Genomic DNA, 68,218 nt, shown 5'->3' with positions numbered 1-68,218 from the left:
ATAATAATAACACACATCGTCTCCTTGGCTGGCAACTCCCGATATCCCAGCAGACTACTGGACCAGATGGCTAAAACTAGCTAATAATCTCTGATGATTTAAGCTTCATTAGCCAATGCTATTTAGAGAACAAATAAAAATAAGCAGACACTTTATAAGAATAAATATTACATTTGAAGATAATTCTAGAAAATAATACAAAAATGCGCTGTTATTGATACTATTAATAGTTATTTTTAAGGATGCTCTGATAAAATTTGGGGTCACTTGAGCACCCTCAAAAAGGGTCAAAACTCACCTATGTAGCTCCATGTTCAACATCTTTTCTTCAATATATTTCTGCACATGCACAAACCATCTCACACTTGTTTCTCTAACTTTGTCTCCAAACCACTTAACCTCAGATGTCCTTCTGATGAGCTGATTTCTAATCTTCTCCCTCCTGGTCAGTCCTAGCAAAAATCTTCAAACAGTGTACCTGATAATGTTGCAGCTTATACTATAAAGGCGCTGTGGTGGATAGAGGGCTGCTGTTGTATTTAACAGTTTTTCAACATTAGAAAGCATGACTTGATGTTAAATAGGTACCACATTATGTCTAAAATATTTTCTTTTTCTAGACTACTACTCTTTACAGGGTTGTTTGAGTTCATTAAGGCTTGAGGACATTTGTTTATGTGCCACATTATTTCAACTAGGTAGAGGTCTGGATTTGGCTGGGCCATAATAGCACCTTTTTTCTTTTTCAGCCATGGTGTAGAATGGCTGTTTCTCTGTTTGTCTGTTTGGGATTATTTTCCTGTCCTAATTTCAGCTGTCTTCAGCTGCCTGACAGATGGCTTGACTTTTGAATCTAGGATATTTTACTATACCTAGAACTCATGAGAAAGAGCAATTTCAATTAAATTCAATTTTATTTGTATAGTGCCAAATTCTAACAACAGTCCCCTCAAGGCGCTTTATATTGTAAGGTAGACCCTACATAATACATACAGCGAAAAACACAACAATCATATGACCCCCTATGAGCAAGCACTTTGGCGACAGTGGGAAGGAAAAACTCCCTTTTAACAGGAAGAAACCTCCGGGGCCATCTGCTGCGACCGGTTGGGGTGAGAGAAGGAAAACAGGATAAAGACATGCTGTGGAAGAGAGACAGAGATTAATAACAGGTATGATTCAATGCAGAGAAGGTCTATAAATCATTGGTTATCATTTGGTTTTCCTCACACACAGGATTGCATTAAACAATCTGGTTAAAAAGTCCACTGGCCTTGCTCAAAGACATTTCCACACCTCCACAGGTATGTCATCTGGGCCAGCCGTCTTTCCATTTTTCATCCTTTTCATGGATTCAGTTCCTCACTAAACATCTATACATTTCACTAACTGTCCTCCATCTGTCCTCTTCTCGCTCTCATTTTCGTCCTCTATCAGCTCATAGAAGATTCTGGATTTCAGTGAGACCCAATGAAGAGAAGCCAACATCAGAGAAATATGCCCTCTCTTTCTGCTTCCTGTCAGAATTATAATGAACAAATTCTATAACATTATCAGTAAGTTTAAATAAAATTTGATATGCTTCTCCTTAAATATAAAAATATAGAATAGAATAGAATAGAATATCTAAATAACCTATATAAGTATATAATACAAATGGGAGGAGAGGAGGGGGGTTACTTTCTAATCAAAAACTGTGAAAATGTTTAGTCACTCAGTCGACTCAAGTCAGAAGGAAGCTGCTAGACCTGACAATGAAAGAAGTGAAAGAGAGAGAAGCCTCCAGGCTGGAAAACGTGACAAAATCTCTGCAGAATCAAGGAAGACAGGTTTCTCACAACTAACTGGAAATTCATGAAATACTGGTCACACGACATGCCTGTGTGAATCCATGACTGCAGTCTCAGACCTAAATTATTAGAAATGGTACAAATCAAAATTTAAAAAACCACAATGTTTACTAAAATAAACAAACACACACACACTTAGAGTCTGCCCTCTTAATACCCAAGATAAATGATGACCCACATCTAGCTGCATGTGTGAGTGTGTGTGTGTGTGTGGGGGGGGGGGGGGGGGTATAGTTCCCCATAATCTCTGGTGGGAGGTTCTGAGTCAATTGGTAGCAGACAGCGCCATCATCTGGTAACAAAGTTCATCCTCATGCTGAATCCACAAAGGACACAAAGGAAGGAGATAACACATTTGAAGTTGGATTTATTAACACTTGGACAAACAGTGAATGTGATCAGTGTTTAATGTGAAAGAAGAGCACATGGGTTTCTAGTGTATCGACCAACACTACATAGCAACTGCATCCTGAGTGGGATGTATATGAATGTCCATTAATGCCAGTAAGAAGTAACAGTGGTGAGGATTTTGTCATTTATAGTTCTAATGATGATTTAACAGAGTCCCATCAAGTCAATTTTGTTATTAATAAAATCAAAATTATATATTAAAAATGATTTTGTCTTTTTAAACGAATTTTTTAATTTATCTCGAGTTTCACCTTTTAGGTCAAACATTTAACTTTAATATTGTCCAAAATTTAGATTTCTTTTAATTAACAATATTTTTTATCATTCTGTTTTTTCCAATTCAGCCCAAAACATAATTCGGACATTACGCATCTAATGTTTAGAGTCTTAATTTTCTTTTGTTGTAACACAAGTTTGAACTTTAATGCTTGTATTTTAAAGACAATTTTTTGACATCAGCAACATTTATTTCCCTTTATTGTCATGGTCCTGGGTCGCTGACCCAGTGTTTTGAGTTTATTATTATTATTTTCTAGTTTCTTCTGTTTTTGTATTAGTTCTTAAGGTTTGGGTTTTGTGTTTAGTGTTTCTGTTATCCCTACCTGTGTCCTCTCCCGGTGTTCTGTTCGTGTCTCTGAGTTTGTGTTTGGAAAACAGTCTGTGAATTTCCTGTTTTACTTTGAAGGTCTGTGTCTCGTGATGGCCATTAGTTCCAGCTGTGTTCCCCTCTGGTGTGTCATTCCCTCATTGCCTTGTGTGTATTTATAGGGTGTCCTGCCTGTGTTCCTCGTCAGTTCGTCTGTGTTATTTTGTGTTTCTCTGTGTCTCTCTGCTCCTCGCCTCGTGTCCTCCCTTTGTGTTATGTTTCAGGTCAGCTTACTAGCTTTCCCAGTTCAGTTTACTTTGTAATTTTTTATCACTGCTTTGTGTCAGTCACCCGTCATCAATAAACCTCACTCGCATCACTGCTGTTGTCTGCAACTTGGGTCCTTCCTCTCCAAACACCACACAACTGCTGCCCCAGCAGTGACATTTATTGTACCTAAATTTTCTTTTTCTCTTCATCTATTTATTTATTTTTTATTTTACTAGCTATAACAGCCTTTGACAGGACAGTAAAGTTGGAATTTAAAGGCTAATGTTTTCAAACTCATTCCATTTTTCTCAAGATTTATTTCGGAGACTCTGTATAAGATGATGCCATAATTAATGGTGAGTTTATATTAAATTAGCCTTTTTAAACTCATAAAAAATATCAAAGTTCTGATCCCTTCATCTAATAAGGTTAGAGTATTACAATTTTATCATGCGTTTTCTCTTTTTTACTTTTAAAACCTGTAACAGCTCCACAACGAATAAGCTCTAAAGAATGAGATTTAATAGCTACTTGAAGTACTTTAGATTAATTTAAGCTCTATTTACACAACTATGCACATCCATACAGCACTTTATTTATCTTCATTAAAGGCTTCATCTAGTGTGCTAGACAGTGCAGCTGCTGTAAAACAACTGTGATATTCTGGGGGTGCTTTGCTGCTTCAGGACCTGGACAGCTTTCTGTAATTGATGGAATCTTGAATTCTGCTGTCTAGAAAATCTTGAAGGAGAATATCCTGCCATCAGTTTGTGCCCTGAAACTCAAGCACACTTGGATTATACAGCAGGACAATGATCTGAAACACACCAGCAAGTCTACATCTGAATGTCTGAAAGAAAGCAGGTTTTGGAGTGGCCTAGTCAAAGTACAGACTTAAATTCCAATGAGATTCTTCAGCATGACCCTAAACAGGCTGTCCAAACTCAAACACCCTCCAACGCGCCTGAATTAGAATAGATCTGCAAACTGTGGGGCAAATTTCCTGACTGTGAAGGGAAAGACTCATTGCCAGTTATCGACTCATTGCCAGTTATCGACTCATTGCCAGTTATCGCAAACACCTGATTGCAGTTCTTGCTGCCAAGAGTCACACAAACAGCTCTTAGGTTTAAGGGGCAATTACTTTTCACACAAGGCCAGGTAGGCTTGTATAGTTTTTCTCCTTTAATAAATAAAATCATCATTTAAAAATTGTATATTGTATTTATTTAGGTTGACAGTCTCTAATATTCTCTATTTATCTAATAAATCTGATCTGAAATATGTACGTTTTATAATTAGCAAATCATAAAAACAACACTTTTTCATGGCACTATAACATAAACACAGAATTTATTAATTACTGCAACTCATCTCTTTAACCTGCTGGCTTGCTCACCCAGCCTGTTGTGTCTCACAAAAGAATGATGCTTGGTTCAATTAATACACCAAGTGAACTATTGGCAGGTGATGCTGAGTGCCAGGGTTGTATTGGGACCCTCGGAGGAATTACAGTAATGCAGCCATCTTTAGGATGATGCTATTACTCTTAAGAGACAGACAAAAAGATAGAGTGGGAATAAGATTGCAAATATAAAGGTGTTTATGACCCAGCGGTGACTTGGGGCTCATAGTATTTCCTGTCTGTGTCCCCAGGGAAGGTATTATTCACTTCCATATCGAAAGCTGCAGGATTCCAGCTGAACCTTGAAACTGGAAACATCCGCCCCTAGCATCTCTCCTGACACCCCCACATCACCATTTGTGTGTCCCATAAGCAGAGACTGACACAAAGCCTACAGCGCTGAGATGTCTGTGGGGCCATAAATTCTGCCCCAGCTTATTGAGTGGAGAGGATCGCGCGGCATGCTGCGTGCAATTGCCTCCTGCTGTGGCAGACTTGCACTCTAATCCCTGTTTGCAAGGTCACAGTGATATTTTAATATCCCTTGGCCACAGTGAGTTTCAGTGTTCCTCTTTATTAAAGCTGTCCACACCTGTTATAAACAATTGGAACCGAATTTCTCCCAGGAGGACTGAAGGCATGACTTTTACACAGTCACACACTCAGGCCTCTAGCAATGTAGCTCAAATGTGCTGTCCAGGCTTGTAAAGGAAGAAACAATATATTACACAATGCAGATGCACCAGTGACTTTTCTGCCATGAGAATACGAAGGATAGGTTACCAAACAAGCAAAACAGTATCGGTATGAAGTTACATTATTGGTTTAAGAAATCTGGGTCAGTCACCAGACTTCCACATACAAGCTTGGTTAGTGAAGTGCATTCATAAACTATACAGGTTCCCTACACTGACACAATAAGCACTTAAGAAAAACATACAGATTAATAACTCCTTAGAATTTGACTAATCAGGCCTAAAACACAACCATGTTATAAAGTCTGTGGTACACAGCAAGTCAGTCATAGATCTCTATTTAAATGCTCCAAAAAACCAAAAACAGCACAATTGTGTTGGCAGGCCCAGCTCAGTGGTTTACACTGGCAGTGGTGAGGCCGAGTGGACAGTTCTGGGCTCCAGTGGCTTGTTTTGGGAGTTGTTGTGAAAGATGAACTATCCATGGTGAGTATTTTTCACTGTAAATATGTTTTTTATTGCAGGTTAGTGGGACTCTTGAGGACAGCTTGTCCAAACAGACTGTGCTTCAGTTTTGATGAGTGAAATTCTAGTATTTTATAAACCTGTTACTTCTGAGGTTGAGTTTGATCATATTGGTGACTTGTCTTTTCTATCTGACACAACATAAAAAGTGTTAGTGAAACAACACAACAAAATCTGGTTGGAAACAGCTTTATGTTCTCTGCGGCAGGAAACCCTTCTGGACTTAAGAGACAAGACATCCATGAAAATAATGCAGGATTTTACTGTGATATTATCTGAAATCTGAATCACATTTACAACCTGAGTTTGAAGCAGGAGAATATCAATGTTATGGAAAACATCCTTTCTGGTTCCTGCACCAGAGCAGTCAACACTATCAGACCAGTTGCTCTCACATTGCATGTCATGAAGGCACCAGAGACCACAGATGAGATCATCCCTCGATCCCTTGCAGTCTGAATACACACCCGATTTTGGGGTGGATGACACAACGGTCTACATGCTGCAGAGAGCTAACTGCCAGGAAAAATCAGTAATCACATCTGCCATGTCGTGGATTACTGATTACATGACAGCCTGCAATATGTGAGACGAGGCAGCTCTGCCTGATTTGGTGATGTGCAGTACATCAGCTCCACAGGAGACGCTCCACAGGAAATGGTGCTGTCTTCATTCCTGTTCACCTTGTACACCCAGCCTTTCAGTACAACTCCAGGTCATACCACCTACAGGTACACTGTGATAACTCTGCAGCAATTGAAGTGATGGACAGCAGGAGGAGTACAGAGTACTAGTTGATCATTTTTTGGAGTGGTCTGGAAGGAATTTAATTTCACTCAACTCAGTTCAGGTTTGTACATCTAGTGCCAGATCAACAACAATCATCTTAAAGTGTTATATACTGTAAGGTATAATATTCTTGAAAAGTAAAAACTCCCTTGTAACAGAAAACAGGCTCAGGGAGGAGCAACCATCTGCTGTGACAGGTTGAGAGGCAATAGGAAAAAGAAATTAAAAAGAGAGTATAGGGAGACTGAATCATCTGCTTTTGAATATGAATAAGATGTATGAATAAGATGAGAGAGATGGTGTTCAGCTTCGGAAGGGACAGGATGGCTTCAGAATGCTGATGTGGTGGACGAGTACAAGAACCTGGGCAAGCTAAACTGACCAACACAGTCTCACACAGATGCTGCATACACAAAGGGGTGCTATTTATCCCTTAAGGAAGGTGAGATCCTTCAACATGTGCAGTAAAATGATGGAGATTTTATATCAGTTATTTGTGGCAAGCACAGTGCACACTTTGCTGTGATGTGCTTTAGCACTGGTGACACCAATTGACTGGAGAAAAATATTAGGAAAGCTGGATCTTTGATTGGCTCCTTTGATTGGATACTTTTTAATCTGTGGTGTAGAGGAGCTCACTGAACAAACTGTTACCCATCACTGGTTTACCCCGATTTCTTCATCATGTCAGTGACTGTAACAAACTGTTTCCATCCCCAACTGAATAATTATCTTATTTATCTATATGCATCTGACATACTTCATACAACATACTGCAGCTGGATTCTATGAACCAAAAAGCATATTATGTGTTGCAGTGTCATCACAGCTATGAGCTATCAGCATCAATCATGCTGCTTTGTCTTTAATAGATGTGAGCATGCTGTCCTGCACACAGCTAACCTGACACATCCAGCCTCCTGCTTCCTGCAAAGGGAAGCAGCAAATGATTAAATAATGAGGAGACCTTAATGCTTCCTCTGGCGGGGCATTCCTCTGTTAGTAAATGACCACTTACAACAGACAATAACTGCCTGCTTAAAGAGCGCAAGCATTAAGAACAGGCAAACACCTCTGGACATAAATATTCACACTATTCAAATGAACAGGCCTGAGACAATATTGTCACATCAGTCAGCAGCAGGGTGAAATATAGTCAGACACACTTTAATAGGCGCTTCACCCTCCCAACCCCCACGTTTGTGCTGACAAAAAGGAAAACACATCTTCTTAATTGAAACACTCATTTCCTAGCTATTTTCTCTTTGCGATGGATTACTCTGACACGTCTACTGACTTTAATTCACAGCCTCGATGAGGGCATTTAGAAGGCCATCTCAGGGATCATATTTTCATTTATCACATATTGACGAATACATTCCTTTTTAAAAACTATTCAGTTAAACTTTAATATATAAATATTGCTGGCGAGAAAGCCTTAAAGAACGCATGATGGAGTGTTTTCAGGGGATTGACTCAGCTTTGCTGGCCGGTGTGAGACAGAGAGAGCGGGAAGTTGTTTGGTTTTACAGCAAATTTGCAAATGCAGAGGATGCGTCTTCTTAAAAAGATTGACTTTCTCACATAGTCAGGAGCTACTCCAGAAAATTAACAGTGGTCTGCCAGCTTCTGTAAATTATCCTGAAAAGTGCACTGGTGGTCAGTGTAGGGCTCTAAACTTGAACAAGCTGAGAGAAAAGACGGGCTGATGGATAGCCATGGTGTCCATCACTTAAACACTTCTGATAATTGGAGCGGCTGATGGCATTTGTCATTGTTATTTACAGATATCACATTCTTTTATGTTGCTTAGCAACACCCAACAGTTTAGTGCTCAATATAAAAATAATCATATTTAGATTGTGCTTTTGTTTTGATAGTCATATTCATCCATTCTTTTCCACTTATTGTTATCAGGTTCACCTGGAGGCTCGAGCCTAAAGAAGACTGAGCAAAAAGAAGAAAGGCATACAATTCCTTCGGGATTCATAAAGTATTCTGATTCTGATTCTGAAAAAGATGACAACAAAACAAATCTCAATAAATATTCTAGTGTTAAATTCAGTCAGTGATCTCTAGCACCAGCCTATTTAGAACAGAATGATATAATAATAATAATAATAATAATAATAATAATAATAATAATAATAATAATAATAATAATAATAACCCTGCGACAGACTGGCGACCTGTCCAGGGTGTACTCCGCCTCTTGCCCTATGACAGCTGGGATAGGCTCCAGCACCCCCCGCGACCCTGAAAAGGATAAGCGGAAGCAAATGGATGGATGGATGGATAATAATAATAATAATAATAACAAAAGTGTTTAAATAACACAGTCAAATTTCAAACCTGATTGAAATGCTGTGGTGGGTCATACATTCATAGAGAAAACTATTGCTTCAAGTTATTTTCTGCTAAAGGTGGTTCTACAAGTAGTAGAAGACCTGGGGTGTAACTCCTTTTTTCATATAGTATTAATCCATTCATAAGAGCACTTTTTTCTGTCTGTGCTTTTCTGTCTAACATTCACAGACACCCAGGGAGTAGCCCAAGATGAAATTTTCACCCTGCTGATTGGCAGATGACCTGCTCTACATGATGACCTGGGAATTGATAGGTGTAGCTTTCAGGTATGAAAAGTGAAGCAAAAGTAGAAATGCCTTAAACCAGCCTTATTTTTCATGGTCAGCATCTGGTCACAAAAACACTTTCCTAATCGCTTTAGGGTCTCAGCTGCCATATTATAAAAAAGATGAAGTCCGTTTATTATTGTCGGAAAGGAGGATTATACAGGGTATGCTCCACAACGTGTCAGTCATAAGGTTTTAGCCCATGAGCATGTAGTCTCCTGTACCCAACTTCAAAACATCAAAGTGTCTAAAGTAGACAAACCAGCTCAAGGTTTTACTGACATCTTTACTAATCAATGGGTTAGTGACATCTTTGGTGACATCTTTTGTATTGTGCTTCCACAACGAAATCTATTTTTATACATGGAATATAATATTCATAATTCCCTGTACTTCTTAAACAATTTTAAATGGCATTTCACATTACCTTCCAGTAGCCTTTCATACAAATATTAGACTCTCTTTGAAGCAGAGTCTTATTCTGTATGCCCACAGACATAAAGTGATGACGGAGAAATGTTTGGGTGGAGCTCACTTAAAGAACATCACTTGCCAGAGAGCTAATCAAGAGAGAAGCTGTTTTACAGTTACAGCTCTCTTTAATGTCCAGCCTTCAATCCATCTTTCACCTCTCAATAGTTTTAAAGTGACAAAAATTGATTTCTAGGGGCCTTCTGCCTCTTCCTTCCAAAACTCTTTCCCATTCACTTTTTTCACTTACATTCTTAGCTGATTTATGGCCCTGTTGTTTTTTTCTGTTTGTTTTATTCTTTTTTAACAAACCTCTCTGGTTTTGGTCAAATTTGCTGTCTGAGCAGAATGAACTGGAAGCAAATAAATACATTTGGCTTTACTTTAAATTACTTCTGCATCACTGTGTGCACTCTAAGAAAAAAAAACTATAAATGTAATATAAGTATAAATAGTAAGATCTTTTGGATGTTAGAAGTCAAGATGGGTTTAAAGACCCTGGCTTGATATGACACACCCTTGGGTTTTCCTATAATTGACAGTGGTCCACCCCATTAACATGACTCCTAGATTAGTTTAAGTTTTGTATCTACATATGCCCTATTTCATGTTAGTAACATCTTTCTTTGTGTGTCTGTGGTTGTTTCAGCTCGCTAACAAGTAACAAGGGATGACAATCCAGACAATGAGATGGGAAAAAGTATAATTAAGCAGAAGACACAAGAGACAAAAAGCTACCAACTAACACAGGAAATGAACATAAAAGCTGAATTATAGAAATGCAGGAACAAGACTGAACTTCACAGAGAGGAAAATAGGGAGGATGGGACAAAAGCTTGCAGCTGTTTACAGTAAAAGCTGTAGATTAAATGACATATATACATTTTTTCACCTATTTTTTCAAATGTTTTAACCTTCAGAGAACTCACCTTAAACCTGAAGACAGAAAAAAGTGCTCATGGGTATTGTTGTTTGCCTAATGAGCAAATACATCTTAACTGTTTGACTATTTCCAGAGATCTGAAGATCCGGGAAATGTGAAGAATGCTTCGCATCACCTTGAGAATCTTCAGCTTCAAACCCCCACACTCATCCCCACAGCCCAAAGGTTATCTGCTGCCAGACTCGTCTGCATACACAGTTCAGCTGTAAACCACACTAATGCCTGAACTGAAACTGTTGAATCATGTCCTACAGATACATACAACAAATGCACGAACCAGGACTGTGACTCTTGATCATGGACTTTAAATATACTAATGAAAAGAACATTTTCTACCCCTAAAATGGAGTAGAAAGAAGGGAATACAGATTTATTAAATTGTTTTAGACAAGGGATATGGCAAACAGAATATGACCATGATGTTAAGGCATCATCAGTTTGACACTCATGATCCTTGAGATAGAATTTGCATGACCCTATGTACTTTGAAATTAGTGAATAGGATCAGCAAAGGTTCTGAAATTGTTTTTTAGTGAATGCAGCTCCTTTCTGCATAAATGCATTTGATCTGGACCGATCAATCCAATAATTACCCATATTTTAGCACCCATATCGAGGTACTTCACACAACTGTGAAGGCCGATCAGTCTATATATGGTTTGAGTAACACATGCTGATGTATCTATACAGGTTTTTTTTTTTTTGTTTTGTTTTAACAGAAGTTATGTGAAACTGCAGAGAGCAGGAGAGAAAAACAGGAGGTCTCACAAAAGAAACTCAAAAAGAATCCAGCCAATATTCATTCAAAATAAAATGAATGTTTTGGTTCTGAAATGTTCCTGGTTGGATTTGAAGCTGTGCTAAGGATGGAACAGAACTGCTTCAGAGATATAATGTCACAGTCATGTAAATGATGTATTTAAGGGGCTATGACTGAAAAGGTTCTCACAAATCCTCATTTATGGATGGTTGGGCAGGACCTTTCGTGCATACTGGGTACCTTTAAAGGTCCTGTTTAACATGCAGGGCTAATGTAACCATAACCAAAGAATAAAACAAAGCTCTAAAGTGCATGACACATGAACTGTGGTTCACTCCAACTTCCTATATACACTTTTCAGCATCCTAATAGCCTGTGGGTCACCAGTGATCTGTTTAGGGTAAAGATTGGATAGTTAGGTTCACATCTTCCCCTTAATTTACCATTTAATATAGAATTTTCACCTGTATGGTATACGCAAATGGAAATCTTCTAACAGAAGAACTGGGTCCAAGATAAATGTGGAAAGGTTCATCTGAAAGATAAAAATATTTTTGAAACTATGCTTGTTTAACATGTAGCAAAACAAGCAACCTAACTCCTGTTCTATGTTGTTCACTGAGGTTAAGAGGTGCCAAAAATAACACCACTTTGCTGTCTGAATATGAAATGAAGGGAGACTTGCCAAACTTGAATTTCTCATGACTCTTTTTGCCACCTTGAGACATGTGGTCACAGTGTGTTTGATATCTCTTTTAGCACCTCTGCTCCGCTGCTAAACTACATTCCTCCCACCTCCAAAGCCCAAATATGTTCACTCACACTAACCCGTTACCATTAGGCCATTCATCAACGTTCAACTGTCCAAACACGAGAGGTGTTAGGGGAGACAGTGCGGGCAGACAGGTTTGGAGGGTTTCCAGAGCTCCTGGCTGTGAGTATGTGTCAGCTAAACGTGGTCAGACTTATTCTGTCTTCATAAAACATTTTCTAAAGTTTGTCTGTGTTTATGTTTTCATTTCGCAAATATTATTTTACTCTTTTTGGCTCTCTGGGGTCCGTTTTAAAAGTACCACAACATGCTTTGTGTTTTGACATAGAAGCCTATGGTCGATTAGACAGTGTTCCTCAGGAGCTTTGCCAGTGAAGTGATCTGGAAGATCCAGCAGCCATAAGAGCTGGTCTAATGATCTAAATATTAAGGAAATGTGCTTCAGTTCTTCCTTATTAACTCTGTTAGCATAAAACACACCAGACCATCATTTATGAAAGGACATAAGATGTTTCTGTCCCATAATTTGCAGCAATGCACCATCCTACCATCAATAAAAATAGATACCCATGGACTGATAAGTGATATATATTGTGAATGTTAATTAAAGTGAATTTTCCATTTCATGCCACAGCCTGCTGATATGACCAGTATAGAGCCAGAACCTCCTGAAGAGATTATAGATCTCGTATGGCCTGATAATGCCTCTGGATACCGCAGAAAGAAGTGGAAACTGTGGCTGGAGAACCCTGCTTAGCCTGCTGTCATCATGACCTGACTTAGGTTAAGTGGAAGATAATGGATGAGTGGAGAGATGGATAGGATCAAAACAGGTTACACTGGTTATATGACATGTAGGCTGCCTTATCTTATTTGTGAAGGTTGTTGTCTGTACATAGCCTAAAAGGAAAACCAAAATTCTCATCTTCTTAGGCTATTGCAACATCTTCTGTATAAATTTTTTTAATGTTCTGGGCTCAGACATTTACCAGTCAGTGTGGATGGCCTTGAATTTACTCATCCAGTGAAAAATATGCCCACATTTACCATACTGGGTTCAACCTGATTTCATGAATATTTTAGCATGGGTCTTTGATCTTTGACTGCTTGATAATGTGATGATGGATGTTGCTGACATAGGTTATGGCGATTGTTTGTTTCAGCTTGCTGGTTGGATTTTGTATTTCTATGAATTAAATTAAATTTTGGTCAATTTGGTCTGATGACTATACATACAGATCTCCTGCCACAATGTTACAATCTGTCAGATAACCCCACTGAAAACTGACCCAACCCAGGACTTAAGCTTATTGTGATGGAACTTCCTTTCCCTATTCATCAAGCTTCTCTTGCCTTATTGGCACCCAAAAGGATCCATCCAGCAATGTGGATGTTTTACTGCAGAGAGTGTGTTACTGGGCAGTGACCCAGTGGAGATCTGTGGGTTTATCCGCAGTGGCAGGTTTTACACACAACTCATGGGCCAAACCCACAAATAACACCAGCCGTCTTGTTTGCCATCATTCTCTGGCCTGTTTCAGATTACTGGCTGACTCTTTGAAGTAGGCCGATGAACAGACAGGGTTTTCCCCTGCTTCCCTGATAGAAAAAGACTGGGTCATCAACAGTTCTGCCACCCACCACATATCTTGAATGACCTCTGGTTAAGACGTGTGCTTACTTAGGCATCTGATCAAAGAATCTTGGGGAAGCTGTAACAAAAGGTCCAGTGTGAGGCATTTCCTGATTTCACAGCAGAATCCTCACTGTACTACAAACCTCAGTGTGTTGCCTTTGGAAAACTGGCCTTACCGCTTCATCAAAGGCAACAACTTGAAGTTGTAGCACACTATCAGACACAGAATACTGAGCTTCAGGTATAGTTTATGTTCTAAGGAAAATAAACTTGCATATATCTGTTACAATTTGAAAATGCCCCAATGATCATACACCTAGAGAGGTAAAAGTTTCCACTGAAACATTTATATGAATGGTTTTCAGTTTAAAATGATACAAAGTGCATATGTTAGTGTTACAAAACATCAAATTTTGAGCCCATCTGGACCTATGCAATACTGACATAGATATTGGTTAAGTGCATCTATCTTATTATTTCTGTGGTGCATCACCTAAAATGATTGTTCAACAGTGCGGTGGAGCAGCTAGATGACACTACTATATGAAACAGTGCAGATTAACTCTTTTCATTTAAGTTCAGCCCAAAACCATCATGCAGTTCTGTGAAGCTCCAGTTGGACTTTGCCATATTGCCAGCTGTAATTCAATAATTCTGCACTGGCTGTGTTTTCTTGACCACCTTTTTAAAAACCATTAGAATTGCACAAAACAGTTCAGAGATGTAAATATGAGACGAAATGCTAGCAAAATTTTTTACAGTTGTACAGTTGTAATTTTTTGCAACAATGCACAGCCAGCTGGGAATTGTGTAAATATAATAAAAATGCAGTAAAATGTTATTTAGTTTAATCAATACCTCATCAAAACATTAAAGAAAAACAAAATAACTGATAACCGAAATCACATGGCCATTTCCTTTGAGAAATAAGCAAAAAATATTCAAACAAAACTTTATTATGCTACACAGACAAAATGCCACCACATTTTTACAAATCACATATTACTCCTCACATTTGGTGTGTGTGATGGGCCGTCAGCGATGGTGGTGACTGGACACAAGCTCTCCTCTGATACAGCTGTGGTCAAATCTAATTTGGTATTTGTAAGAGTGCCATCTGTTGGGGACATCATAGGTAATGGTCAATATTCGGGACATTTAAGGTAGAATAAGGGGCGAACTAATTTTGCTCATTATATGGGATGTCCCGTAAATTGAGCAAAATAGCGGGACAGTTGGCAATCCTGTTCTACATCTAGTCAGCTGCAAGTTAATGCTAATGTATTAGTAGGCTACAGTAACTGCTGAGGGCTTTTGCAAACATAATGTTACTCTCAGCGGTCTGAATTAGCCACAGTCTTTGATAGCACCAGTTGTACATTGTCAAATAGTTTGTTATTAATTTGTAGAAACATAGTGGCCTAAAACTAAGTTATATATTTGACTTAAAAATGGAAAAAATGCCCCCAGCAAGCATTTCATCACTGAATAATGGTCAGCTGGTGGCCTTTTCTTGCTGCCTTGTCTTGGATGTCTTGCAGGTTCTGACATCAAAGATATAATGTCTCTGTCAGCTGGACATACTTCTTAAAATCCCCTTACCCTGGACTAACTGGACTTCTAGTAAAGGACATTTTCATTTTCAAGAACTTTGGTTTTAATAATGTTTCTGAAGGAAATTGCCTTCCCGGGTTTCCTCCGTGGCGTGAGCGATAAGCAGAGTTCTGTCCTTTCCTTCTAAGATTCCTAATTATTTAAAGTAACACTCAGGTATGCCATTCAGCTGGGTTAGTTACGACGTCGGGAGCAGCTTGGGAGAACAAGGAAACACAGACTGCTTCAGGTTGTCTTCCCAAATCGACTCAAAGGTTTATTTAGTACATAACAGCTTATATAGAGGAAAAAAAGGTTCGTGTGTCAGCTTTCCCAGTTCAAACCGGTACAGACCAAATAAGGAAACGTCTTCCTGCCTTCTGAGCAAAGTATCCCTTGTGTAGTTTATCAGTTCAGCTATAATTTATGATCATCCCAGCAAAATACACTCCTAGACATAGAATACAGAGTTCTTTCATCAGTGAATTCTGAAACAAACCACCTGGCCTTTAACGAGCCTTTTTCTAAGAGATAAGGAAGGGAGGATGGGAGTAGGGAAGTGGTCTCATCTCTGTGGTGTTTTCGACCTTGAGGTACCAGCTTGTGAGTCCTACACATTAATTCTTGGGTCACAGAGAAAGAGAAAAACAACTAGTAGATCGGCCTTATTGAGTAACAGTTTTCCTGTATAAAACAATATCCTGTAAATGCTTACCGTGGTATCAAAATACCTAACAGTTTCTGTTGTTGTTATTTGTATTAGGACTACATACAGTAAAATTTCACACACAACTATGTTATGTGACTTCATACTCAATGCTATCTCCTCATGCTGACATGCTGTCCAGCCCCTCCTGTGTTGTACACACGTGTGGTACAACTGTATCCCGAACCTGCCGCCCTCACTCACACAAAGTTTTCCCTGCAGTGTCATGGACCATTGAGCAATAAAAAGTCTGTAACCAAATCTAGAGTCTAATCCAGCCGGGAAAATCACTGGCTGCTTCTCCACAGAGCCGAATCCTCCCACACTGTCCCCATGCAGCACTGTACAGAGAGACCACATCAGTGGAGCAAATGAAACCACAAGGCACGGCAATGATGTGGGAAGACAGAAGGTTTGTTTGTTACACAGATTTCACTAGTGGTGCTGCTATGGTGTTTGTTACAGTGTTTATAGGAGGTGGGGAGTGGAGGTTAGGGTCCTTGAGTCGGCCAACAATATTGAGTATACCTCTATGCAAACCTAAATGCAGGATCTAAGACAGACTGTGTTATACAAAATGGACTTTATAATTTATACAATTTGACCTGAAATGAGTGAGTGAGCCCATAAACCCATTAGAGAAGAGTTTACTAAGGTCAGACCAGGGGGCTGTTTTCCCATAGACTTTTATAGGGCTGGAAGTCTTTTGCAACCACAGTTATCGTCCTCTTGGTAGACATCAAAAAGAATGCAGGTTAAAGGCACTTCCATGCTGCCTTCATTGTTCAGACCCAGAAGCTATGCCCATCTTTTATACTGTGGTTTAAACCTTCTGTTGGCTCAAAGGGACGAGAGCTAAAACAGTTTATTTCAGACACCTAGGCCCACTATAAGACACAACAACACACACAGCAATGATAAAAGTGTTGACTTTTTTCTTCTTAGAAACACTTCAGTGTTTTAGTGTTTTGAGCACCATTGAGCATCTGGAATATTTCCTTTTTGAAGACTAGAAGCCATGTTGTCAGTCAGTGTTTGCTTTATCAAAAGGCATTTATGATGCCATCTAGAGAGCTCCTCTCCCAACACCTTTTCACCTTCAGGGTTCACTGTCAGGACTGTGCATTCACTGGCACCTACAAAGATATTATGCAGTCCTTCATGCTCCCAGACCTGTTGAAGAAACTTCCACTGATAACCTCTATGGCATGTCTGAGGTACTTGCCTTTCTGATCAAGTAGCTCACTGTCTGCGGTGTCAATATAGGGCACCACTGTAAGGATGTGTTTCCAATTTCTCCTGAGCTATAAAAAAAAACTAAATGAAACAGCGCATGAAGCAGCAGAAAACTTGAAGAAAGCATAGATGAGTAGATGCAGGCTTTTTAGGCTTATCACTCTAAATGGTAAATGGACTGGTTCTTTTAACACTTTTCTACACTATCTGAGCACTAAAAGCGCTTTACACAACTTACCTCAGTCACCCATTCACACACATTCACACAAGCGCTTTTTTTCTATGCTTTCTCCGTACGTGCTTCAGTCTAACATTCCTACACATTCATACTCCAATGGATGCACTGGAGACGAACTTGGGGTTAGTATCTCGTACAGATATTTGGCATGCAGACTGGAGCAGACGAGGATTGAACAACCAACCTTCTAATTAGTAGATGGATTTTACACTACAATGTAAAAAAACAAAAAGGCTGAATGGACAAATCATGGAGCTGACAAATGAAACCAATATGGAAGTACCAAAGACAAAAGAAAAAAAGGAGAGCCTCAAAAGCCTCTTTGATTGACAGGTGTCCAGATACAGGCAATTGTAGCTGGTAGCGGGTCTGCTAGGCCTCACCTCCACTAATCAGGGTCACTGAACTGGACCTCTCCACTGGGTTTGTGTTGTTGGTGCCTTTTGGAGCATTTTAATGGAATACCTGAAAATAATATGGCCTGCTGCGCAGTACAGTTTTTTCAAGAAGTTTGTGCAACAGTTTTGATAAGTTCAGTTGTTGTGTTTTATTTGGCTGTTTACACTATATGAATTCAATGATGAAGTTTTTTTATATATGAAAACATAATCAAACATAATCTGGTCCTTATCAGGTCCTCAGATAAACAAATTATACTTTGTTATTATGTATTTAACAGAAAAATTAGCAAAATGCAAAAGCAGTGAAAAACTAAATGCATGTATTCCATATGTATCAACCAGGAGCTGATAATCAAATGCACTTAATTAATTAATCTGTAGCAAACGTAACCAACTTTATAAAATCAGACGTTTTGACAGTTTTCTTGTGCCTTGAAGTGGAAAACATTTAGTATAGCTGCCAATCTTACTAGGAGTGCATGTCCAAGTGTATGAATAATGGGTGTGCTTAATAGATAGCACGTTGTAATATATCGTTATATCATGTGTTGCTGTTCATCTCTCTCTCTCTCTGTGTGTGTGTGTGTGTGTGTGTGTGTGTGTGTGTGCTGTACCCATATAATTAGCCGATATCTAATAGCACTCCACCTCCTGGTCCAAATTTGACCAAATGTTGTATAAAACTGGTTTCTGGACTTCCATTTTGAAGTCCAGAAACCAGTTTTATACAGTCTATGGACAAATCACACCCTCAAGTACAAAACCTGTCCCAATTCAAACACAGAATGGAACAAAAGAGTTCTCTTGTAAATCAAGGTTTTATACATTTTTTGTGTGTTTGTATGCTACTTCTCATAAATGATCTTTTACAGAAGATGCGATCTCACAGATCCATTGTTGGGTTCTTAACCTCTTAATCCCCCTTTTTAACCTCTGAATTCTACAAGTTAACCCTAATACGGGAAAATGCTATGATTTAAATATAATTTTATAGAAATGATAACGTGATTAGGGTAACTGTAAATCACAAATAAATACACTCATTTTAGTGTCTTAAATAGTTTTTTCCTCCTGTGTCACAGCCGTATTTGTGTTAAAATAAGAAAATAGTATAAAATAGGAAAATAATTATTTAGGAAAAAAAAGTAATTTTTAGTGACACTTTGAATAATTTCATATTTATGGCGATGTTGCATATTGGTGCTGTATTATAAATGGCAACTTAAAAATAATAATAATAATAATTTTAAAGTGAGCCAAGTCTTGGTTATTTGTATATCTCAGTGTTGTTCGTGTGTAATGTGCTGTTTTGTTTTGTGATTAATAAAGTTGAATTTCACTCAACATAGGACAGCACTTTTCTCCACATAAATAAACCCCACCCACTGCCGAGTGTCACAAGGAGTTCAAACGTGTCAATAAGCAAATCGGCTTCGACACAAGCTGGGAGGCATTAGAGAGTAGTGGACCTTCGGCTGATAAACAAGTATAACAGCTGTTTGCTCTAACACGCTTTGCTGACTTTTTTTTTTATGTGCAACTGTTTTTATTTTGTATAAAATTGTAAGGTCTTCCTAATAAAGTTTCTCTTTGGAAACCATGCGCACTTTCTCTGAGCTGTGCGTCTCAGCAGCGGTGCCTCAAACTTTTCCAGGAGGAGATCCGGCTCCCTGCGCGACTCTCCTGTCCGGATTCACTTTGTTCCCAATTGCATCCACGGGAGGACCGCCAAACCGAAGCCTGGATTCCAGTGTAGATCCGATCCTTCGCACATCTACGCCGGAGAGCTCTGCGCTATTTTCTCGGCCTCGTGAACTTGTGGAAATCGAGGAAACAGCAGAAGATGAGCCCAAACTTTATTTAGAAGCCAGTGAGCTTTGGAGACAGTTCCACAAATGCGGAACAGAAATGGTCATTACAAAATCTGGGAGGTAATTTTCTAACATTTACGCATGAATGGAAAGGTGTTGATGAATGCGTGCTTCCTGTCACGGTCTCTTCTCCTCGCAGACGTATGTTTCCGCCGCTCAGGGCCAGGTGCACGGGGATGGACAGAAAAGCCAAATATATTCTCCTCATGGACATCGTGGCAGCTGATGACTGTAGATATAAATTCCATAACTCACGCTGGATGGTGGCTGGCAAGGCGGACCCCGAGATGCCCAAACGCATGTACATCCACCCGGACAGTCCGGCTACGGGAGAGCAGTGGATGTCCAAAGTGGTCAACTTCCTCAAGCTGAAACTAACCAACAACATATCAGACAAGCATGGATTTGTAAGTTTTCACCTAACACCTTGTTTTAAAGGTGGCTTTGAACAACCACCATGCTGTCAAAGAGCGCATCAAGACGTGCTGTTTATGGTCTTTTAGTGAGCAATAACACAGAAATCCAGTAAATTCGCTCAATGCGTAAAGTAGCTTGGGGGTGCTGGGAAATTCTTTTCACTTAAGTGTTACTAACGCTTTCCTTTTATTTTTGCTATGCACTATGCTTCCAATTTTGAGTTTTTCTAATTCTTTTCATTTGCAGACAATTCTCAACTCGATGCACAAGTACCAGCCCAGGTTTCATATAGTAAAGGCACACGACATCCTAACGCTGCCTTACTGCACTTTTAGGACATATGTGTTCTCTGAGACTGAATTCATCGCAGTTACAGCTTACCAGAATGACAAGGTAAGGAATTCTCTTCCCTAGAACAAAGTGGAAAGGAAGGTGAAGACTTTGAGTCTGCAATCATAAAGAAATGTTTCTTTTGTATCAAATATTAGATCACACAGCTGAAAATAGACAACAATCCTTTCGCCAAGGGATTCCGAGATACTGGCAATGGAAGGAGAGAGAAGAGGCAAGTTATTTCTTATAAGTTACAAAAAAAGAAAATACTATGTACATGTTTGTTTCTATATGAAACCAAACCCTGCAGTACCTTGTTGTGGTTGTGTAGAAGTACAAAAAGGAGTAAATGAAAATTATATGTATTGGTGATAACAATGATATTAAAAAATGAAACATCATGCCAATAACATGATAACATGTGCTTATATAACTGTTTTTTCTCAAACAAAGTTAAAACAATAAACAAAGTCATCAATTAATTTTACTTATAGCATTATGGACACTTTTTTTCATTCTTTCCTAGAGACATCTAGGAAAATACAAAACAAAACCTAAACAAAATTTCCTCAAGTGTATTTTTTATGTGTTATTTATCCTATTTTGTTTGTGCAGTTTTAATTTCTCAACTGGAAATTCAATTTCAGAGTGTTCTCTACTAAAAGAAATCTGAATCCAGGTAGCTGTGACAATTCTTTTTACTGCTAGAGGAGTCAAATGTGCATCTAAAACCTCATGAAGTAATCACAGAGTATAATTATAAACTCAGTGCTAACATCCCCACATTTCTTGTAAAAACACAGACACTTTGGCCTCAATTTGGTAACTGCAGCCATCAGTATTTGTAAAAAAATAAAAAAAAAAATTGTTGCTTTAGAAGAACATTTTTTCCCAGTAAGCCACTAATCTTGTTTACGGAATATTACTATAAATTTTAGCTTCCCATTAAAAAAGGTCAAATGTGTCTTTGCATGCTTTGCTTTACAGAATGTCTCTTTTACTCTAGGACGCCAAATTTCACACATAAAATCTGTTTCTGAGCTTCTGAGTTAAAAACAAAACAAAACTGCGGAAGTTCCGTTTTTTTTACGACTGAACACCAAAGTAATGTCAGTTTGAACAAAACTGCCACAAGTCACTATTACTCAGCAATGATACGGGTGACCTTTTTCTTCTTATTGTGTTGTTCTTGGTTATATCAGGAAACTACAACACTCATCCCACAGCTCTAAAGAGACACAGCTGACTGACGTGAAACATGAACCTGTAAAAGACTCTCCACAGCATTCACACAATTCCAAGTCTTCAGGTGAGCGAATTCACCACTTCACCTGCGCAGTATTCATAATGTCAGTGCAACCCCTATGCTATAAAAAACACAAAAGCTTACAGAACTAAGAAAAGGGTTTAAAAACGTGATGACCATGATTACCGTTGACTTTTCACAGTTTTCGTGGTATTTTAATTTTGTTAATACGATATGATTGGCTCAGTTATATATACACTTAATAGAAGATTAAAAAAAATAAGTACACTTAAAGTTAAACATATTTTAACTTGAATTATCTTTGCTAAACTAACTTTGTATATGAGTGACCTATATATATATTTTTTAACCTGTATTCAATATTTATAGGCTGTGTTAAGACAGTGATCTGACATTATCCCATACAATGGAATTTTGTTGAATTTTTGTTGTTTGAACAAGTATGAATATGTCTTGTTTCTTGTTTATTTTGGTTTTGCAAGATCCCCACGAGAGTGACAGTGATAAGGACACAAATTCTGAAGAGTTTCCTGGAGAAGAGATGTGTGAAACACACCAGGAAAAAGAACCAGAGCCAAAGGTTTCCATCACAGAAGCAACCATGCAGACTACAGCCAGGATCCACAAAGATGTGGACCTCGGACAAAGTCATGTCAGCAGCCTAACAACTGACCAAGCAAATCGCTGCCAGAAACAAGATGCAAGGACGGAACAACTGTCTGATGTCTCCACCGGTTTTGCATACAGCTGTGCTTATTCTCCAGAATTAAACAGATATCTGTGGGATCCCAGTGTTTCAAATGGCCTTTTCCACTCATCTCGGCTGAACACCTGGCACAGCTGTGCCAACGTGGACAGAGTAGTGCCATGTGGATTGAGTCCAGCACTGACTCCTCTTCCTATTAATCAACAACATGCAATGGCACAGGTACATAGCAACACAAAACACAATTTGAAAGCTATATCCAATGACTTCTGCATAACCTTAAAAAAATCCATTAGGGCACCCATAGCCTTTAAGTGCCTGTCAAAGTGAGGCATTAAGGCTCACATGATGAGACTTAGAGCATAGGAAGTATTATTAGTAATCAAACTTAAAGAATGGTGTGTTTTAATACTTATTATGCATACTACTGTAGGTAGCATTTAATTGTTGTAAAAAGTGCAGATTTAGCCTATTTTAACTGTTAACTTATACTTTATTTACTTATCTTTTTTACTTTAATTCAACTACAGAGTAAATATGAACAGACACATGAAGCACAAATAGTGTTTTTTATAGCAAAACTTAGTGCATTTTCCATTGGTCATGTTTTTAAGGTGCTTACTACCCAGAATGCACAACAAGTCTTATATCTGTTAAAAAAATGCAGTCAGCATTTCCAAAGAATGTATTTCCAAAGGCTGGAGAGAGGCGCTTTGACCCTCATGTGACTGCAACTTTTTGAAGAGTCTTTCTGACCGGTCATACATGTACAGACTGGCACACTCCACATTTAATACTAAAAGAAACACAAAGGACAAAGCACTGGTTATGTTTTAACAACATATATAGCTGGTTTGTCTGCACAGGAACCTTAAAGGTTGGAAAGGATAATTCACTGTCAACTAGTGTGTTACCTCACTGTGGTCTCATTGGTTATCCTAATTTAAGTAAATATAGCCCATTAATTAATGTAGTGAAGAGCAGAAAAGTAGGATGTCAGATTTTATTTTCAGAGTTGTACATTTTTTATTAAAATGTCTCATAGTTGTGCATAACTAGACATCCCACCCCCTCCCTCACCCTGCAACCCTGAAAAGGATGGGTAGAAGAGAATGGATGGATGGATGTTGTTCATAATTTTAAATAATAAAAAATTATATTTTTCTACAAATCAAAAGGATTATTTTAAAGAAATTACAGCATAATTACTTGCAAGTTTAATGAAGAATGTGTCTGCTTTTTACATTCTGTAAGTACCCTCATGTTTTATTTTTAACTCATGCTATAGATAACTGAGAAAATTGTCTTCATCTGTATTTTTTTTGACTTAACTTCATATTGTTTGAACTACTTTTTAAGTTTCCAGAGGCTGTGGATATGCCTTAGTTTAGTATTTCAAACAGTTTCCAAAGGGATTTGCAGAGTTTTCTATTTTTAAAAAATGCGTCTATATAGATACTCTATATAACTGAATAGCTATAGTTGCAGAATTACCTGCATTTAAGTACCCCTGGAAAAATGAGTAGACAAGTACAAGTAGGAATTCTTTGAATTTTTTTTTTAATTAACACTAAAATGAAAGCCATTCCTATTATTACTTGATCTACTGTACTTTTAGGTTTTTAAAAATAATACACAATACAATAAATACTCATGTAATGTATTTACACTTCTAGAGCATTATGTGTGTTGTAGGTTTTTTTCAGTCTTTCTGGACTGAAAACCACTCTTGACCTGGGCTGTTGCTGTCCATGATCCTCGGATAATCTTTTCTATCTATCTTATTCTTGTTATCAGGACCTGATGAGCCTTTCACACTTTGGAGGATTTCTGTTTTATCCTAATTCCAGCTTCTTAGCAACATCGGCCCACTACCTCAACCCACAAGGGCAGTCCGGATTGGATTTCAGAGGCTGTCCAAGCATCCGCAGTCGGGATTACTTCTCCTCTCCGGCAATATTTTCATTTGTTCCTGCAGCAAGTGGCAGTTTCAAATATCTCACCCCCGATTGGCTTACATGGCCTAAGATGGAGGAAAAGACAGAGCAGGAAGTGACTGGAGCCAGGATAAGTAAAGAACAGTGGGAGTCTACTGACCTGTGAGGGAGTTCTGCTGCTTGTTAGTGTCCCTGCATGTGGTTGTTGAGGTTGTTTCCATAACCTTCTAAATTCCTTATTTGGTGCTCTTTTAAACTCATAAGGAATGGTTGTGTATCTCACAAGTCATCAGCAGCTTTGATGAACAGGTAACAAAGACTTTTCATTACAACAAAATACACCCTACAATATTCTAGGGTGTGTTTTTATAGAAACTCTGCTGTCTGATGCATTATATGCTTATCTAATGCCTCCTTAATGCAGGTTCATGTTGCTTTGTGAATGAGGTTTTGCCAAATAACGAAAGTAAAATACATCAACACAATGTCTGAAACAATGGGGGCTGTCTCCATTTGTTAGTTTTCCCCTCCAAAGAACATAAATCTAAATACATTTGTTTTGCATTTGTAATCAGAATCTGATAACCACTCGGCGCAGATCTGTATTCTCTGTCTCACCTCTTGCTCACCCCAAATGTAAGCGTACCACACTGTCTAAAAGACTTGAGCCTTTTACTGCATCTACAGTGTGTTTGGGATCCCTGTCATGCTGAAAAACAAAGTGGTTAGCCAATTAGACCCTCTCCAATTGGTTGTGCATGGCGGATGATAATCTGAACCCTCTTTTCTGTGTTCCATCAATTTTAACATGGTCCCCTGCACCACAGGCTGAAACTGAGACCCCACTGTGTTTTACAGATAGCTGTAAACACTCACTGTTGTACCTCTGTCATTATGTTTTCTACATACTGACAAATGATGAACCAAAAATTCCAAATTTGGATTCCTCACTCCGTGAGACCGTTGGATGCTGATTTTTAGTCTAGTTTGTTTTTGTTTAATTTGGCACACCTCAGCCCTTTCTCCCTGTTTCTTTTCCTTAAGAGTACATTTTTTGACAGCCACCCTTCCACTCGGATCACATCTGATGAAGTTTCAGAGAACAGTAGATGAATCTTAGTGACATTACTTCTTTTAGACCTGCCACTACTTCTTTTGTCTTCCACTTGTCTAGAGTCCTCAAATCACAACAAACTTCCATGTACGTATGAGAAACAGTTGGTTGTAGTGAATGATGGTGATCCTTGGTGGTGCTTGTTTCATACCTGAAATCAAAATGGTAGTTGGTGTTGAGGTTTAAGTTTTTTTTTGTTTTGTTTTTTTTAATGTTTCGTATACATATATTTTAGTACGATTAAAAATAAAAAATGGAAGCCTAACTCGTCTTTCAACCTCATCTATTGAAAACATTACAATTTTCATAAAATTTACTTTATTTTGGACTACAGCTCCATAGGACCCAATTCATTCTGATGAGTGCCTCTGAAACTGGGGATTCAGAGATGAGTTCTTCAGTATTTAGAAGTTCTTTGAAGATATTTTGATTTTGCCCATTTTATATGTGCAGTATACTGCATGGTGGTAAAATCTACGTACTTTGCTAACCAACTTTGTTGGCTTTGACACAGCTCATTTACATGTTCTTAAATACTGATTAAAATATTGAAGCTTGACTGTCCTTGCATCTAGTATTCTTGTTGTGGAAATGTAAAATGTAAATTAGTTAATAAATAACATCTTAGATCATGATTGAAATGATATGCTGTCTGATGTATTACATGAGTAATGATTTAATGACTCTATAAAGACATGCAGAACTTCTTGATGCTCACAACTTGTAATCGACCAGTCATTAGCCCAGGAGCATGCCCTGGGTAATCCATGTTTCTTACTCTAATAATGACCATAATTTATAATGTGAACTGCTTTTTTTTTTTTTTTTTTTTATTCAATAGAATATGAAACTAGCCTCTAAAGTTCTGAAGGAAGTGTTTACTGAGGTCACAGAGAAAGGAAGCCAAGGGTTATTTACCCACAGTGTTCACCCAGGTCTTTCTGCACAAATAGTCCTCCATGTTAAAACACAATATCACCAAGATTTACAAAATAGACTTGATTTTTTTATTCAAAATGATTCAAGTGAGGGACTGAACTGATAAACCCAGCATGAAAGTGTTTACAGAGGTTAAGACAGAGCCACTTCCCACTAGACTTCAACAGAACCAGAAGTTTTTCTTACAACCACATCTATTGCCATCTGGTGGCCGTCAGATAGAATACAGGTTTAAGGGACTTCTGCATTGGCTTCCCCAATCTTCAGTTAACGTTATTCCAGGTAGTAAAGTTGTAAAAGTTGTTTAACTATATACAATGCAATACTCGTATACAATACACACATAAAACAATTCAAGTTCACAAACCAAAAAAACAAACAATGTAGAGCCATTCAAGCATCACTAGCAAAACAAACCAATACATTTTTTGTACTTAAAAACACAGCTGCAGCTTGTTTATAGATACGAGTTGAGGAGGCACACCAAATGAAAATTCTGACTTGGATCTGTCATGATGAGCCTGCTCTATCCATGTATGTTTTTACTGCATCTGCAGTGTGTTTGGGATCCCTTCAGTGTTCCATCAATTTTGACATGGTCCCCTACACCACAGGCCGAAATAGAGAGCCAAACCACGACAGAGCCTCCACTGTGTTTTACAGATACAACTCACTATTGTATCTCTGTCATTATGTTTATATATATATATATATATATATATATATATATATATATATATATATATATATATATATATAGTGACATAGAAACATTTGTGCATAAACTACCTAAAGCTATATCGTACAATCAAGACATTCTTAATATTATCATATTAGGATATCAGGATATACACGAAGCCAATTTGATTAAAAAAAAAAAAGTAGCTCAACGGAAACGACTTTCATCTCCGACGCTCATTGATGACGCCATTCACACGAGACGGCCATCGAGATCCAAACAAACATCTTTAGCTGAATGTGGCTAGCCAAATGTTACCATGAACAGCTTTGAGGAATAGCTTAGTAGTATTTGGAGTTGACAATGATTTCGGTCAGCTATATTCTGATGTGCGGACAGTTCCTGCTGCTATTAACGGCCATATTGTTACAATGTTTGGAAGGAATCCACTCGCAAAATTCGACGACAACGGAGACTCCTGCTTCTTCTCCCGGTCCGGTTTCTACTTTGCTCCCCTCCAGCGAACCGCCCGACAGTGCAAACTATACGGATCTCGAGTACAAACCTCCGTCACCCGTTGTCCTCTGCAGTTATCTGTAAGTAACTCAGATGCTGTTAACTGGAAGTAGCTATTAGCATGTTAGCATTGGGCAATGCTAACTCTAAACTGACACAGGACTACGTTTATAAATATGTCAATTCATACCTACTTACGCACCAGTAACACTGAACTGGAAGCACCGCATTTCCCACCCCAAACTTATTTTTGGTTAGAAAAACATTTGTTCATAGATTACAATATAATATCTTCAAAACTCGGGCTGTCTTTACACATTTCAGTTTGGCTTGACTACACACCGTAGTTTCTTTGAACTATACCTCTGTGTCTTTTGCTTTCTTTCTAAATTCAATGTGTGGTGAAGACCGGAGGAATTCATCTACTGTCAAGACCCTGTGGATCACGCGGGCAACTACACTGCCTATCAGGAGATGGAACATGTTGGTTGCATCGGGGTAGGTATTGTTGGTGTTTAGGACATTGTACTGTTAGTTAGTGTTGAGTAATCGAGAACATGTCTGACTTTGCGCCTTTTATCTCTACCTAGTGGGGTGGCCAGACCCAAAAAGAGGTGAACCACACACGGGTTTTCTGCACTGCACTCGATGATATAGAATGTGCCGGACCCAGAGAGTTCCTCAGAGAGAATGTACCCTGCATCAAGTAAGAGATGCCACACTGGATAAACAGCTGTTACCTCATATAAAACCATCTTAAGTTCTCTGGGTTCATTTTAGAGTGGATCTGCATCATATTTAAATGTTCAAACATTGCCTCTGTTTCCATATGCATCCAAAATATGTAGAACAAACAGATTGTTGTTCAGTGAATGTAAACATGAATCAGCTGCTTTGCTCAGTATTTCCATTACACCAGAACACATGAATCACTTGGGCTTTGATTTACAGTATGTATGTTGAAAAGAATGTCTGTCCAGGTTTTTAGTTATCCAGGTCATGGTAGTCTTGAGAACTTGAAAAACGAAGGCCGCTGCACTTCAGGTTTATGAAGAGTTTTCACCTCTCATCCAACAGGCTTCTTCAGATCTAAAACAACAAGCTGAGTGGGCCAGCTACTTAACTCTTAGTATGGTTGCACCCCTTTGGAGAATGTCTCTGAAGGGTTGTTGACTACTATTGACCTACTGTTGAGCATGTGAGTTGTCAAATGAGCCAAAGTATTTAAAAGGATGTCATTTTTGTCTCCAGGTCCAATGAGTCAAACCTCTGTGAGACATTGCCACACCCCGCCATCATGTGAGCTATTAAGGTCGCCTGAAGCAAGTTATGAGTGGGGTCAAAATGCCAGAAAAGGGATCTTAAGACTGCACTGTAGGTGGCTCATAGCTTCTATATGAGGCTCCTTTACTTCTCTCAAACCTTACTTCTCTGTCCAAAATGCAAACATTGGCATTCTGGAAAGAGTGACCTTTATCCTTTAGATGCAGATGTACAGCTGAGCCTTGTCCTGTTGAGATGATTCTATGAATTTGTAGCTTGTGTTTGGGTGTTTTGTCTGACGGTGTTGTTAGGTCAGAAGTAGGCGGTATAAACGGTATACGGTAGAAACGATATAAATTTGGCCAGCGGTAGAGATTTTGACTATACCGCTCTACCGCGATAGCACGTGTTGATGGTGTCACCAAGCGGCGCCTGTTTTGGTCGAAAGCATTGGAGCGGCTGCAAACAATATCATCTGCAAATTATGCCGGGCGACAGTAATAGCAAAGAGACGACGCACTTTTGGAATATGGGGAAAGCCAAAAACTTTGCTTCCTCCACTTCCGTACCATTGATTCATTAATGCTAAATTCTCTCGCAGCTGCTCTATTCCCATGTTCTTGCAGTATGTTAATGACTAACCTCGTATTGTAAATGGATTATCTCAGTTGTCCTCCTGACTGAAGTTTGGTCCGTTTATAGCATCCTGCCATGCAGTTGCATTTGTCCCTAACCACCAGAAACCCTACGTTAACTTTTATCAAATGGAAAAATGTTAGCGTTCATCCTTCAGCTTCACTGTGCTAATGTTATGCTAATGTAGCTGTTTTGGTAGCAATCACGTAGGACATCATTATACACCAGCTAGTCCAACTTCAGTAATTCTACAAACATCACTGCTGTTTAGTTTTCTCTCTTCATTTATGTTGGAAGTAATAGCAGAGCTGTGCGTTTTAATTTTTTCAGAAATCTCTCAGTCAGAACATGGCATATCATGTTTAGCTTACCAAAGTCGTACTAGAACATTTTTTGACAGATTGCTGCGCGCCGTGTGCTGCATAAAATTGGTTTCAGGTCAGTAAGCACAACCAGAATTCATACATAAGGCACACTGTCGATTTTTGAGAAAATTAAAGGATTTTAAGTGTGCCTTATAGTGTGTAAAATACGTTGTACAGAAGAAAAGAATATATCGCGATATATATCGTTACCGCACATGCTTCAAATTATACCGTGATATGGATTTTAGGCCATATCACCCAGCCCTAGTCAGAAGTACATTGCACTGGAACCCTGTTTGGCAGCAGCATGCCAAAGAGTCATTTTTAACCCAGGGCGATCCAGTATATGAATGTCATTCTTGTTAATCTGCATGTTTGGCTTGATTTGTACGCTGGATAGGGCTGCTCAATTAATCGAATTTTAATCACGATTACGATCTGGGCTTTCAACGATCATTAAAAATGACTGAGCCGATTATTAGCCCCTCCCTCATTTATCCGCGACACCTTAAAGGCCGGTCCGTGAAAATATTGTCGGGCATAAACCATCTGTGGCGCAAAAAAGGTTGGAGACCGCTGATTAAGAGGACCCGAAGGAAGCTCGGAAAGCTAAGCAGAAGTTATTTGGAGAGGAGAGTGACTGCTGTTGGTTGAAAAGAGAGGTAAAAAAAAACTTCAGTGGTGTTGCACACTATTTTATATTATTTTTTAAAGTCATTGTTAACCCTTTAAATCCGGTCAGAGCAGCACGCTCCGTTTTGTGTAACTATTTTTAAATCCCTGTAGAACCTGAACCGTGTAAGCTAGCGCAATAATTTGTTTTGCATATGAAACCAGAGGAGTTGTACTTACATCTGATGCCATCAGCTTGTCCTCGGTCACGGTTTCCTTCCACATAAAGCTTTGCAAAAATTGCATAAAAAGCGCTTGCAGGAACAAAAACGTAATATTCCAGAAACACGCTTTGCCGATCCGATCAGCTGTTCGTAACACTTCCCACATTGAAAAAGTCGTCAGCCCGAACTGTTGCATGTCCGCCATTTCCTGGCCGAAACCGGAAGTGACGTCATTTTCGCGGAAATGTAGTTTTTTACTTGTAGGCCTTAAAAGCCTACACTGGTCATGTTTGACTTTTCTGAATAGTTGCTGGGATGCTTAGAGCTCGAATTGCACTGCTGGAAATAGTTTATTTTGATGCACATGCTGTTTTCTTTGCAAATTTGCATCATAGGATTGTTTTTTTTGTTTTTCCTGCAGTATATAAAAATTGGTGTATCTCCAAGATAAAACTATGAAGACACTCAAAATAAATTTCCTGTTGTTGTAAACTATTTTTTGCAACTTTTTTGTATTTAAAGTTTTGAGGGATAAACCTCTTAAATTTCTCCAAGTAGAAATATATGTAAAAAAAAAACAAAAACGATTTTCAATTTTTTTTGTAATTTATTGCACTTTTTTGCAATTAATGTAGTTACTATGGACTTAATGCATACATATTATTAAAATATGGGCTATAACAGTTATTTAGCAACTTGAAATGCTCCCACAAATGGCACTACAACATGTAAAAAAATAATATAAGCTCTGGTGGACTTGGTTCTATAGTAGGTCTTAAAGGGTTAAATAAATATCGTCAAATAATCGAGATCTCAATTTCAGTGAAAATAATCGTGATTACCATTTTTGCCATAATCGAGCAGCCCTAACGCTGGATGCCTTTCCTGACTTTCCCCTCCTGACAAGTCAGTGTCTTTGATGTAAACTATGGGTTTTAGTGGAAATCTAGTAGCGACCAAAGCAGTCACGAGGAGGTTTTCGTTGCATCACCTTGTTTGTGACCAGTTTCAGCACATGATTGCCAGGGTGTTGTGCAGTAGTTTGTAGTCCGTACATGGGTAGCATGTGTTTAAATATATAAATGGCTGTTCCTGAGTTTCCCCTATCTGTAAATTTTTTTTTTCTAGTTTTACTCTCCTGTAGAGTTCTCACATATGGTCATAGTTTTTGATATTTACACCTAGGGCTGTGCGATATGACCAAAATCTCATATCCCAATATAAGACATCTATCGTCCCGATAACGATATAAATCACAAAAATTTAACATTTTCTGTAAATTTTGTGAATCTCGGGCAGCTCGACTTGCGTGAAGTGTTTCCAGCTGGGCGTCATGTACCTGGAGTCAAGTGTTTTAACCGATGCATGAAACGATGCATTTTTAGACATAAGTTGTAACAGCTGCCGTTTTCTTTGTATTTATTACACAGCATGCTGCGGGGAAAAGCCTGTTCTAATGTTTGAGTCTAAGGTTTATCTTTTAGCACCTGGCGGCTCTTTTTTGCTTCTAATCCTTAAATACTCTGCATACTCTTTCACATGATTCATTTTTTTTTTTTTTTGCAACAGGATCTTGAGCTTTATTGTGAAAGGTTTATGTGGAAAATAAACAAGCGGACAGATTAAGACAGAATCTGTGTCAAAAGCGTAGATGTTCCTGCTGACTAATTTCCTTGGCACCTAAGTGGGACAAAAAAAATACAACACTCTTAACATAACCAAGAAAACACTGTGTGCTCAATTTTCACTGTTTACCTAACAGATGAGGTTAAAATGATCTTTGCAGTGATTCACTTGTGAGCCATTTGAATATGGAACGCCAGGACTGCCATAATGAATTAATTAAATACACCATTAAATAATTAATTAAATGTGGCAATAATTAATTAAAATTGGAATTAATTAATTAAATAAATAGTTATGACACATGTAATTAATTATTGACACATTTAATTAATTATTTATGTATTTCACATTTTAATTAATTATTGACACATTTAATTAATTAATTATTGACACATTTAATTAATTAATTATTGACACATTTAATTAATTAATTATTGACACATTTAATTAATTAATTATTGACACATTTAATTGATTATTTATGTATTTCACATTTTAATTAATTATTGACACATTTAGTTAATTATTTAATGATATATTTATTTATTTCATTTTGGCAGTCCTGGCGCCTGGCTCTCATCATGAAATAATTTTATCTGTCAGCCTCACCCATCAAACTCAGGGGGCGGGGTTAACGCTGCCCATGCAGCTTCTCTAACATTTGATTGGTTGCCGTGCAAAGTAAGTCAAAACAGGTCGATCCTAGAAAATCGATTGCTTGTGTAGACTTGGGGCAGCCAGGTATCCCAGAATGCAGATCAAATCACAGGCAGCAATGGTGGTGGTGTAGTTTTAAAATACCCCGTTTTTCTGTCACCAGCTACACTTTTAACAGTGTTTTAGCCGCGAATGTCGCAACGTATGTCTGGTCAGGTTGTCAACATAGAACATGTTTGCAAAAGTGCTCAGATGTTTTCAGAGATTTCACTAGCTCTGCTAACAATTAGCATGCAGAGTGCACCGAGGGGGTATGTTAACCGGTTTGTTTACATATTCCACTCTCCGTGTTCCACATGTTGCATTCGCAGATTCTCATTTTCACCGAACGATCGTCTCTTTCCGCCTGGTCTTGTGTCTCTGTGCTTCTGTAACATAAAGAACGAGCTGACATTTTTCTCACGAAACCAGCGATCAGCTTAACAGACCCTCAGTTTACCTGCATGCATCCTCCTCCTCATCTGTCAGCTGTTTAACACCTGCTGCTAATTCAAGAAACACGCCTAGTTACCTGGTGATAGTCACAGTTTAACTGGGCAGCCGGTGCTCGATATAACGCAATATCAGCGCATTTTTCTGCACAAGATAAGTAAATATAGTGTTTTCCCCGAGCGCAGAGCTGCTGGAGCTTGTTTCCTTACAGAGCACTTTATAGGCGAGCCAGCTTTATCAGCGGCTGATGTCCAATCACCAGCACACAGCTTTGAAACCTCAGCTGAGTTTTAGCTCTCAGTGGTTAAACGCTGGACTTCATTCACTCAGGTTCTGTCTGTCGGGTCACGTTTACTTCGCTGTTTTATTTACAACTGAGCAAATCGGTTTGGCTGAGGTTAAAGTTACGTTTCATAACTGCATAGTTTCACAGACGTTTAATGGTTCACTGGCACATGTGTTAGACTGAACTATCATCTAAATATCATCTGTTTTTTAATAGTTATTCAACTGTATTCTAAGCACCAGCTGTCTGTTAGAATGTGATTTTTTTTTTTTTTCTCTCTCTGTTGGCAGACGTATAAAAATGCGCAGGAAAATCTGACGTGCATGGCAAACTTCAGCGACGATATTTAGGGAGGAATAAACACACATCAAACATAAATGAACCATTTGCCTGTCTCCATAATTGAGAGCATTTTCTCTTCTTATCTCAACACTCTCTCTCTCTTTTTTTTTTTTTTTTTTGCTTTTTCGGTCATGTTATGTTTACCTGTCAAAGGCTTGTTACAAACTATGAAACACATCGTGCAGACTTCTGGATGTTAGAAGAAAACTAATACTGCTCATGAATGAGACTAAAGGCAGGAAGGTGTCCTTTAAGACTAAACATGTTAATAGGACCTCCCTATTTATATCATAGTTTATGATATAGCACGTGTATTTCAGTAATAGCCTGCTGAGGCCACTATACGTGCTGGCCTCATATCAAATGTGAAGGCAGACTGAGTCTATGTTTGACGTTTTTTATATCTAATCTTCCTTTTCAAACATTTAAACAGCAGCGAGTCTGCAGCTGAGGGCAGGGCTCTAGAGTGCGACCAATTTGGTCGCAAATGCGACCAAATTTTTCAGTGGTGCGACTAAAAATAAATATTTGGTCGCACAGGTGCGACCAACTGTTCCGGTAACAAAAAAAAAATCTCTGTAACTCTCCGTGTGGTCAACAACAGACACACATTATGCCCCTATCGTGGACTAAACCAATCAGAGATAGTCAGGGGCGGGACCTCTCTGATTGGCCGTGGTCCAGTTGAAAGTGCAGGTGGAAGAGAGAGGTGAGTAGCTTGAATAAAGCGATATCAATTCATTAACGGATTCCACACAAAGACCTAAACACGGAGCGGACCCAACACATCAGAATCAGCTTCGTCTTTCTCGGCTTTCTCACCCGACGGCCTGAACACGGACACGCTGTCGGAGCTTAGCGATTCTTCGGGTCCGCGCTGTGTTTACGTCTTTTTGCGCTGATTCTGAGCTGCAGGTTTTGCCTCTCTCCAACCAAAATTCACCGAGCCTGCAGCAAAAGAAGCAGCAAACTGCGCTTCACATTTGATCAATGTCGTCATGAATTCCCTCTGACTTTTGCTGTTTTGCTTCCACCACGATAAAAATCACACTTCCTGCACAGCTCTCTCTCTCTGTACTTCAGGAACAGTTTCCCGTCTCAAATCTGTTTTCTGCATTATTCATTCGCTTATTACCCACCAGTCTAGCGTTGTTTACAGCGCGTTTTCTTTTTTCACTTAAATGACCTCGGACAAGAAAGCCTAATTTCTGCTGTTCAATACTGAAGAAATTTAAATTTCTTAAAATTATGCAAAATTGCAGAATATTGCAGAATATTTTTAAGGTTATCTGCTATAAAAAGCCAGACCAGGAAAATCTCCTTCATGTTTTCCTGTGTTTTATTCTCAGTTACTTTCACACAAAGGCATCTGCTGTGATTTTCACAATTCTGATGAAGTCTCATGTGTATCAGTACTGATAAATGATCAGAATTATAATATTTCTGACTGTCTGAGGCTAAATTGAATCAAATCAGGACTTTGAGAACCGGAATTGAATGGATTATAGAAATCAGTGATGATACTCAGCCCTAGTGAGCAGCCTAGGCCTGAGAGAAGTGGATGTACTGTAGCTGTGGGTAATAAGAAAAGATGAAAAGAACTATTGATAACTTTTTTGTTAAGTTAAGGCCTGATCTGTCTGAAATTCATAGCCAGTGCTCTGACACGGTGCCATCAATATTTGAATGCTGAAAAAGCACAGTGTATCCAGAAAACACATTATATGCTGCAGTAAATGCACTGCCCAAGTGTCCCCTCTCCCCACGGCCTTTCAGCAGCAGACAGCAGCAAACAGGTCGTCAGAGGAGGCCAAGATGATGATTAAGTTTTTAACATTTTCTACAATATTGACAAAGCACTTTAAGCACAAGTTTGTTAGTTAATAATTTAGAAATTAATATTGTCTGTATGGACTTCCCCCCCCAAAGAAAGTGCACATGTAAAACTGCGGTGTTAAGCGATGCGGTTGAAAAATTTGAGTGCGCCTAACTTTTGTGCCGGTACGCCTAAATTTTTAAAGTTAGGCGTACCGGTGCGCCCATGTCAAAAAGTTAGTCTAGAGCCCTGGCTGAGGGAATACAAATTCAAATTGTCGGAACAGGTTTGCTCGTTTCTTGGATTCATTTGGTGATTTATTAAATGTATAACTGTTATTCTAATCTGCTGCTGAGTCTCTTACACTTTTCTTTATGCTGTATATTTTCACGTCTCTGGAATAGTTGGCAGTTAGATAGTCAGCTGGGAAACTTTGTGTTAACTCATGGAGCTGAGGATATCGTGGATATGCTGACCTCGCTGCGTGGTGTACAGAGCGAGGTCAGCATGATTAATATTCACAATAAAAATATTAGCCGAACATCATGAAGTCTGTATGTGTTTCATAGTGTCGAACAACCTTTGTACAGTTAAAGCCAGCAGTTACTACATGACGGAAACACCAACGTTATCTCTTTTATGTGTTTATACACAGGTCACGCTGATTACTGAACAAAAACCCAAAGATCAGATGTTAAACAGATTTATTTGCTCTCTCTCCTCCTTAAACATGTTTTTAATGTTAGTTATAATTCAGAATTGGCGACTGAAACACGTAGGACACATAAGAACATCAGGAAATAAAACACCGATAAATATAACCTCAGTAAAAGAAGTCAGCGGGGGTTACTACCGGGGCCTGCGCTTTGTCGGTGGGATTGCTTGCGAGGCGAGCGGGTCTATCCCACGCTTTGCCGTGAGACTGGGCAGACATCTCCGAAATCATCGAAACACTTTTGCAAAGAGGCTGTATCTTGACAAACCGACCAGACACATGAAGATTAAACCACTACATTCTCGGCTAAAAAAATATTAAAACGGTATTTGGTAACACACAAACAGGGTTTTTCAAAGCTCAGTTCTGTTAGCTTCCACATGCCGGTTGTTGTGTGCTAGAAACAATGGCCACCAGGCCAAAGCAATGGTTTTGACTCGATCAGCGTTAACCCTGCCCCCTGAGTTTGATGGGTGAGGCTGACAGATAAAATTATTTCATGATGAGAGCCAGGCGCCAGGACTGCCAAAATGAAATAAATAAATATATCATTAAATAATTAATTAAATGTGTCAATAATTAATTAAATGTGTCAATAATTAATTAAATGTGTCAATAATTAATTAAAATGTGAAATACATAAATAATTAATTAAATGTGTCAATAATTAATTAATTACATATATCATAACTATTTATTTAATTAATTAATTCCAATTTTAATTAATTATTGCCACATTTAATTAATTATTTAATGGTGTATTTAATTAATTCATTATGGCAGTCCTGGCGTTCCATATTTGAAACTGAAACCATTAATTTCATTTTTCAATAACCCGGTTTTATTTGAAATACCACTGAAATGTGTGCTACCTCTTACTGTGAAAGCGTTCTACATTGGTTTGCTGAGTGTAGATGATGCTGGCAGCTCTACAGCAGCAGGCTTCTTTCCTTACTGGCTAACATCCACACTCCTGTACAGAACATGGTTAGCCTATCCTCTGTGGGTAGTTGTGCTAGTTTACGCTGATACAAACTACATACTAGTCAGTGTATGCAGAACCAAACTTTCCTTCTATAACACTGAGCAAGAAGGACTGTGCAATCTGTGGAGCTGCAGTCCTAGCTAGTAGCAAATGGTTGGGTAACATCTTAGAACCAAAGGTGAACTAGTGTTATAGGTATCTATCTGGACTGCGCAGTGAAGGAAACTTAGGCACAGGTTAAAGTCCAAAATAAAGATTTTTTTTATTTAACCCAAAAAACATAATTGGTTAACTCGTGCAAAAAGAATCAAAATCTTGGGCCCATAAAATAGGTCAAAATAACAGAACTCTACTTAAAGTTGACAACACTACTGCTAACTCAAACAAACTGACCTAACTCAACGTGACAAAGGGGAAACTTAAATAGTGGCTGATCAGCCCACAAAAAACACGAGAAGGGGTAAAACACACAAAACCTAACTAAACCTAACATAATGAACTCCAATTCCTCCCCATGATCCCGAGTTATGGCATGAACCAATTTGCAGTCTTCCTTTGAAGCTCGCTCCGCCCCTTTTCCACCTCTTGGCTCCTTAATTAAGGGACTGGAACAGCTTCAACTAAGGTAACTCAGAAAACAAAAGATTAATCATACATAACAGTGTAAACTAAAATGTGCGCACTTATTTAAGAATGCAGTGTTATGTGGATATGTGAATTAATTCAAAACCAAAACCAGTTATTTATTGTCCTGTAAATTAATTCCTATATTTAAAGACAGACAAATGTGAATGCAATGTTATGTATAAGCCTCTACACTAACATGGTGGATATTACCACTGTGTGGCTATAAGGGCAGCCATCACAGGCGGGGACAAAAAAAACCTGAACAAACATCAAAATCGTGTTTGTTCCTGTGCACTTTTCCTACAATAAATGCTCAAACTTTTGATGAGTTGTGATAAGGACATTTATTACTTGCTTTACTGAACTTTTTACTCTTATTCATTACTTTTATTTTATTGCCTTAATGGACAACAGCCCTGTGGTAAAGTGCAAACTGCATCCAGGACAGAAATGACATCATTATGCTGCTAACACAACTTTGGTTCTTGACCCCGTACCAGCTGATCTCCCACAGACAGTGATGAGCAGTCAGGCTTATATCATTGTAGCCTCCACTTCTACACGTATATCTTTATACAGTGGCGATCACAGTGAGGCTTCTCAGATGGTTCTAGTCCCAATGCATTGGAGGTCATGTTTCAGAGTATCATGAAAGTAATGTAATGAGTAGTGTAATAAATTGTTTTCTTTAGTGAGTAATTAATAAGTAATGTACTGCATTACTTTTCAGAAAAGTAACATATTTTTGCAGTACTTTTTTTTTTTTTTTTTTCTATGTTTGTCTTGTGTTGCTGTTGTCTCACTGTTGGTAAATTACTTTACTTGCTCTTAATTTGTGAAGCACTTTGACTGACATTGTTGTTTTTAAATGTGCTATATGAATAAATTTTGATTTGATTTGAACTCTGCTGGGACTCCAAGGGATCCAAAAATGTCAACTTACTATATACCAAAGATTGACTAGTCAGTGGCATCACCCGAGTCATGAGAGTGTCTCCCTCACAAAAATCAAAACTGCCCTTTTTGTCGTCTGGGGCTGGGCGCTCATGTATGTACCGGCTCACTTCTGGTGGCCGATTGGCGGGGCCTGGCGCCTGTGGCCCGGCTGGGCCCCTTCCGGGGGGTGTGATGCCCTCAGGCCTCTGGCCTCTGGGCCTGAAGCTCGGTCCTCTCTGGCACAGCTGGCTGCCGGCAGAGCCCGCAGGCACGCCACTGCAACCCCCTCTGGCCTCTGCTCTGTAGCTGCTGGGTGACCTCTCGTTTGGGGCTCTACTGCTAGCTAGTTTATTGTGATGGTGCTGTTTTTTACTTTGTTGCTCTTTTTGTTGTTTGCTTTCTCTTCTGTTTTTTTTTTTCTCCATACAGGTGATCCAGGTGTTTTGTTTGTTTTTCTTTCTTTCTTCCCCCCTTTCTCACCGTCTCTTCTCCCCTTTGGTTTTCTTTCTCTCCCTCTCTTTCTTTCATTCTTTCTCCCGGTCCTATCCTCCCAGTCATGTCTGTCCCGTTTGTAGCAACCGAAAATAAAATAAATTCATAATTATAATAAAGGTCAATCAAATGGACCAATATGGCAAGGCCATGATGATCCACTTGGTAAAAGAAATCCACTTGGCATCTTTCTTGGCCTTAAGACAACAATTCTGATGGCTAAAGATCCAAACGGGACACAAAAAAACCCAAAAAACCCGCCCTTTTTGAAACCCGGCAACGAGCGAATTGGCTGCACAAAAAACAACACCGTCGTCCCAGAATCTGACAAAAACTCATACACGGTATAATGGGATATTCGCCCGTGTTGCTATAACGACCCTGTGCACATTAGGTGGTACTCTATTGAAATGGAAAACAAGTTCAGCCAATCTAAGTACTAATGGAAAGGGGCTATGAGAGAAGCCAGAGCAAGGGATGATGGTTGTGCTAGACTGATGTTTTTGTATGACTAAGAGGCTCCATTTGAAAATGTAAGACTTGAAGGTGTTTGCAGCACCTGAAAGGTTGTAGCGTTGCAAAAAATCAATTGACTTCATTTCTGCTATCTGGATGATAAGGTCTGGCTGGCCTTTAGTTTCTGACAGACAGAAGGAAATTGACACACAATGGCATGACCTCAGTACCTAGCTAGGATTAACATTATCAGAAGATTACGATTTCTTAGCAGCTGTGCGGTGGTGTTGAAGCCAGGACTGGAGCCGCAAATAAATTAGACTTCAAGCCACTGATCAGGCATGATCTCTTCCTGTCAGACTCTAAGGAATGATTAACATGCTATTCACACACCTTCATATGTCCAAATCAGAGATGAAACATCTAATTAATCATCTGACTGACAGGAAGTGAATTGGCACCTAATTCGAAGTCAGATTTTTTTCAGAAACTACCACAGCCATTTCATTCAGCCTCCCATAAGAGAATGTTTTTCTTTTTCACATTATGAACTCTTTGGGTTATTTATGATCATGATTAAACTTGCGGCATCTAAAAATAAATGACAGATTCACAGTTGATAAATAACAGTTGGTTACAGCTCTAACCAAAATCGTATTTTGAAGGTGTAATGTAATATTTATTATCTACAGCTCTAAGTTATCTCTCAGTGAACAACCTGACCCTTAGCGCCAATATCTTGATAGTGTGGCATGAAAAGCATATATTTATATCGTTCTTTGCCCCTTTAGAGATCTTCTAGCTGTGAAGCTTTGAAATTCAACATTTGTTTTAGATAACATTCTGACTAATTTAAAATTATTGTTCTAGAAATTGAATTGCGCAGTCTTACACTACAGGCTACATTCACAAAGACGTTCCTACAGAACATCACACACCACCACGGATACATCAGGGCAATTTGGAGTTCAGTATCCTGTCCAAGAATATATTGACATTCAGACTGGAATTCAAGCCGTGACTCAAACCCCTGACCTTCCACTAGAGGATGACTCACTCTGTGCCTGGAATAACAGTTGTTTACACAGAATTAAACGGTGTCTTGAGACCTTTGTTGTGTTTCTCGGGCTATTAATGAACTTTTTAAAAATGTATGTATGCATATATGTATTTATTTATTGGTGTGTATTTGTCATCATCTTGCGGCCGCTGAAACCAAGCAGTAACCTATGGACCTGAAAAATGAAGCCAGTACACAAGGACCAAAAAGTAGGGGTGCAACGATATTCGTATCGATATTGAACCGTTCGATACAGTGCTTTCGGTTCGGTACGCATATGTATCGAACAATACAACATTTGTAATTTATTTTATCAATTTTCCTTCTGACGATGCTGTCTGTGTTGAGCGCTCAGTGAATCTGCATTCGACTACTCCGCCTAGGCTCGACAGTGCAGCCTAGGCGGAGTAGTCGAATGCAGATTCACTGAGCGCTCAACACAGACAGCATAGTCAGAAGGAAGAGCGCAGGGCAAGCTAGCGAGACAGAAGTTAAGCTCTCCTTGTAACAGGCAAATTGAACCTCATTCAGATCTGGCGTTTGGAATTATTTTGGTTTTCATGTGACGTATGACCCTGAAGGTAAGCGAGTCATGGACTAAAGTAAAACAGTATGTTGGATGTGCCATGCAATGCTCAATTACATTGGTGTGAACTAGTGTGTTAGCGCAGTTAGCTCGTTAACGTGTTGGCCGTCTAGCCCCATGCACGGAGCGATCGGCGGTAGCTCGTTAACGGAGATTTGCCGTGTTGTGGCGTTAAGGTCATTTCAACGAGATTAACCTGAAAGCACTAGTGGGAACACAACGAATATGACTGCACATTTACGCCGACATCATCCTAGTGCAAAGACAAATACAACAAGCATGCTACTAACTTTAGCCGAGTCATTTAGACAGCTGTTAGCACATGATTCTCCTTATGCTGCTGAGAATATAGCCCAGAAGAAGCGGATAGTATAGCTTTTATTTTGGAAAGAGCCATTTCTCTGTAATAAACTCTCTTTTCCAAAGATGAGTGATTCCTCAATCAGATACAGGGCTCGCAATATCGCTAGCCCGACGTCCCGGAGCTAGCGATTTTTTCAGTCGGGCTACCAAAATCTATCTCTTCCCTGCCCATCGGGCTATTGTAGGAAAAATATATGTCAATGCTTTTGCATTCTTTCAGAAATGTAGCTGGGTAATTATGTCATTGGCATCGGTGAGCCACTGTCAATATGTGACATATTGAAGTCGCGTTTGAATTTGCGCTTGTTTTTTGCTTTCACTTTGCAATCGTGCGAACTGTGTATAGAGCGCGACAGCACTGATCTGTGAGTGATGATAATTTGTGCACCAATTCCTCTGACATCGTCTTATTAATCGTTAGCTTACTATGCAAACATGACAAGTGAAATCTCCCGCAGCTTAAACATGTGAGAGGTTGATCGCGCAGAGAATCGCTGAGCTTATGTGAGTGCATGTGTAAAAGCATTTCAGTTCTGCTGAGCCAAATAAGACAGGTCAGGGTGAAGAAGTGACAGCCAAAGAAAAGCTTACCACAAAACGGAGAAGTTATGACAAATCAGACTATAAGGCAAAAAGAAAGTGCAGCTTTATGGTTTCATGGACAAAAGAATTTCTGTGGCTGCAATATGATGAGCTAAATAACCAGGGCTGCACATAAGTGGTCCGCAGGTGCGCATTCGCTGTCAAAATAAAAAACACGCACAAGGGTTAGGGTTAAATTTAAAAACTGTACTTTTGAGTTAAAATATATATTTATAATTTTAATAAATGACAAATAAAAAATGCATGAACATTTTTTTTGTATCGAAAAAATATCGAACCGTGACACCAAAGTATCGAACCGAACCGAACCGTGAATTTTGTGTATCGTTGCACCCCTACCAAAAAGGGCATTTTCTTCTAATGGCCACTTGAGGCTAACTCCAAAATTGAGTCGATAGCCATAGACTTCAGAGCAGGGTTTTAATAGTTTTGCAATTTTCATTAGTTTTTATTTTTATTTAGTTTTGACTTCAGATTTTCAATTTTATATCAGTTTTAATTAGTTTTTACCAATTGTTTGCTAGTTTAATTTAGTTTTTATTTTTTTGAAAATCCTTAGTTTCAGTTTAGTTTTGATTAGTTTCAGTTATAGTTTTAATTGTGTTTGCAATAATTAAGTGTAACAAAATCCCAGTTTCATCATATCAGTCATGCTCTTCTGGGCCCTATTTCAGGAAGCCGGTTTAGAAAACTCAGAGTGAAAAACGATACTCGGGGTTGAGTAACCCCGAACTGTCCAACTCGGAATATTCGGTTTCAGAAAGGCTGATAACAATTAGTTCAATCAACGCGGAGTTGCTTTAACCCCAAATTAAGCGCGCGCACGAGGATACATAAAGCCCTGATTAGTGGAGCACAGATTAAGCGAGTCACCATGGAGACGGAGGGAAAGAAGGCGTGGTCAATGTATTTTACAGCGCTTGAGGCCGAAGTTCTGATGGCAGCATATGCCGATAACATGCAAATTCCGCGGAAAAAAAGTAAAGCAGCCTCAGCTGCAAAAGAAAGGGAGCATGCATGGCAAAACATAGCCGACAGAGTCAATGCGTGAGTGTTAATTTAAACATTGATCTAGGGATTTCCACCCATTTAACACGTTATTTTATTATTTTTTATTTTATTTTTTATTTTATACATTTTATTTTGTGATGTGATGTGAGCGCGGGTGCAACCCAACAGGCCCCAAACGTTCCTGGCAGCAAGTAAAAATGAAATATAAAAATATAGTCCAAACAGGTAAGGTGTAATTGTATTATGAGCCATAGTGCTTGGTCTGTTTGTCCGATGTAAATCAATTGCAGTTAGAGGCTACATTAATTTTCTTTCTGTAAGCACTAATTGGAATTATCTGAGCACATTACAAGTACATATTTGCTTACTCTGTATGCTCAAATGTGACCCGTTATAGCCAACAGAAAAAAAGCAGAGGCCCGAAAAACAGGTGATGGTCCTCCACCACCACCACTCACAGAGGCTGAGCAGTTGGCTTCCACATTTGTGATAATGTTGGCAGCATCACATATGATCTTCACAGTGCAGAGAACACAAATTAGCATCCATTACTATAATGAAATAATTTGTTAGTTTGAAATGCTACAGGGAACTATGTACCTGTACATTGATGCTGTGGAAAGACTTCCTGTTCACATAGTCTCCTTCATTTACTGAAGGAGCAATGATTGGAATGTGAGTGCCATCTATACAGCCAATCACGCCTGGGAACCGTGAGAATAAATGTAAAATTTAAGTAGTAGTTCAAGTATCACCACATCATGTATTAAGTTTTGTTCATCCTGCTACCTGCAATTTTGTGGCATCCCTCTTTGACAAATCTTGTGGGTCTATGACCGGGGAACACCACAAACGAGTACAGGAGACGTTTCAGTGCAACTAACATTCTTGACTGCCCGACAGACGGTAGCCTTGGAAACGTGCTCAGCGTCACCAATATTATACAGAAAGCTCCCGTTTGCAAAAAACCGAAGTGCAATACAAATAATATGTACAGAACTGAGAGAATGTCCGCGATGTGTCACATGAGCAATATTAGGCCTGAGGATTTTATTCAAATAAATTATAGATTGTGCTGAAAAACGGTAACGTTCACACAGGAAATCATCAGGAAATGATCAAATGTCCAAACGCGCTCTAATCACTCTCTCCCGGCGGAGAGCTCTGCGGAGAATTTGGGCTTCAACATCTACTGGCTCTTCAAGGAAGAGGCACGCCATGTCTGACACTTCCTACAGTCAGGTTTCTGACAAAGAGGCGGAGAAGGTCGGGGTTAGTTGAAGTAAACCTGCTAGGGGGCAGGTTAGCTTCACGGAGTGTGTCGTCATAGTAACTCACTCAGAATTAATCTAAACTCGCTTTGTGAAACCGAAAACCCAGAGTTTTCGTTAACTCAGGGTATACTTACTCAGAGTTTGCACTAAACCGGCTTCCTGAAATAGGGCCCTGCTTATCCTTGGGTATGTTGCTATTCCAGCTACCATACTCTGCACCCTGCACAGGTCGCCTGTCTGTCGCAGGGCTAACACGCAGAGACAGACAACTCACATTCCCACCTATGGGTTCTTTAAATAAATAAATAAATTAGTGCAGATGAACAACCATTGATACCAGGCAACTATAAAATTTATATCTTGGCCCCAATGAGACTATTAACTCTTGCAGCACCGGGTGTTCGTAATTTTGGTTCAAGTGAATTGATAAACTTTTTGAAGGCAATTGACTCACACAGTTATGTAGATATCCCCGTCCTGTTGTCTCGGGATGCATCACGCTGCCTTGCCTGGGGTTAGCTTCTGTTTTCTGGGGATGAGGGTTGAGTGTGCTCCCTTCTCAAGGTAAGCTAGGTTAGCCTTCTTGTGTGAACTTTTCAAGTGCACTTTAAGGTTTGTGGGATTTTTTTTCCCTTTAGAAATGTCCCTTATAATTTGTCTCTTTCCACTACAAGACACTTGCTTTATCCAAAACACAGTCATATTCAAAGTAATCCCAAATTGGATTCTGGCGCTTTCTCCCGACTTTTCCTGACATGATTCTGCGCGTGGACGGAGCAGCAACACAGACGACTCGACTAACGTACTTGCCACCTGCTGGCATAATGAGACACAGCAAGAAAAAAATCTGGAAACTAAACTTCATTTTCACCCTTGACTATTGTATGACACACACACATCTACGAAAACTAAACACATTTTTGCTATAAATTCAGTTAATTTTAGTTAGTTTTGTGAACACTCATTACAGTTTTAGTTAGTTTTACTTTTTTTGTTTTTGTTTTTATTTTTATTTCCGTTAACGAAAATGTTTTTTCACTTCTAGTTTTCGTTATTTCGTTAGTTTTCGTTAACGATAATAACCTTGCTTCAGAGCCTGACCGATACTACAAATATGTATCGATACATATGTGTAGTTATTTATTTCCTCACTCTGCCTGACTTTGCACAGACCAGCTGGTTGTTGTGGTAGTGTTGTCTGACAAATAACATGGTCTGCTCTGTGGTAGATGTTTGTGCTGTGGTTTTGGTCAGTGAAATTGGTGTACTAGTCTATTAGCAGCTGTACGTCTCTGTATGTTATGTAGTTTGTGGATCCTGCACATATTCATTACCTTATTAGTCAGAACTCCACAATATCACCCAGATATGGTCACTTCTTGATGTATACATTATTTTCAAAATGAATATGATCCACCTTGCCTCTTCAGTAATTTTCTCCACAGGAAGAATTTTATCAATTCAAAATCAAGTTGCTCTCATGGATCTTTTATAGAGGAACGCATTTGTGCTTTAAAGACCTTTTCCACAGTGACAAAGCGTAGGCTCACCACTAGATGGCAATGTTTAGCCATAGGATCACAACTTCTTTTTGCCCTCATAACTTCACACCACACACAGCATTCATGAGCACATCAGGCTAATCTCTATAGTAACTGCATAGACATCAGACATTTGCAGTGAACGGGCACAATCAAAGCAGCACCTGTACAAAGACTGTGCTGCCTCCCAGGCTTCAGATAAACCAGGCTCAAATGCTCAGTTTCCCCCGTGCCTCCGTCCGCCAATTATACAATACAGAGCAGGTGTTTCTTTTATTCTGTCCGCTCCTTGTAGATCACAACTGCAGGTTGTCTACACCTTTTCTTTTTAATCTTGTGGCTTGTTTAATCATTATGATTAAAATATATATCTGTTTATGTGTTTGTTTATTACCTTCTTGAGCCATATGGGGCATCCACAAAGGATGAGATTGTCGTAACCAGACTCTGTGAAATGTCAGTAACTTGCTGCAATCTGAAATAAAGTGAACTGATGCCGATTTAAACTCTTTCCAACTTTGGAACCTGGCTGAGGTCCAGGTGTGTAAATGAAATACATTTTGCAACTCATCTAAATTCTTGCCATGTGTTTTACAGATACACTGGACACTACTTCATCACCACACTGCTGTATTCCTTCTTCTTGGGCTGTTTCGGGGTTGATCGTTTCTGCCTGGGCCACACAGGGACTGCGGTTGGGAAGCTGCTCACTCTGGGAGGCCTGGGAATCTGGTGGTTTGTAGACCTAATTCTGCTTATCACCGGTGGACTGATGCCCAGCGATTATAGTAACTGGTGCACATACTACTGAGAGCGACAGCAAACCGCAACTAAGGACTCCGGCCACTTTGCTGTCTGATATTTATCAGCCTAATAAGGAGGACTCCCAGGACGTGGCCTCTGCCTGAGTTGGCTTACTAGAAGTGGAATCGGGGACCTCCTGAGGGCTCCTATGGGGTTCCCAGGAGCTCCAGTGAAAAAGGAGGAATAATTTGCTATCATTAAAATAAATTCAGTTCTTGGAGAATGCATAAAACTCAAGGCTTTTACAACAGCTACAGTGATGGTGGTTTTTCCAGTTTCCTGATTTCTCAAAAAAGGTCACTTTCATGCTTGTAGTTCAGTTCATTTTGTCCGATATGAGTGGAACAATATGATTCATTGTTGCCGTTTAGTTCTGGTCTGCTGGAATGGGCTTCTGGTTTTTTTATTTTGTTGAATGTCATCCTGCATCCTGAATGTCAGTACCCACAATGGAGAGAAAGATGAGTATATTTCCAGTGTAGCTGGTTTGTTACACCCACTTTCTAATCAAGCATACAGATTCACATGGATTAGGACACAAGCACAACATGTTATATCAAAGGGTTTAGACTTGCAGCTTTCTTTAGCATTGATGCTCAGTAGATAGGCTTGATAGAAATCAGTTTGCTTTCACAGCACAGGCTGCCACCAGAGTTCATTTGGAAGCAAACGGAGGCCCCATGATCCAAAGGTTGCCTCAACACCACATCTGTCCGGGCCTGGGTAACAGTTTCTGCTGCCCGTTTGGCTCAAAAGTGTTGTTAAAGCTGGTGCAGGCTGAGATTTCATGAGGAAAGGACAATTCTGGTGGAGGTGTGAACGCAAAACTACCAAATGGAGGATTTTATGGGAGTTTGCGTTTTAGGCGTGTTATACTCTCATTTAATGTACTCAAACATGCTCACAGTTTTGTGGAAATCCAGAACTTACAGCAACAGTGTGTTTGTTTTTCACGGTGCAGACAGCATGAACTCTAATTCTGAGGACAATTCAGTTCGTTTGTGATTTACGAGTATTTCATTTTTGATGTCTTTCATTGGATGTTTGGGCCGCTTTCCTTGTTTATGCGGGCGTCTACAGTTTAAGTTTCTGGACTTCTTTATGTCATCCAGTAAAGACAATGAACCAGGCTCCTTTCTTTGTTGCTGTCGGGAGGACAAAGTAGAACTATCAGTTATGGTATTTTTGGTTCAAGCATAGCCTGTATAAAAAAACTGACACGGTCAGTCATGCCACCCGTTTTGAAGCCTCGAGATGAGGCTTTTTGGCCATCTTCATCTTGGTGTTTTAAAGCTGGGTGTGCGGTGTGGATCGGACAAATCACATACTTATTGGCTGCCAACTTGTTGTTAATCAATGAGCATATCTCAGATAATCCTGCTTTCTCAAATTTAGGACTAAATATGACCCAAAATGAGTGACTGAAAACATAAACTCATCAGGAAAGTGTTTGACCCTCGGCCCTCACCTAGGTATTTTCCCATACACTGTTACAGGACCAGGAGTACATATGGACCCGCAGCCTTTGCCCCCTCATGTTTGCTCATCCATCTTTTAAATGGCCTACAGATATAACCCTACATCAGTCCTTCAGCAGTGTTGGGTGTATCGTGTTGTAAAGTGCAAAGTCACATATTAGAGTTGGGTACTTTCAGCTGCCCCTTATCCATTCCCAAAGCAGTACATTTTACACCCGATTTATCCGAGCTGAGGACCAGCACTAGGAGTAGCTTGTGACCCCCTGGCTGTGTTTGTAGCTCCTCTTCCATGTAAAGTGAAGGTGTTAACCAGTACACCACAGAGGCATTAGAGAACTACTGTTCACATTTTGAAGAAGCACCTGCAATAACCCATCACTCTGAGGGAAATGAGGTGTGTTTCTGGTTATGTGGTAGAGCACAAGCTGCCACTATCAGCTACATTCAGAGTTACAGTAGATTACACTCCTAGATGTATAACTAGTGTACCCAGACTAAATTCAAAGAGAGAGGTTTATTTTTTTGAATGCAGAAATATTCTAAAGGTAATTAGTTTTCAGTTGTTAATGCTGTAATTATGCAATATAACAAGTTACTTTTAGAAGTAACATTACCCAACACTGGACCTCAGACAGAGAAAGCATAAATCGGTCTTTACAAACAAGTTAAAGCACATCAGCACCGGTGACCACGTGGTGTCAATGTGTCCTGGAAGCCTTGTATATGCTATAAATGTCTCAGGAATAGAAAATTGAAACTTCAGTGTTGATGTATCCTAAATTTGCAAGTTCTGTGGCTCGGTTCATTTTGTTGCCTATGTGACTTACAAACTGAACACGAATCTTCCATTCCATAAAACACTTAGCAGGTTTCTTCTCCTGAGGGCAACATCATACACAAGTTATCACTTTTTCCCTCTGTCAAATTACTCGACAGACCAGAATTGACCCTTCACTTGCCTCTTCCACCAGAGCTGTCTGAATTCTGTATTTATATATTGCAGGGGTTTTTTTTGGTTTTTTTTTTAATATGTTCTTTCTTTACTTGGAATGATTAACATTGGCGCTCCAAGCAAGCAGCACAGCAGGCATGGACATGCACAGCAGTCCTATTAGTCACATTTCAGATATCGATGTAGCAGTCTTCTGTATTAACTCAAGGTTCCTTACTTTTGGAAGGGAAAAAAAAGTCTGCTGTGTGGAAGCATTTACCTCCAAAACCTCATCTCATCCGAATGTCTTAAACTAAAACAAATTTTGATCTCCATTGACTTTCAGGAGTGAGGCTCAGGTCTCACATTAAATATTCAAATCTTCATCTCCCACTTTGTTAAATTTCTAATCTTTACCAGGACCCAGGGTTTATGTGCTGTTCCATAGATAGAGCTCATTTCATTACCTAAGGATATGTGAAAACCCTCTTAGCTCTCATCGTAAAAAGTTGAAGAAGACACCATCGTCAATGTGACGACTCATCCAGCAGCAGGAGTGTGCTTTCAACAGGCAATATATTTTCAGCTGGCTAAACATCCTTTGTAGAGTGAAGCATTAAAACACTGCTTTACATAATTTAATTTTCCACTTAATTCATAGAGTGACGGTTTATATGCCACTTGAAAAAAAGATCTGCACACAGTTTTTTCCAGGTACCATATCTCTCTTTTAGTGTGATGTCCTCCTTAAAGCTCTGTACACTTGCCCTACATTAATATGTTTTGAGACATATATTTTCTTGAGTTTTTCAGCTTGTACAGATATAGATATTGTATATGATATGGATCCAAATGATGGAAGCATCACCTGAGCTGGGTGTTAATGTTATTTAACTTTGATCCACACATTGCTAATTTATGTCTGATTTAAAAAAAAAAAAAAAAAAAAAAAAGATGAATTCATGGGAATATTATTGGTATTGTTGAGACCAATGTTTACTATAAGACGTATTTTTCTTTTCTGTACTCTTAAACCTTCAAACCAGGTGTGTGCATAGGAGGTCCAATGTTCCCTTTTCTGATGGTGTTAAAAAAAATCCAAACTTTCTCATGTTTTCATTGTTCCCAGTCCTTATTACCCAATAAAAAGTATCTGGGACATGGTGTTCTTTACATTCATTGGAGTCTAGTTAGTGCTGGGGTAGAATGTCAGTAAAAGAGTGTGTTGCCTCCTCTCAGTACTTTGCATTTTGACTGAGGTTATAGATTTGGCATGATTAAAAAAACATTTTTGATATTATCTATGGTTTCAGACAATTCAATTCAATTTTTCAATAAAATTTTATTTATATGGCACCAAAACACAACAACAGTCGCCTCAAGGTGCTAGGTTTCAAACATTAGAAATACGCATTAATACTATAAAATATTACACATACATAGTACTATTTTTTTTTTCTATCAGTGGTTTAGCACAGTGTTTCAGCAAACAGACTACAGGTACCAACATTTAAATAATTTTGTATGATCTTATTTAGTCTTGTTTTACTGTATTTGACAGGTGGTCATAAAACACTTCATCAGTTTTGCTGACTTTGGTTTTATTTATTTATTTTACTTATGAAATAACCGGATAGCCATAGATTTAAAATGTTAGATAATAAAAACTCCTCTCATCTACATCAGCCAGTGATGCTTATGTATGTACAGATTTTTATATTACACATATTATTAGACATAAGTTTTTAAAAATCTCTACCCAAACATACCTGATCCATCCATCCGCTTCCACTTATCCCTTTTCAGGGTCACGAGGAGCGCTGGAGCCTATCTCAGCTGTCATACGGCGAAAGGCAGGGTACACCCTGGACAGGTCGCCAGTCTGTTGCAGGGCTAACACACAGAGAGAGACAACCATTTGCACTCACATTCACACCTATGGGCAATTTAGATTGATCAATTAACCTATCCCCACTAACTGCATGTCTTTGGACTGTGGGAAGAAACTGAAGTACCTGGGGAGAACCCACACAAACACGGTGAGAACATGCAAACTCCAAAGAAAGAAAGACAGACCCTGGTCTGATGGTAGAAATGAACTCAGGATCTTCTTCTGTCCAGCAACAGTGCTAACCACCATGCCATCCTTGGCGGCAAGAACTGCAATCAAGTATTTGCAATAATGGTAAGTCTTTTGGGCCCACCCTTCTTTGTAGAACGGTATAAATTCAACAACACTGGAGAATTTTAAAGCACTAATGTCATGTTTAAAACATGTCAAAACAACTCAATCAGTCCCCACTTTTGATTAGGTCACTCTTTCTTTTTCTTTTTTTTTCTTTTTTTTTTTTGAGTCATTCAGAGGTGAACTTTCTGGTGCTTCAGGGAGTGAACTTGATGCTCTGGTCTACTTGTCCCGTCAGTGCACAGAACATGTTGATCCCCCGATGTCTTGGATCAACATGATGATGTTTTGAAAAGAATGAGATGAGCTTTTGTGTTCTTTTTAGTCAGCAGTGGTTTTCACCTTGAAACTCTCCTATGGATGCCATTTTTGCCCAGTCTCTTTATACTGTTGAAATATGAACACTGACCTTAGCTGAGGCTACAGTTCTTCACATGTTGTTCTGGTTTCGTTTGACACGTCATGGATCAGTTGTTGACACAATAATAGAATCATTTTGGTAATCCTTTAACTCCTGAGAAGGTTCTGTCTTTCAATACTGATAGATGTTAATGACTTTGTTTCCCAGCTGTTAGTTTAGATCAGGGGTGAGAAACTCTAGGCCTCAACTGCCAGTGTCCTGCAGGTTTCCTCCCTGGGTCATCACACCTGAATCAAATGTTCATTACCAGGTTTCTGGAGGACTTCAGGGCTGTGTCCCAATCCAGCGACCGCACGCTTCGTAGTGCGCATTTGGAGACCGATTACGTCACAGCGACGTGAGGAAGGGTGTCCCAATTCGAAGTGTACTCCAAATGCGGTTGACAAATGTGCAGTTCATTTCCCCAAATTTGAAGTGTGGTCCAATGTAGACTTCGTGGTCCCATATATCCCACAATTCATAGCGTGGCGGTGGGTGTGGATATTTTGTTCGGAAAAAAACGGCGGATGCCTGAAGCGGGGTGGCTAAAGAGTAAACTTTCAAAAGTAAGTGCTGAATATTATGTCACTTATTTATGTGCGAATGTTTAATAATGAAGAACATTAAAACATAACATTATTAAAACATTGGCCACATATCGGCAAAGTTATGTGACATTAGTGATGTTTGTACTTTCAGCGTCAGCTTGGTTTTAAAGCCTTTACTTTAAAATATATGCCGTTAAATAGTTGACCTTAATCTTACAGAGAATGTGATGATTTTATGGATAATTCACAAGCAGGATTCCCTGCACTGTTAATGTCAGCTATGTTATATTGCTGCCTCTGTTTGGTGGTGTCGAGCCAAACGGACTTTAACGTGTGTTTGAACGAGCTGACGGTTCACTCGTTAAGCTGAAAGAAAGATGCTTTAAACACATGTGTCCACTGTACCATCTGGGAACTCTTCTTGTTTAGCACTCGTAATAACACAAACACTAAATCCTCCTTCTCTTGTGCTGTTTTGTAGCAGTGTATACACCTGAGACTGTCACCTATCTGTCTGTCCTGCACTCTCTCTCTTTTTCTTTCTCTCTGATTGTGGAATAAAAGTATGAACATGTATTTATAAGTTACACTTGTGTTTGAATCCTGCAGCTTATCACACATTTGATTTCCATGTGTGACAACTGCAAGTGTCCAGAGTGAGGACAGACTGAAGGACCCACTGCTGCACATCATCTGTGAGGCTTTGCACCCCTGATGATCCACCAGGACAAACTCAGCAGTGTGTGAGGAAGAGGAGGAGGAAGAGCCAGCAGCAGGTGACAGATGGAGAGAATAGACAGACTGTTCCCTGTTTGTGAAGGACTGCTAGGAAAGTTTAAAATAACTAATTGCTTGTCCTGAATCAGTCTTATTAGGTAATGTTCAAATAATTTTATCATTCCAGTGTTTTCAGTGTGGGAGAAAGTACTCAGGGCCTTCAAGTTGAACACTATGAAAGGCAGCAACCAGTTTAATGTTCAGAAACCTAAAGTATCAGCAGCAGAATGGACCTAAAAATAAATGTTTGTTTCAGTTCTATGAAGCTTTGAGTATTTTGGATTAGTAGTACTGCTGTGTTTGTTGCATCATATTGCTGTAATTGTTTATATGCTTTACACTGTAAAAAAAAAAAAAGTGCTGTTTTTACAGGAAAACCCTGGCAGCTGGGGTTACCAGGGACTTCCTGTAAAAACGCTTTACAGATGCAACTTGTAAATTGATTTACAGTGAATGAATCTCAGATTAAAACTGTTAAATCTACAGGAAAAAGAAGTTAATTTCACACATAGATGTGATATATAAATACACTATTTCCTGTATCTTTTACAAGTAATAAATGCTTTTTGTGGATCCATAAACTGCAAAATTAACAGGGAAATATCGTACAAAGAACTAATTTAAAATGGTAGAACTACGGTGAAACAGTGCATATTAAATGGAGCTGCTCTGTAAATTATACATAAAATCTATGCTGAATATTATATGTTTTAATGTAAAATTTTAACCATAACCCAGCAAATTTCTTACTGCTACGCCTACACCCAAACATGCAAAAATACATCTTGAGAAAACACAAGAGAGGAAAATATCACTTTTGGGAAATTTATTTTGCAGCCACATTAGCAAAATGACAGCAAATGGATCCATTTTTCCAACTAACACAATATGCAAGGCACACAGCAACTACACAATTCAATCAAAATATAGGCTATAAAAGCTGTGGAACATTCCTGCAAAGCAAGAACCATGTTCATGAAACAAGCATTTGTTAGACCCTCCACCAGAAAAAGTTAAATAACCTGTTAAGACTTTAAAACAAAAAACACATATTGTGCCAAAAATGATCATAATCACCGTGCAACGCAACACGCACCCTGCTGTCACCACAACCATGGCCCTGGTCAGAAAACATCAGCAAAACCACGTGGTGAAACAAACCTACACATGTGGTCTAGAAACACTGCAGTAGCAGCATGTTGTTTTTTTTCTTTTCTTATGTAAATAAAGAACATTCCTACAAAGAAAGAACATCTTCATGAATTGGCTTCATGCATTCGACCAGTAAAAGGTTCCAGTACACATTGTGGAACAAAATTAACTAAGTAAAACTAACAGTCCACAGAGAGTCAAGATTTAGGCTTAGCGCCACTTGTGGTCGGCAAGATCCTGAATCAGGGTGAGGACTCGAGGGTTCACACTGAGACGACGCTTTGAGTTTTTGTTCTCTACTTTGGTTCCTTTTTCTGGGTTTATGGAGAAGAAACACCTGTAGAATAACAATCATATAAAAGTTTATTAAGCATTTTTATAATTGATCAGTTAAAATACACGTACAAAGTAAGTAAAAATTAAGTATATACATATATATACACACAGTCATGGCCATGACCACGTTCAAGACAAAGTATAACCAAAATGCTGTGGGGAAGTGAACAATGCATGGTCAAAAGTATTGGCACCCTTCACGAGTGTCTTATGCAGTGATATGTCACACTTTAGCATTGTTAAAATCCAAAGCGAAGGTTATAGGTAGTCAGACGTCAGTTGACGCTTGGTCTAGCCCTGAGTCTCGGCCAGGCTTGGACCCGGATTCAGACTGTTAATGTATTTTAAAAAACCAAACAAAAAAAAAAAAAAAACAACAAAAAACAGAAAAAACAACTGAAACCGGCTCCAAAGCCGACCGAGACTCAGAGCCAGACCTGGACTCGAACCACATCAAAGCCAGACTCCAGATCCCAGAGTCTCAGTTATGAGAAATAACAAAGCCATATTTGTTCACCTCTGAAGAAACTCTAAAGTGGAAGCCAGCTCAGATGGATAATGGATGTTGAAATTGTAGTAGCTCCCGAACATGAGGCACAGTGCAGAAATGAAGGAGGATATGTTTGTGCTGACGAGGTTCCGATCAATACTCAGCATGTATCTTCTTGAGGAATAGCAGGACTGTCCTGTGAACAAATTATTTAACAGGTTATATCAATAAACACGGCAGTCACATGACATTCTATAAAAAGTGCACTTAACAAGAGAGAGAGCTATGAAACAGACTTACCACACACGATAATAGTGGGTGTCAGAGGCACTTGCTCCAGTTGTACCTCATCTGCCAGACATGTATCTTCAACACAGAGAAGCATGGACTCCTCCTTCTCTTCAAAGTAGCTGAGCAGAAGCAGGACCATCTCTTTCACATCATCTGAGCAGCCACTCTGCGGTCCCCGCATCCTCTGAAGCCTTGCATAAGTCTGAAGGAACACCTTGCTTTTGCTGACAGCAACTGTGGTCAAGTAGTCCAGTAGCCTTTTCCCCTTCAAATCCAAATTACGTGTGAATGTCTCTTTGAGGTCAATCCCAGTAAGTTCCTTGAAGTGGACAGACATGCCAAGTTCATCAAACCAAAACGGCCACTCCTCCCTAAGGCATTTGATACTTTTCCCCTGATTGACATGTTGACGTTGTGTGTAGTAAGTGGACTTCATTAGACTTTTTACCTCTTCTGGATTGGTGTCAGCTTGCTGGAACATCACCTTGAGTTTTTCCATCTTTTGCTGTTGGCTCTCTGGAGTTTCTTCAAGAGGCAGAAATTCTACATTCCATTTAATGCACCCGTATGTATCCTGCATGGCTGCTCTTTCTTCTAAAGGGATCTCGTCTGTGTGGTCTGAGTCAGTCTGATGTTTTCTTTTTCTTATTTTGGGTGTTGAAGTGCGCCTTACATTTTCAATTCTGTTCTGCAACTGTTTGACAAGTGAAAGGTAGCCTGCGCCAACAATCTCACCCTCTATTAAATCTTGCAGAGAATTGGGATATTTTGCCACCATTTTTCTTGCAACGTCAATTGAATGTTTTCTACCTACATGTGGGCATTTTTCCATCATCTCAGTCACAACAATCCGGACCATTTGCCTCCTCAGTTTTGGGCGAGGCCTTTTCCCCCTCTCAAGAAAATGCATCACTTCTGCAGGAAGTTTACTCCATGGAATTTCAAAGTTGTCATCCCATTGTGTGTCACATCCTGGGCTGCTGGAGGAGGTCGACGATAGACTTTGGGGTGAAAGTGAGAGCAATGACAGCGACTGGGTTGATGAGGCTTCCACAGATGATAGCGAGCTGTTCTCTGGAGTTTGGTCTTTAAATTACAAAACAAATACAATTATGATTCACACTGTATGTCTGTTCATGACCATCTCTGCTTTTGAGTTTGAATAGTTGTTTTTTGTTTTTACTTACATTTCTGTTTCCAAGCAGAAAGAAGCTTTCTTGCTTGTACAGGTCTTAATGCTGTCTGTCATGCCTCAAAGGCATTTATTTCATTTATCTTTAATGTTTGCTTAAAGTAATTCTTTTGTATGTATTTAAGTTAGAAAGAACAGTAAAAAGAGTTAAAAATGTTAAGAAGCTTTAATTTTGAAGGTGAACTTGCTAATAACCTCACTTCCTGGTGGGTTACCTGTATTGCTTCATTTCCTGTTTAATTCCTCTTCCTGGTTCTCTAAGAGGGAGAGTGACATGTGGTCTTGCTCTGAGGCTTATCCACAGCCATCCACTTGGGAACATTGTTCAGGCAACGCCGTAAGTGTATATATTTCACGATGAAGGTGTTAAAAAGGCATAAATAGTGGTATTTGTGAAAAATTATATTTTATTTGTGATTCATGGAGGTTGATTTGTACATGTTAAAAAAGGCAGTTTTGATGATGATCATTACTGTTGCTAAAGCTAACACGAAGGTGTAAGGTCACATTTTGAGTTATTTCGTGATGCAATATTTATGTAAACGATCATTTTTTCTATTCTGTATTTCCTTTCAACTACAGTTTTCACCGCTTGTCAAATGAAGATTCTGAGTAAAAAGTCAACTCTACTCGGACTCGTGTATTCATTGACAGAGGTTTAGCTTGGTGTTTGATCGGAGTTGCTACACTCTGCAACAGAACACTACAGTGAAAAGGCGGCACTCGATGGTCCTACGTGTTTGTGATGGCAGCAAGCAACAAGTCATCGGTATCAAATACCAGGAGCAACGTGACATCAGCATCATCTGTAAGTGCGGCTCGCGCCAGAGCTAAAGCAGAAGCTGCTAAGGTACGAGCATCATATGCTAGCCAGGAGGCTAAATTAAAATTGGAAAAGGCTGCTAGAGAAGCAGAAAGGAAAACTAGAGAAGCTCAAAATCAGTTGGAAGCCGCTAGAATTGATACAGAGCTGGAAGTGCTAACATTAAATCGTGAAGCAGACGCAGCCATCGCTGAAGCACAGGTGTTAGAAGATGTAGCAGAAATGCATGGAAATGTAGAAAATGTGAAATCTGAGTCAGAAGACAGGCTTAGATTGCAACGTACTAGTGAATATGTTTGCTCTCAAAATGATCAGAATCAGTCTACCTTCGCACCAGTATCTGTCCCACCTGTTAAATCTGTAGACCGTGCAGAATCAGAAGACAGTTTCAGGACATGGCATCCACCTGTAAGCTTAGCGGAATTCCAACATAGCAATAGCAAGCCCAAGCCTGAAGTGGATAATGGGACGTATCCACCCACAACAAACCTGTCTAAACTGACCAGAGCTGAATTGAAGACCGACGTCGAAAGAACAAACCCTCGCACGTATATAGGTGCTCAATCACAAACACCCCGGCATATGCGTCCAGTGAGCGTGTCACAACCACCAGACCCTCTGGCACAATATTTGGCGCGACGTGATCTCGTTATGTCAGGACTGTACCAATTTGATGATAAGCCAGAGAATTTCCGTGCATGGCGGTCCTCATTCATTAATGCTGTGGCTGAGGTTCAACTTACAGAAACACAAGAATTAGACCTCATGACCAAATGGTTAGGAAAAGAGTCTGGACAGCAAATAAGATGCATACGCTCAGTGCATGTGAATAATGCAGGTTTGGCTCTGCGCAAGGCATGGGAGAGGCTGAATGACTGCTATGGTGCCCCTGAGATGATCGAGCAGTCACTGTTTCAGAGACTCGACAGTTTTCCAAAAATTGCAGCCAAAGATCACATCAGATTACGTGAACTTGGGGATTTGCTTATGGAGATACAAGGCGCCAAGGAGGATGGATACCTCACTGGGCTGTCATATCTAGACACCTCCAGAGGTAGGGCTGCTCGATTATGGCAAAAATGATAATCACAATTATTTTCACTGAAATTGAGATCTCGATTATTTGATGATATTTATTTAACCCTTTAAGACCTACTATAGAACCAAGTCCGCCAGAGCTTATATTATTTTTTTACATGTTGTAGTGCCATTTGTGGGAGCATTTCAAGTTGCTATACAACTGTTATAGCCCATATTTTAATAATATGTATGCATTAAGTCCATAGTAACTACATTAATTGCAAAAAATTTAAGATGGCGCCGGTGAGGTCGGCTGCCGTCACGACTGCTCCGACCACTTTTTCTTTGTCTTTGTTTTTTAAGTTAGTTTTCAGCGTTTCTAAATCGGCAAAATCATCACCATTGGGTACATTAGGTATGACAGTGACACTCTTGTTTCTATTGGTTTACAATGTACTCACAATTCGAAGTTTTTAACTCCGGATCCGAGCTGGCCGAGTGAGATCTCGAGGGAGAACAAAGGGAAGCGGCGGCGGCCTAGAGGGAAGCGAGCCGCCGTCAGGAACAGGCTGAGAGCTCGTGCACACCGCACACCTCTGCCTAGCATCCTGCTCACCAACGTCCAGTCACTGGAGAACAAGCTTGACGACCTCAGGGCCAGGATAAAGTTCCAGAGAGACATTCGGGACTGCAATCTCCTCTGCTTCACCGAGACATGGCTGAACCCAGCGGTGCCGGACCACGCCATCCAGCCGGCCGAGTTCTTCTCGGTTCACCGCATGGACAGGACACGGGACTCGGGGAAGTCAAGGGGAGGCGGCGTGTGTTTAATGGTGAACAACAACTGGTGCAACAGTGCGAACGTTGTTCCTCTCACACGCTCCTGCACACCAAATCTGGAACTACTGTCCATCATGTGTCGTCCTTTTTATCTACCTCGGGAATTTACATCGGTCATTGTAAGTGCCGTTTATATTCCACCACAAGCGGACACGGTCACCGCCTTATGCGAGCTGCATGAGGCACTCACACAGCACCAGACACAACACCGGGACGCTGCGCTTATTGTGACGGGGGACTTTAATAGCGCCAACCTCAAACGCGCAGCGCCGAACTTTTATCAACACATCACCTGCCCCACCAGGGGTGAAAGGACACTGGACCACTGCTACACTACGGTCAAGGATGGCTACAAGGCACAATCCCGCCCCCCGTTTGGCAAATCTGATCACTCCGCCATCTTCCTCATGCCAAAATACAAACAAAGGCTGAAACAGGAAGTTCCGGTTCAGAGGAAGGTCGCGCGCTGGACGGATCAATCGGTGGCCGCGTTACAGGACGCACTCGATGACGCAGACTGGGGCATGTTCAGAAACAGCTCCGACGATGACGTCAACGTGTTTACGGAAGCGGTTGTGGGATTCATCGGGAAACTAGCGGATGATACCGTGGAGACAAAGACTATCACAACGTTTCCCAACCAGAAGCCGTGGGTGGATAAAACCATCCGCGACGCTCTGAGATCCCGCACCGCTGCCTACAACACGGGACTCACGACGGGGGACATGGACCCGTACAAAGCCGCGTCATATAACGTGCGGAGGGCGGTGAAAGAGGCGAAGCAGCGCTACGGGAGGAAACTAGAGTCACAACTCCAACAGAGTGACTCTAGGAGCCTGTGGCGGGGACTAAGGACAATAACGGACTATAAAGCACCAACAACCGGTATGACGAACGCGGCCGTGACTCTGGCAGACGAGCTGAACACTTTCTATGCTCGCTTCGAGGCTGCAGCTAAGGTCTCCAACAATGCTAGTGTTAGCGGCGCTAACGGCTGCAGACAGGAAGATACTGCCAGCACCGGAAACGTGCTCGTCATCTCCGAGCATGAAGTAAGGAGAGCCTTCAAGAGAGTGAACACCAGGAAAGCAGCAGGACCAGACGGCATCCCAGGTCGTATCCTAAGAGACTGCGCATACCAGCTAGCTCCTGTGTTCACTGAGATATTCAACATCTCTTTATCTCAGTCGGTGATCCCCACATGCTTCAAAGAGTCCATCATTGTTCCTGTCCCGAAGAAACCCCACCCTGCTTCTCTCAATGACTATCGCCCTGTAGCCCTCACCTCAGTAGTGATGAAGTGCTTTGAACGCCTGGTCAGAGACTTCATCATTTCTTCACTACCAGACACACTGGACCCACTAGAGTTCGCTTACCGTCCAAATCGTTCCACAGACGATGCCATCTCTCATCTCCTCCACACATCACTCACTCACTTGGACACTAGAAGGGGGAATTATGTTAAAATGCTCTTCATAGACTACAGCTCTGCATTTAACACCATAATTCCCTCCACACTCACCACCAAGCTGGAGCATCTGGGACTCAGCTCATCTATGTGTCAGTGGATCTCCAACTTCCTAACTGGCAGACCACAGGCAGTAAGGATGGGCGGACATGTCTCAGCCTCCACCACTCTCAGCACTGGAGCCCCCCAGGGGTGTGTTCTGAGCCCCCTGCTGTACTCTTTGTACACATATGACTGTGTGGCCACTACCAGCTCCACCACCATCATCAAGTTTGCTGACGACACCGTCGTGGTGGGCCTGATCTCTGATAACAACGAGACGGCCTACCTGAAGGAGATTAGGAATCTGGAGAACTGGTGCCAGAGGAACAACCTCCTTCTAAACGTCAGTAAGACAAAGGAGCTGATAGTGGACTTCAGCACTAAGCAGGAGAGGAACTACCAGACCCCCGTCATCAACGAGTGCCCAGTGGAGAGAGTGGACAGCTTCAAATACCTCGGAGTTCACATCACGCAGGACCTGTCATGGTCCTGTCACATCAACACCGTGGTGAAAAAGGCCCGACAGCGTCTCTACCACCTCAGACGCTTGAGAGACTTCCAACTGCCCTCCAAGGTGCTCAGGAACTTTTACTCGTGCACCATAGAGAGCATCCTGGCGGGAAACATCTTAACCTGGTTCGGGAACAGCACCATGCAGGACAGACGAGCTCTACAGAGGGTTGTGCGGTCAGCTGAGCGCACCATCCGCTCCGAGCTCCCTGACCTGCACTCAATCTACAGCAGGCGGTGCTGGACCAAGGCCAGGAAGATCGTGAAGGACCTCAGCCATCCCAACAACAGACTGTTCTCTCTGTTGAGGTCAGGAAAGCGATTCCGCTCCCTGAAGACCAACACAGAGAGACTGAGGAGGAGCTTCTTCCCGCAGGCGATACGGTCTCTCAATCACACCACCACACAGTACTGACCCACACATACAGTTCTTACACACACACTGGACTTTCTGGACTTTGGTTTTGCACAACACTGGTCACTATATTCTTCATTTCCGTTTAATACTTGTACAGCTGCTGTTATTGTGTATATATTTATTTATATTTAGATTTCTTCATACATTCTTATATAGTTCTATATTGTGTATTGTGTATTTTGTTGTACAGTTATTTTATTTTCAACTTTAATTTATATATTTATCTTTATCTTATTCTTCCCAGTTAAATTTACCCTTCATTCTAATTTGTGTTGTACAGTTATTTCATTTTTAACCTTAATTTATATTCTATTCTGTTAAGGTTCACAATTGAGGAGGGAGAGTACAAACCACCCATGGTCCAGAAGGTCTTGGTCAAACAATGATTTTAATGACTACACACGTGTGGGAAGAACACTCTGTACGCCGACAGCAAGTGATCTCCGACTTAATCAAAGCATAAACAGATATTTTATAGCATCAGGGTTTGATTTACTGACGCCCCTTCATGCGTCACAGATACATTTTATACATAGATCAGATCAACACCACAATGACTTTTAACCCAGAAGATCATCTTCTATTTTCATGGCTGGTACTTTCCGTTCTTGTCTTAAAGTGAATTGTTCCTCTTTCTTGCCGAGACATGACTAATTTCTCCTCTAAATAAATCTAACTCATGTGTGTGTGTGTGTTGACCCCACATGCTCTTTCTCAATTCACCTGTTGCACTTCTGACCTTTTACCAGACCAGAGGCTCACTGAGACTATATGTATGTCTTCTACTAAATAAATGTTTTAACCAAGAACCTCTACTTAAACCTTAATATGAAATGACCTGATATATAAGTGTTTTGTAAGCATGTATTGCAATTCCTTCTATGGCTCCAAGTCACTTGCACAATAGATTGTCCGGACATCGCGCCGAACAAAGCTTCCAACCCCCAATTAATTGACCGAGCTCCAACTCTTTAATAAGCACAGATATGCATTGTGTATAAAATAGTCATAACTGCACCTGAAATACAAGGTCAACATAATAACTGTATGCATAACATCTTAAGGCCTTCTTAAAGCTATCTGTTACATTGTTAAAGCCTCGTCTTAGCCTGCTGCTCAAAATAACTTCCTGCTTCTGCAAACTCTCTGCAAGCCTGTTTCCTGTCCTGTTACTTTTAGCCTTTCTGAAAGACACACACTGTTCAACCCCTGAATGCAATATAAACTCCAGATTATATTTATTATTTAACAATAGCAGTAAAATAATTTCCCTGCTCCACACTCCCTCTCTCGACCTCTGGAACACCAGAGGTCGCAATACATTGTGTCCTCGCTCAGCAAATCAGACAACCTCATGTCATCTATTTGGTCCAGTAATAAACACCAGCTCCCCTTCGAGAACACTCCATGTGTAAGCTTTGGTTTTCTCGGTCCCTCTCTTGCGGCCTCGGACCTCCCTGTGGTCGTTGAGATCGATCTTCTGCAAAGGAAACAAAACACCTTTTCCTGCACCTCCCTAACTTATCCTATTTGGGACTCTTTAATCAAAAGCCTGATCCTAATTATGCTCTTAACTTATTGACTTGTATTTATATATATTCTTCAACGTTCCTCATCACTTTAAAACTCCTTAAGCCCTGCTTTCACGTCCGGTTGCTCGCTCTATTTTTCCCTTATCTGATCATCAACATCCTGTGCACAAATTGTCGCTGCTGCAAGTTCCTCTACTCTAAAAGATCCAAAAGAAAACAACCACTTTAATCAATTAAGTTTAAGCATATAAGCAATTACTCCTGTATACATTTCATCATAGCTAAATGCTGCCTAAAAACAACTCCTATGTGTTAACTTCATTTTAACCTCACATTTCCTATGTTATAACCCGTTTTTGGTATAGCCTTTTTATTTCATTTGCTCCCTTTAATGTAACAATACCTTCTAATTCTAATTTATCAGACTTAACCAAAATATATGCTTTCCTTCCTCTTTGGTCCTTCTTTAAGTTCAGTCAAAAAGCTAAATGAATTTGAGGCCTTTTGCCTGGAATCAATACTGTCATGTGTGTTTCTTAACTCTGTGTCTGTAAGCGTGTGCAATCCTTCAATAACTTCAATAACTCATATCAAAAAATGCAATATGTATAAAAATCATTTCTATTTATAAGCTCTCCCCTTTATCCTAAAAATAAATCTATGTAATATCTGTATGTGTAAGCTTACATTATAACCACTACTTCTAGAAATCAAAAGATATCAAACCTGTTCTCCTCCTTCAACCCTCACTAATTTTCCCTCTAAGATTTATTCACAGCTTTGAACCCTGGTATTGTATCTTCTAAACAGGATTCAGTTCTTTAATCCTTTAACCTTAACATAAAAATAACAGTTTCAGTTTTACCATATCCAAATGATCAAAAACCCCAAAAGTCCTAAAATGATCCTAAATTATTAAACAATTAAATTAATAAACCCTAAACCCCCCTTTATCTTGATACATTTCATGTGTCAAGATACTATACAAAACTTAAAAATGCTCAGTTTTCCCCACTCATGTTCCAATCTATATCATAAAAATAAACTTAAAACAGAACAATTATCAGTCATGTGTTTCTAAAATTAATGGTAACTGAGTTACATCAAAATGTTTCCCCTTTAACATTTGGCATTCTCCCAACAATATACTATAATCCCATAATCTAACCCCAGTCAACAAAACAAAACAGAAATTTTCTCTGGTAAAAGCAAATTGTTTGTCCACATTTATTCATCCTCACATTCACTCACACATTCACTCCATATTTTTGCTAATAGTGGAGCTTCCCGCGTCAGATTCTCCACCCTCAGCAAAATGAGCTCAGTCATTTTTTATTTTCCATAGGAAAATATTTCTTTATGCTTTTGGACTGGATTGACTCGCATAAAATCCTTTTTACAGGGACTTACGACCTGAATAGTCCCCAGGTAGCTTTCTCCTCAGCCAATTGTAATCTGGAAAGCCCCCTTATATTTGCTCTTCCCGAGAATTTTCAGCGCCGTTATTCACTGTTGCAGGCCTGCTTAAAACAGAAATGAAAAATAGAGCTGATTATTAGCTCATGAGAACACAAAACAAAATCACCTGACAGGTTTTCTTTAAGTGCACTGTTACAAAATAATGGGCCCAATTTTTAGACATGTCCATGTTTCCTAAAACTCCCTCTATTAAAAACAAAAACAACAACAACCCGAACCTAACTGACAGAATCAACCCATCACCACAACAACCTCAACAACCTTAAACACACAAAAGTTTTGCCACCACATAATTTCACCTCCTCAATACACCGAAAGTCTCATTAAAACCACACAATTTGCACACAAAAATCACCCCCTTATGCTCTGTAACATACTTCAATTCAGCATAAAACATAACCCCCCTTACAACAACATATCACTAAACTATAAATTTCCTACCCAAATCTGTACTTCTCTTCTCTGCTATGCTTCCTCTTCTGAAAGTCACTTCCTCAGTCACACACACACACAGGAAGTTCCTTCGTCACCACTCACTCCAACTAATTTGCATACTGAGTCATCTCTCAATGAGTTGCTGTAACAACAGAAACATATGTTTAAACATTCCCAACTCATTAAATCATTTTATTTCTTTCTACAGTGATCACTGGTTTTGATCACTCAGTACGAGAGAGCACTCCTAAGTCACTCTTTTAAAACTACTTTAATCACTTTTTGTTTACATAACTCACTCCCTTTGTCATATGGCTTCTTCTATTCCTCAATTACAAACTCAAATGCATTTTATTAAACATTCACACCATTGTATCATTCATACAAAATAGCAAGCTGTTCTTCATTGCATATGTTTGTGTTCTTAGCCAGGTTTAATCAGTGTCTATGCATTAAACTCCATGAGCTTGTCTTGTCTTTATAAGGTTAATGCATTTTCTGTTTGTGTATGTGAATTTGCATATGTTGCTTTTGCAGTGTGTCAGACTCCTGCACAATTCTCCACTCAAGCCGTCAGTTGTCTTTCCCAAATTTGCTAACCCAAATTTTAAGTTCCCACCTTATTAACAGCATTCCTGCTCCTCAGCCAGAAGTTAGGGCCCACTTGTCAGGTTTATGGAGACATGGCGCTGTGAACAATTCAACCAGAAACTTGCCTTGGCATGTCCAGTCAAGTTAACCTACAGGTTTCTTCCGACCGCTGCATGGGGAGAATTGATCCAGGTCTCTTTCGCCCCTAAAGAAACACAACTGAGACATTTTCATTATTATCATAAGTACTTAAACTACCCGTTTCCCTCTCTCTGGTCAGAAATCCCAACTTATGTCATGTATATACGTGTAAGCAGGTCTTCATTGCTTTTCCTATGTATTTTGTTAATGTTCAGTGAGTGTAAGCTGCTTTCTTCATTGCCTCTATATGTTATAGTCAGGTTTAATTCATGCATCTTTTCCCTGATTTCTTAATTCAAAACTATCTCACTTCTGATTCTTTCCAGAAATAATTTCACATGTAACACTTTGTCTATGTATGTTTTCTATTCTTGTTTACCTCTTTGTTTGTGACGGTGGACATCTCTAAACCATCATGAGTTCAGGCTTTCATTTCAATCCAATTACACCCTGTATTCTCACAGTCGAACTCGTCCGGCTTCGCCTCTCACTGGTCACTGTCCTCTTCTCTCAGTGTCCTTTTGTTGTCTTGAATTCCAGCAAACACAGTCTGTTTCTTCTCTGTCTCTCTTCAGTATTTTCCTTTTGGATCAAGTCCCAGCCTGGCAAAATACCACATTCAGTGCCTTTAAACAGTCATGTCACACTGTTCTTACCAGCCTGCTGTCCACCGTGCATGTTTCATCACGTGGTTTCTTCTTTTCTGTTGATCCTCTCAGTCATCTCTTTCAAGATTACTCCAAGCATGGCAAATCTGACAATCAATGTCCAGTGCTTTCCACAGCTCATTATCCCACTGTTCAACTGCCCCGCCTGTAATTTACAGTACATGTTGCACCGTGTGCTTTTCCATGCTGCTGCTGGTCCCGTCAGTTTGGTTTCAGTGTTAACGAGTCAGTTGCACTGTCTTTTGGCTGCTGTTAATTCTTGAAGTCCACGATGTTCTGTCGGTCTTCATCAGGAGATTAACTGTCCTTTGAGCTTCTTCTCAGGATGGGGACAAGTGCGAGGTCAAGCTGTAAAATTTTAAGCCAAAATCTGGCCTGTTTTCTCCCAATTATGCTACTCTAGTGGTTTTGGCGCCGTACTCAAAATTCCAGGTTGAGAGAAGTCCACCTTTATTTATCTGTAATCTGTGTTGACACACTAAAACATACAATTAATATCCTTTTCATTTCTTTTCTCAAAACCTCCATTCGCTTTATCTGCCTAAAGTTTAACTCATCTGTTTCTCTCTCTGGGTGCTCACTCGTCACAGTCACTTCCTTTTATGCGCATGTAACTTCCTGTCACACACACACAGCTTCTCAGAGCAGCTCAAGCTGCTTTTCTGTTTCTGCAGGCTAATCAAACTTATTTTGTATTTACAATCTACAAACCCTCTGTAATTCTACTAACTTTTGATCTAAAATGTAGCATCATTCACACAATGATTTCATAATCCTCTCTCACACACACACCTTTTAAATAAACTAAACTCTTATAACATCACTCATGCATCTCTTAAATTAAAAACACTTTCAAACTTTAAAACATCCTACTTTACATCACCAAAGAAATACCTCTCACACCTTTATTCATCATTCAAAACCTTCTAGTCACCGCATTCACACACTTAAAGTGTGACCAGAGTTGAGGAATATAACTCAAAACACAATTTCCTAAGAG

General features: G+C 39.6%; 3 protein-coding genes across 3 annotated transcripts; 2 read left to right on the top strand and 1 right to left on the bottom strand.

Moving 5' to 3' along the window:
• Positions 1-19,519: 19,519 nt before the first annotated feature.
• Positions 19,520-24,617, top strand: LOC146620863 (uncharacterized). The gene is made up of 7 exons (XM_085367915.1): positions 19,520-19,851; positions 19,931-20,198; positions 20,455-20,601; positions 20,697-20,773; positions 21,744-21,850; positions 22,291-22,736; positions 24,312-24,617. Exons 1-7 carry the CDS (start codon positions 19,520-19,522, stop codon positions 24,615-24,617), a joined length of 1,683 nt encoding a protein of 560 aa, XP_085224041.1.
• Positions 24,618-27,446: 2,829 nt separating this feature from the next.
• On the top strand, positions 27,447-51,006 carry tm2d2 (TM2 domain containing 2). The gene is made up of 4 exons (XM_085367913.1): positions 27,447-27,779; positions 28,107-28,197; positions 28,290-28,405; positions 47,265-51,006. Exons 1-4 carry the CDS (start codon positions 27,547-27,549, stop codon positions 47,476-47,478), a joined length of 654 nt encoding a protein of 217 aa, XP_085224039.1. The 5' UTR covers positions 27,447-27,546; the 3' UTR covers positions 47,479-51,006.
• A 4,146-nt stretch (positions 51,007-55,152) lies between these two features.
• On the bottom strand, positions 55,153-56,567 carry LOC146620861 (uncharacterized). Its single transcript, XM_085367720.1, has 3 exons — positions 56,069-56,567; positions 55,796-55,964; positions 55,153-55,279 (listed from the first exon to the last, which is right to left on the bottom strand). The coding sequence occupies exons 1-3, from the start codon at positions 56,556-56,558 to the stop codon at positions 55,153-55,155; spliced, it is 786 nt and encodes a 261-aa protein (XP_085223846.1). The 5' UTR covers positions 56,559-56,567.
• Positions 56,568-68,218: the final 11,651 nt, after the last annotated feature.

Source organism: Diplotaxodon limnothrissa, linkage group LG12, assembly GCF_057381915.1.
Source record: "Diplotaxodon limnothrissa isolate DT_005_m linkage group LG12, D_limnothrissa_male_GT1.1, whole genome shotgun sequence".
Taxonomy (NCBI): Eukaryota; Metazoa; Chordata; class Actinopteri; order Cichliformes; family Cichlidae; genus Diplotaxodon; species Diplotaxodon limnothrissa.
The sequence above is the reverse complement of the archived record's forward strand: the minus strand, read 5'-3'. Positions and strand labels throughout refer to the sequence as shown.

Bases quoted from the DNA above. Each gene is read 5' to 3' on its own strand.
- LOC146620863 (XM_085367915.1), top strand. From the start codon at position 19,520: ATGCGCACTTTCTCTGAGCTGTGCGTCTCAGCAGCGGTGCCTCAAACT. The intron at 19,852-19,930 runs GTAATTTTCTAA...TTCTCCTCGCAG, and splicing joins GTCATTACAAAATCTGGGAG to ACGTATGTTTCCGCCGCTCA. The intron at 20,602-20,696 runs GTAAGGAATTCT...ATCAAATATTAG, and splicing joins CAGCTTACCAGAATGACAAG to ATCACACAGCTGAAAATAGA.
- tm2d2 (XM_085367913.1), top strand. From the start codon at position 27,547: ATGATTTCGGTCAGCTATATTCTGATGTGCGGACAGTTCCTGCTGCTA. The intron at 28,198-28,289 runs GTAGGTATTGTT...ATCTCTACCTAG, and splicing joins AACATGTTGGTTGCATCGGG to TGGGGTGGCCAGACCCAAAA. The intron at 28,406-47,264 runs GTAAGAGATGCC...TGTGTTTTACAG, and splicing joins GAGAATGTACCCTGCATCAA to ATACACTGGACACTACTTCA.
- LOC146620861 (XM_085367720.1), bottom strand. From the start codon at position 56,558: ATGGAAAAACTCAAGGTGATGTTCCAGCAAGCTGACACCAATCCAGAA. The intron at 55,965-56,068 runs GTAAGTCTGTTT...ATTTGTTCACAG, and splicing joins ACCCACTATTATCGTGTGTG to GACAGTCCTGCTATTCCTCA. The intron at 55,280-55,795 runs GTGAACAAATAT...GTTATTCTACAG, and splicing joins ACTTTAGAGTTTCTTCAGAG to GTGTTTCTTCTCCATAAACC.